This window comes from Saccopteryx bilineata, chromosome 4 (genome assembly GCF_036850765.1).
Source record: "Saccopteryx bilineata isolate mSacBil1 chromosome 4, mSacBil1_pri_phased_curated, whole genome shotgun sequence".
NCBI lineage: Eukaryota > Metazoa > Chordata > Mammalia > Chiroptera > Emballonuridae > Saccopteryx > Saccopteryx bilineata.
This window is the reverse complement of record NC_089493.1, coordinates 106,975,531-107,047,339: the sequence shown is the minus strand read 5'-3', so window position 1 is coordinate 107,047,339 and position 71,809 is coordinate 106,975,531. Positions and strand designations below refer to the sequence as shown.

Genomic DNA, 71,809 nt, shown 5'->3' with positions numbered 1-71,809 from the left:
AGCCGTGAAACAAATTCTTTTTTTTTTTAAATTAATTTCAATGGGGTGAGATTGATAAATCAGGGTGTATAGGTTCAGAGAAAACATCTCCAGGTTATTTTGACATTTGATTATGCTGCATTCTCATTACCCAAAGTCCAATTGTCTTCCATCACCTTCTAACTGGTTTTCTTTGTGCCCATCCCTTCCACCAACCTTCTACCTCTCCTCTCCCGCACGCTGTAACCCCCACACACTTGTCCATGTCTCTGAGTCTCATTTTTATGTCCCACCTATGTATGGAATTATATAGTTTTAGATGTTTCTGATTTACTTATTTTGCTCAGTATAATGTTATCAAGGTCCATCCATGTTGTTGTAAATGATCCGATGTCATCATTTCTTATGGTTGAGTAGTATTCCATAGTATATATGTCCCAATGCTTTTTAATCCACTCGTCCACTGACGGACGCTTGGGCTGTTTCCAGATCTTCGCTATTGTGAACAATGCTGCCATCAACATGGGGGTGCATTTCTTCTTTTCAAACAGTGCTATGGTGTTCTTGGGGTATACTCCTAACAGTGGTATAGCTGGGTCAAAAGGAAGTTCTATTTTTAATTACTTGAGGAATCTCCACACTGTTTTCCACATTGGCTGCACCAGTCTGCATTCCCACCAGCAGTGCAGGAGGGTTCCCTTTTCTCCACATCCTCGCCGGCACTTATTCTTTGTTGTTTTGTTGGTGAGCGTCATTCTGACTGGTGTGAGGTGATATCTCATTGTGGTTTTAATTTGCATTTTGCTAATGATTAGTGATGTTGAGCACTTTTTCATCTGCCTATTGACCATCTGTATGTCCTCCTTGGAGAAGGGTTTATTCATTTCTTTTGCCCAATTTTGGATTGGATTGTTTGTCTTCCTGGTATTAAGTTTTATAAGTTATTTATAAATTTTGATTATTAACCCTTTATCAGAAGCATTGTCAGATATATTCTCCCATTGTGTAGTTTGTCTTTTTATTCTGTTCTTATTGTCTTTAGCTGTGCAGACGCTTTTTATTTTGATAAGGTCTCATTTGTTTATCCTGTCTTTTATTTCACTTGCCTGTGGAGACAAATCGGCAAATACATTGCTGAAAGAGATGTCAGAAAGCTTACTGCCTATGTTTTCTTCTAAGATGCTTATGGTTTTACGGCTTACATTTAAGTCCTTTATCCATTTTGAGTTTATTTTTGTGAATGGTGTAAGTTGGTGGTCTAGTTTTATTTTTTTTGCAGGTAGCTGTCCAATTTTCCCAACACCACTTGTTGAAGAGGCTGTCTTTACTCCAATATATGCTCTTACCTCCTTTGTCAAATATCAGTTGTCCATAAAAGTGTAGGTTTACTTCTGGGTTCTCTGTTCTGTTCCATTGATCTATATGCCTGTTCTTATGCCAGTACCAGGCTGTTTTGAGTACAGTGGTTTTATAATATAACTTGATATCTGGAAGTGTAATACCTCCCACATTATTCTTTCTTTACAAAATTGCTGAGGCTATTCGTGTTCTCTTCTGGTTCCATATAAATTTTTGGAATGTGTGTTCTATATCTTTGAAGTAAGTCATTGGTATTTTAATCGGTATTGCATTGAATTTATAAATTGCTGTGTGTAATATAGACATTTTAATGATGTTGATTCTAACCATGAGCACGGTATATGCTTCCACTTGTTTGTATCTTCCTTAATTTCTTTTATCAATGTTTTATAATTTTCCAAGTACAAGTCTTTAATCTCCCTGGTTAAATTTATACCTAGTTACTTTAATTTTTGGTTGCAGTGGTAAAGGGAATCGATTCCTTAATTTCTCTTTCTGACAGTTCATTGTTAGTGTATAAAAATGCCTCTGATTTCTGAGTATTAATTTTATGTCCCGCCACCTTGCTGAATTTATTTATCCGGTCTAGTAGTTTTTTGACTGCGACTTTAGGGTTTCCTATATACAATATCATATCGTCTGCAAATAATGATAGTTTTACTTCTTCTTTTCCAATTTGGATTCCTTTTATTTCTTTTTCTTGTCTGATTGCTGTGGCTAGGACTTCCAGGACTATGTTGAATAAGAGTGGTAAAAGGGGGCACTTCTGCCTTGTTCGTGATCTTAAGAAGATTGCTTTTAATGTTTTCCCATTGAGTATGCTGTTGGCTGTGGGTTTGTCATAGATGGCCTTTATTATGTTGAGGTAAGTTCCCTGTATTCTTACTTTGCTGAGAGTTTTGATCATGAATGGGTGCTAGATATTATCAAAAGCTTTTTCTGCATCTATTGAAATTATCATGTGGTTTTCCACCTTCCTTTTGTTTACGTGATGAATCACATTGATTGATTTGCGAATATTGTTATCAGCCTTGCCTCCCAAGAATAAATCCCACCTGATCATAGTGTGTAATATTTTTTATATATTGCTGGATCCGGTTTGCTAATATTTCGTTGAGGATTTTAACATCTAAATTCATCAGAGATATTGGTCTATAATTTTTTTCTTTGTGTTGTCTTTGCCTGGTTTTGGAATCAGAGTTATGCTCGCCTCATAAAAGGAGCTTGGAAGTCTTCCTTCCTCCTGAATTGTTTGAAATGTCTTGAGAAGGATAGGAGTTAGTTCTTCTCTACATATTTGGTAGAATTCACTTGTGAAGCCATCAGGCCCAGGACTTTTTTGGGGGGGGGAATTTTTTGATAACTGTTTCAATCTCATTTGTTGCAATTGGTCTGTTTAGGTTTTCTGATTCTTCCAGATTAATTTTTGGAGATTATATGTTTCAAGGAATTTGTCCATTTCATCTAAGTTGTCTAGTTTTTTGGCATACAATTTTTCATAGTGTTTTCTTACAATATTTTGTAATTCTGTTGTGTCAGTTGTTATTTCTCCACTCTCGTTTTTAATTCTATTTATTTGTGTCCTCTCTCTTTTTTTCTTGGTGGGTCTGGTTAAAGGTTCATCGAACTTGTGTACCTTTTTGAAGAACCAGCTCCTGGTTTCATTGATCCTCTCTATTGTTTCTTTAGCCTCTATGTCATTTATTTCTGCTCTGATCTTTATTATTTCCTTCCTTCTACTAGCTCTGGGCTTTACTTGCTGTTTTTTTTTTTTCTAGGTTTTTAGATGTAGGGTCAAGTTGTTTATTTGAGCTTTTTCTAGCTTCTTGAGGTATGCCTGTAATGCTATGACCTTCTCTCTCAGGACTGCTTTTGCTGTGTCCCATAAATTTTGAGTTGATGCATGCTCATTATCGTTTGTTTCTAGGAATTTTAAAATTTCTTCTTTGATCTCATTGTTTACCCATTTGTTATTTAATAACATGCTATTTAGTTTCCAAGTGTTGGAGTATCTTTCAGTTTTTCCGTTGTGGTTGATTTCTAGTTCATGCCATTGTGATCAGAGAAAGTGCTCGATATGATTTCAATCTTCGTATATTTGTTGAGACCGCTTTTGGGCCCTAACATATGGTCTATTGTAGAGAATGTACCATGAGCACTTGAAAAGAATATATATTCTGCTGATTTAGGGTGAAAGGTTCTGAAGATATCTATTAAATCGAGTTGATCTAGTATGTCTTTTCATTCTGTTGTTTCTTTGTTAATTTTCTTTCTTGAGGATCTATCTAATGATGTTAGTGGGGTATTGAAACGCCCTTTAAATCCATCAAAGTCTGCTTCATATATTTATGTGCTCCTATATTAGGTGTGTTGATATTTACAACGGCTATGTCTTTCTGTTTGATTGCTCCTTGTATCATTCTGTAGTGACCTTCTTTATCTCTAACTATAGTCTTTGTTTTAAAGTCCATTTTGTCCGATATAAGTATTGCTACCCCAGCTTTTTTGTCATTTCCATCTGCGTGACATTTTTTTTTTCATCCTTTTATCTTCAGTCTATGTGCATCTTTTGTTTTAAGGTATGTCTCTTGTAGACATATGTATGCTCCTGTTTTCTTATGCACGCAGCTACCCTACGTCTTTTGATCGGACCATTTAATCCATTTACATTTAAGGTTATTATTGATATGTAATTGTTTATTGCCATTTTATTCTTTAAAACTGTATTCCTCTTTTGCTATATTCTTTTTCTCCTTTGATCTGTTTACAACAGGCCCCTTAGCGTTTCTTGCAGCCTCGGTTTGGTTGTAGTGAATTCCTAGAGTTTTTTTTTTTTTTTTTTGTCTGGAAAGCTTTTATTTCTCCTTCAAATTTAAATGATAGCCTTGCTGGATAAAGTAGTCTTGGTTGTAGGCTCTTGTTCTCCATTACTTTGAATATTTCTTGCCATCCCCTTCTGGCCTCAAGTGTTTGTATTGAGAAGTCGGAAGTCATCCTTATGGGGGCTCCTTTGTAAGTGATAGGCTTTTTTCTCTAGCAGCTTTTTTTTTTCTTTTTGTATTTTTCTGGTTTGAAACAGAAAGGCAGTCAGACAGACTCCCACATGCGCCCAACTGGGATCCACCCTGCATGCCCACCAGGGGGCGATGCTCTGCCCATCTTGGGGCATCGCTCTGCCACAATCAGAGCCATTCTAGTGCCCGGGCAAACTTTACTCCAATGGAGCCTTGGCTGCGGGAGGGGAAGAGAGAGACAGAGAGGAAGGAGAGGGGGAGGGGTGGAGAAGCAGATGGGCGCTTCTCCTGTGTGCCCTGGCAGGGAACTGAACCCGGTACTCCTGCACGCCAGGCCGACGCTCTAGCACTGAGCCAACCGACCAGGGCTTCTAGCAGCTTTTAATATTTTCTCTTTATCATTAGCTTTAGTATTTTAATTATGATGTGTCTTGGTGTTGATTTCTTTGGGTTTCTCTTAATGGAGTTCTCTGTGCTTCTTGAACATGTGAGATGTTTTCCTGCCTTAATTGAGGGAAGTTTTCAGCTCTGATATGCTTGAACAAAGTCTCTATCCCTTGTTCTTTCTCTTATTCTTCAGGAACCCCTATGATGTGGATGTTATTTCTCTTCATGTTGTCACAGAGCTCTCTTAGAGTTTCCTCAGACTTTTTGAGTCTCTTTTCTTTTTTCTGCTCTGCTTCTGTGCCTTTATTTATCGTGCGCTCTAACTCGCTGATTCAATTCTTCGCTTCATCCATCCTTCTTTTAATTTCTTCCACTGTGTTCTTTATTTCACATATTGTATTTGTCATTTCTGACTGATTCTTTTTTATTATTTCAATGTCCTTTTTTATATTTGCTATCTCCTTATTTAGGTGTTCGTAATGACCATCTATGGTTGTTCTAATATCTTTGAGCATCCTAACAATTGTTATTTTAAACTCTGCATCTGGTAATTTGGTTATATCTGATTCATTTAGGTCCTCTTCTGGGGGTTTCTCTTGGTTCATTTGTGTTGCATTTCTCTGCCTCCGCATTTTCTCTGTATAAAGGAAGGTTTTGGCCCCTGGAGTCCACTGGGTATGGCCTCTGTTCCCTAGATATGATTTGTCTGCAGACCCGCCACCCCCTCTTCTGTTGCTGCCTAGGGCTTTTGGGTTTGGGCGTTGCTGGTACCTGCCCACTGGGGCTGTTGCTGTGGCTTCCATCTCTCCTTCACGGGAGTGGCTGTGCTCACGTGCTCAGCTGCACATGCCTTGGTGGCCTTGGCCCTTGCCCCACCCCCGTGGGTGGCGTTATGCTCGATCCTGAGGGCACTGGCAAGGACCTTTGCTCAGCTGCGGGTCACCACCTATTTCTCCACCCTTGCAGGAGGAGCCCACTTGTGGAACAGCTGCTAGCCTTGGCTCTACTGGTCGGGCAGGACGGCGTGCCCACGCTCAGCTCAGTAGCATAACTCCGCCTGCTTTGGGCTTTTGGCTCCACCTTCATGGGAGAAGCTGGCTCCCGAGTTAGGCCGCAAGCTTAGGTTCCATGGGCGGGGCAAGGCTGTGCTCCTGCGCCCTTGCTCAGGGGCTGGTCTCCACACCTTCTGGGGTTCCCACTCTTCTCCCACGGGCTGGATTACAGACTGCCAGCAGATGGGCTTGACCGCTTTTGCACACCTACTCCTCCCCAGCCAGGAAAAACTGAGCTCACACGTGAGCCCGGTGGTGGCCAGCAGGCTTCCGCCCCTACCAACCCAACCTTTCCTTTGCGTCCTGCTGCTGCCCGCCCTCCTGAGAGCCCTCAGCCATGTGGGTGGGGGTGCTACAGCTTAGACCTTAAAACTCACTACTGTGGACCCGAAAGCTCCCTCCTTCTAAGCAACTCTGCTTTCAGTGCCACAGGGGAGCTTGTTTGGCTGCTCTCCTGCTTCCCTTTGCTGGTATATTGCTGTTTCCCGTGGACATATTCACTTCAGATTTGGGGAGTTACTCGACCCAGTGGTTAGGGTGGCTATCTTCCAAAATGTTTCTTTCTGTGCCAACTAGATTACAGTCTCTTGCTGCTACTCTGGTATTCTCAATCTTCTTAAGTTTGTTGAGACCACTTTTGTGCCCTAATATGTGGTCTATTCTAGAGAATGTACCATGAGCACTTGAAAAGAATGTATATTCTGCTGTTTTAGGGCGAAAGGTTCTGAAAATATCTATTAAGTCAAGTTGATCTAATATGTCCTTTAAGCCTGCTGTTTCTTTGTTAATTTTCTTTCTTGAGGATCTATCTAATGATGTTAATGGGGGATTGAAAAGGAGAGAGTTTGCAGTCTCGGGGTCATCAGACTGAAGGGTGTATAAGACCACTCGGTAGGTAAGCAAAACATTCAAGAGGCAGACAATACGGAATTCCACACCAATTCCCCATCAGTGGAGACCCGGTACATGAAACTACTGCAAGTATTATTAATAGGGTCCAGTATAATTGTTAAGGATAAGAATTTTAATTTACTTTTTTTTTTTCTGAAGCTGGAAATGGGGAGAGACAGTCAGACAGACTCCCGCATGCGCCTGACCAGGATCCACCCGGCACGCCCACCAGGGGTGACGCTCTGCCCACCAGGGGGCGATGCTCTGCCCCTCCGGGGTGTTGCTCTGCCGCGACCAGAGCCACTCTAGCGCCCGGGGCAGAGGCCAAGGAGCCATCCCCAGCGCCCGGGCCATCTTTGCTCCAATGGAGCCTTGGCTGCGGGAGGGGAAGAGAGAGACAGAGAGGAAGGAGGGGGTGGGGGTGGAGAAGCAAATGGGCGCTTCTCCTATGTGCCCTGGCCGGGAATCGAACCCGGGTCCCCCGCACGCCAGGCCAACGCTCTACCGCTGAGCCAACCGGCCAGGGCCTTAATTTACATTTTTAAAATGTTAAGAAGCATTGTTATTGGTTCTAGCCACAAGAAAAGGCTGCTTTAACTTAGAAAACCTGGAAACAGCGTGCTCATCAACAAGGAGTTTCTCTTCCCCTTCTGTTTGGTCTCTTTCTAATTTCATTTCTTTGGCTTTGCAACCTTTATAGTCTGATTCTGAATCCTCACAGCCTCCAGCTTGTCAGGTATTGATTATAGTTAAGTAAAAAAAACAATATAGGTTGAGCAGTAGCCACTAAAAGGAGAGAAGCTTGAAGCATTACATCAATTGGTACAAACTCTATTAGAATTAGGACATATAGAAGAATCACAAAGTCCTTAGAATTCTCCAGTCTTTGTAATAAAGAAAAAATCTGGAAATGAAGAATGCTGATTTTCTTTGGTGTTTTGGCTACGATCCTCTGAGCTATCATTTTGTTTCTTTCTTGTTCTTTGCCTGGAAATTTGGACGGGGGACTACTGATGGATCCAATTACAAAATCTCTCAGTGGCCACTGAGTTTTATTTTCTTCTTGGAGAGATTTTGATTAGTCTCATCCATCCTTAGTTTCTGTCAGAAAATGCCCTGACTAAAAGCAGGCAGGCAACTTTCTAGTCTGATTGTGCTCCAAAATCCTGGGTTTAACTCTGGTTTGTCTGGTCTGATTCTAGTTTCTGTTTAGATTTTGTTTGATGTTATCTAAAATGTGGTTTTTAAGGCCTGAATTAAGTTCTTGCATGAAAAGATTGGAAATGCTGGCTCTTTTACTGAAAAACTAGTTTCATCGCTACATTTTTTCTTTTAAAATTAAAACTTATAAGGAGTGCTCATTTAAATTTAAATTGAATAGAGTATAGAGCCTTAAGACTTGCTAATTTGAAAGACAAGATGGCGCTGGAGTAGGCAGACGTACCAATATCCACCTCCCTGAACCAAAGTGGATTACAAACTAATTTTAAGAACATTCATCTGGAGAAACCAACTTTGGACTAAACTAAGAGGACTCTTCAACCAATAAACACTGAAGAAGCCACACCGAGACTGGTAGGAAAAGCGGAAATGCGGATAGGGCTGCCCAGCTTCCTGGAGCGAATGGCAGCCGGGAGAGACTCATGTGGTGGAAAGTGAGTGTAACAGAGAGGGGAGGGTCCTGAGCCCCAGGAACAAAGCCCCATCCTGCAGCCCCAGAGCCCAGAAGAGGCGTAAGGACAGTATTTAGCTGGAAACAAGTAAGGATACTGTTTGTGAGAAAGAGTCTGATTTCTCAGACTCAGGATTCTTCTTAAAGGGACGGCACAGAACACCTCTCTCACAACCACTGACCCGGGGCTCCAGGGGACGTGGAGAAAGGAGAATACCAGAGTAGCAGCAAGAGAGTGTAATCTAGGAGGCACAGGGAGAAACATTTTGGGAGACAGCCACCCTAACCTCTGGGTCGAGTAACTCCCCAAATCTGAAGTGAGTATGTCCCCGGGACACAGCAATACCAGCAAAGGGAAGCAGGAGAGCAGCAAAACAAGCTCCCCTGCGGGACTGAGAGCAGAGATGCTTAGAAGGAGGGAGCTTTCGGGTCTACAGTAGTTTTAGGGTCTAAGCTGAAGCGCCCCCACCCACATGGCTGAGAGCTCGCTGGAGGGCAGGCGGCAGCAGGATGCAAGGTAAAGGTTCTGTTGGCAGGGGCGGAAGCCTGCTGGCCACCACCGGGCTCACGTGTGAGCTCAGTCTTGCCCGGCTGGGGAGGAGTAGTTGTGCAAAAGCGGTCAGCCCTATCTGCTGGCAGTCTGTAATCCAGCCTGTGGGAGAAGAGTGGGAACCCCAGAAGGTGTGGAGACCAGCCCCTGAGCAGGGGCGCAGGAGCACAGCCTTGCCCCGCCCATGGAACCTAAGCTTGCGGCCTAACTCGGGAGCCGGCTTCTCCCATGAAGGTGGAGCCAAAAGCCCAAAGCAGGCGGAGTTATGCTACTGAGCTGAGCGTGGGCACGCCGTCCTGCCCGACCAGTAGAGCCAAGGCTAGCAGCTGTTCCACAAGTGGGCTCCTCCTGCAAGGGTGGAGAAATAGGTGGTGACCCGCAGCTGAGCAAAGGTCCTTGCCAGTGCCCTCAGGATCGAGCATAACGCCACCCACGGGGGTGGGGCAAGGGCCAAAGGCCACCCAAGGCATGTGGCAGCTGGAGCACGTAGTCCAGCCACTCCCGTGAAGGAGAGATGGTAAGCCACAGCAACAGCCCCAGGGGCAGGTACCAGCAACGCCCAAACCCAAAAGCCCTAGGCAGCAACAGAAGAGGGGGGTGGCGGGTCTGCAGACAAATCATATCTAGGGAACAGAGGCCAGTACCCAGTGGACTCCAGGGGCCAAAACCTTCCTTTATACAGAGAAAATGCGGAGGCAGAGAAATGCAACACAAATGAACCAAGAGGAAACCCACAGAAGATGGACCTAAATGAATCAGATATAACCAATTACCAGATGCAGAGTTTTAAAATAACAATTGTTAGGATGCTCAAAGATATAGAAACAACCATAGCTGGTCATTACGAACACCTAAATAAGGCGATAGCAAATATAAAAAAGGACATTGAAATAATAAAAAAGAATCAGTCAGAATGACAAATACAATAGTGAAATAAAGAACACAAGTGGAAGAAATTAAAAGAAGGATGGATGAAGCGAAGAATGAATCAGCGAGTTAGAGCGCACGATAAATAAGGCACAGAAGCAGAGCAGAAAAAAGAAAAGAGACTCAAAAAGTCTGAGGAAACTCTAAGAGAGCTCTGTGACAACATGAAGAGAAATAACATCCACATCATAGGGTTCCTGAAGAATAAGAGAAAGAACAAGGGATAGAGACTTTGTTCAAGCATATCAGAGCTGAAAACTTTCCCTCAATTAAGGCAGGAAAACATCTCACATGTTCAAGAAGCACAGAGAACTCCATTAAGAGAAACCCAAAGAAATCAACACCAAGACACATCATAATTAAAATATCTAAAGCTAATGATAAAGAGAAATATTAAACAGCTGCTAGAAGCCCTGTCGGTTGGCTCAGTGCTAGAGCGTCGGCCTGGCGTGCAGGAGTACCGGGTTCAGTTCCCTCCAGGGCACACAGGAGAAGCGCCCATCTGCTTCTCCACCCCTCCCCCTCTCCTTCCTCTCTGTCTCTCTCTTCCCTCTCCCGCAGCCAAGGCTCCATTGGAGTGTACCAGCTTTGCCCAGGGCACTAGAATGGCTCTATTGTGGCAGAGCGATGCCCCAAGATGGGCAGAGCATCGCCCCCTGGTGGCATTGCAGGGTCGGATCCCAGTTGTGGCGCATGTGGGAGTCCTGTCTGACTGCCTTTCTGTTTCAAACCAGAAAAATACAAAAAGAAAAAAGAAAAAGCTGCTAGAGAAAAAAAGCCTATCACTTACAAAGGAGCCCCCATAAGGATGACTTCCGACTTCTCAATACAAACACTTGAGGCCAGAAAGGGGATGGCAAGAAATATTCAAAGTAATGTGAGAACAAGAGCCTACAACCAAGGACTACTTTATCCAGCAAGGCTATCATTTAAATTTGAAGGAGAAATAAAAGCTTTCCAGACAAAAAAAAAAAAAAAAACTCTAGGAATTCACTACAACCAAACCGAGGCTGCAAGAAACGCTAAGGGGCCTGTTGTAAACAGATCAAAGGAGAAAAAGAATATAGCAAAAGAGGAATACAGTTTTAAAGAATAAAATGGCAATAAACAATTACATATCAATAATAACCTTAAATGTAAATGGATTAAATGGTCCGATCAAAAGACGTAGGGCAGCTGCGTGCATAAGAAAACAGGAGCATACATATGTCTACAAGAGACATACCTTAAAACAAAAGATGCACATAGACTGAAGATAAAAGGATGAAAAAAAAATGTCACGCAGATGGAAATGACAAAAAAGCTGGGGTAGCAATACTTATATCGGACAAAATGGACTTTAAAACAAAGACTATAGTTAGAGATAAAGAAGGTCACTACAGAATGATACAGGGAGCAATCAAACAGAAAGACATAACCGTTGTATATATCAACACACCTTATATAGGAGCACATAAATATATGAAGCAGACTTTGATGGATTTAAAGGGCGTTTCAATACCCCACTAACATCATTAGATAGATCCTCAAGAAAGAAAATTAACAAAGAAACAACAGAATGAAAAGACATACTAGATCAACTCGATTTAATAGATATCTTCAGAACCTTTCACCCTAAATCAGCAGAATATATATTCCTTTCAAGTGCTCATGGTACATTCTCTAGAATAGACCACATGTTAGGGCCCAAAAGCGGTCTCAACAAATATACGAAGATTGAAATCATATCGAGCACTTTCTCTGATCACAATGCATGAACTAAAATCAACCACAACGGAAAAACTGAAAGATACTCCAACACTTTGGAAACTAAATAGCATGTTATTAAATAACAAATGGGTAAACAATGAGATCAAAGAAGAAATTTTAAAATTCCTAGAAACAAACGATAATGAGCATGCATCAACTCAAAATTTATGGGACACAGCAAAAGCAGTCCTGAGAGAGAAGGTCATAGCATTACAGGCATACCTCAAGAAGCTAGAAAAAGCTCAAATAAACAACTTGACCCTACATCTAAAGACCTAGAAAAAAAAAAACAGCTAGTAAAGCCCAGAGCTAGTAGAAGGAAGGAAATAATTAAGATCAGAGCAGAAATAAATGACATAGAGGCTAAAGAAACAATAGAGAGGATCAATGAAACCAGGAGCTGGTTCTTCAAAAAGATACACAAGTTCGATGAACCTTTAAGCAGACCCACCAAGAAAAAAAGAGAGAGGACGCAAATAAATAAAATTAAAAACAAGAGTGGAGAAATAACAACTGACACAACAGAAATACAAAATATTGTAAGAAAATACTATGAAAAATTGTACGCCAAAAAACTAGACAACTTAGATGAAATGGACACATCCCTTGAAACATATAATCTCCAAAAATTAATCTGGAAGAATCAGAAAACCTAAACAGACCAATTGCAACAAATGAGATTGAAACAGTTATCAAAAAACTCCCCCCCAAAAAAAGTCCTGGGCCTGATGGCTTCACAAGTGAATTCTACCAAATATGTAAAGAAGAACTAACTCCTATCCTTCTCAAGCCATTTCAAACAATTCAGGAGGAAGGAAGACTTCCAAGCTCCTTTTATGAGGCGAGCATAACTCTGATTCCAAAACCAGGCAAAGACAACACAAAGAAAGAAAATTATTAACCAATATCTCTGATGAATTTAGATGCTAAAATCCTCAACGAAATATTAGCAAACCGGATCCAGCAATATATGAAAAATATTACACACTATGATCAGGTGGGATTTATTCTTGGGAGACAAGGCTGGTAACAATATTTGCAAATCAATCAATGTGATTCATCACATAAACAAAAGGAAGGTGGAAAACCACATGATAATTTCAATAGATGCAGAAAAAGCTTTTGATAAAATCTAGCACCCATTCATGATCAAAACTCTCCGCAAAGTGGGAATACAGGGAACTTACCTCAACATAATAAAGGCCATCTATGACAAACCCACAGCCAACAGCATACTCAATGGGAAAACATTAAAAGCAATCCTCTTAAGATCACGAACAAGGCAGAAGTGCCCCCTTTTACCACTCTTATTCAACATAGTCCTGGAAGTCCTAGCCACAGCAATCAGACAAGAAAAAGAAATAAAAGGAATCCAAATTGGAAAAGAAGAAGTAAAACTATCATTATTTGCAGATGATATGATATTGTATATAGGAAACCCTAAAGTCGCAGTCAAAAAACTACTAGACCTGATAAATAAATTCAGCAAGGTGGCGGGACATAAAATTAATACTCAGAAATCAGAGGCATTTTTATACACTAACAATGAACTGTCAGAAAGAGAAATTAAGGAATCGATTCCCTTTACCACTGCAACCAAAAATTAAAGTAACTAGGTATAAATTTAACCAGGGAGATTAAAGACTTGTACTTGGAAAATTATAAAACATTGATAAAAGAAATTAAGGAAGATACAAACAAGTGGAAGCATATACCGTGCTCATGGTTAGAAAGAATCAACATCACTAAAATGTCTATATTACACACAGCAATTTATAAATTCAATGCAATACCGATTAAAATACCAATGACTTACTTCAAAGATATAGAACACACATTCCAAAAATTTATATGGAACCAGAAGAGAACATGAATAGCCTCAGCAATCTTGTAAAGAAAGAATAATGTGGGAGGTATTACACTTCCAGATATCAAGTTATATTATAAAACCATTTTACTCAAAATAGCCTGGTACTGGCATAAGAACAGGCATATAGATCAATGGAACAGAAGAGAGAACCCAGAAGTAAACCTACACTTTTATGGACAACTGATATTTGACAAAGGAGGTAAGAGCATACATTGGAGTAAAGACAGCCTCTTCAACAAGTGGTGTTGGGAAAATTGGACAGCTACCTGCAAAAAAAATAAAACTAGACCACCAACTTACACCATTTACAAAAATAAACTCAAAATGGATAAAGGACTTAAATGTAAGCCGTAAAACCATAAGCATCTTAGAAGAAAACATAGGCAGTAAGCTCTCTGACATCTCTTGCAGCAATGTATTTGCCAATTTGTCTCCACAGGCAAGTGAAATAAAAGACAGGATAAACAAATGGGACCTTATCAAACTAAAAAGCGTCTGCACAGCTAAAGACAATAAGAACAGAATAAAAAGACAAACTACACAATGGGAGAATATATTTGACAATGCGTCTGATAAGGGCTTAATAACCAAAAGTTATAAAGAACTTGTAAAACTTAATACCAGGAAGACAAACAATCCAATCCAAAATTGGGCAAAAGAAATGAATAAACCCTTCTCCAAGGAGGACATACAGATGGTCAATAGGCAGATGAAAAAGTGCTCAACATCACTAATCATTAGCGAAATGCAAATTAAAACCACAATGAGATATCACCTCACACCAGTCAGAATGACGCTCACCAACAAAACAACACAGAATAAGTGCCGGCGAGGATGTGGAGAAAAGGGAACCCTCCTGCACTGCTGGTGGGAATGCAGACTGGTGCAGCCACTGTGGAAAACAGTGTGGAGATTCCTCAATAAATTAAAAATAGAACTTCCTTTTGACCCAGCTATACCACTGTTAGGAGTATACCCCAAGAACACCATAGCACTGTTTGAAAAGAAGAAATGCACCCCCATGTTGATGGCAGCATTGTTCACAATAGTGAAGATCTGGAAACAGCCCAAGTGTCCGTCAGTGGACGAGTGGATTAAAAAGCATTGGTACATATATACTATGGAATACTACTCAACCATAAGAAATGATGACATCGGATCATTTACAACAACATGGATGGACCTTGATAACATTATACTGAGCAAAATAAGTAAATCAGAAACAACTAAAACTATATAATTCTATACATAGGTGGGACATAAAAATGAGACTCAGAGACATGGACAAGAGTGTGGGGGTTACAGCGTGGGGGGGAGGAGAGGTAGAAGGTTGGTGGAGGGGATGGGCACAAAGAAAACCAGTTAGAAGGAGATGGAAGACAATTGGACTTTGGGTAATGAGAATGCAGCACAATCAAACATCAAAATAACCTAGAGATGTTTTCTCTGAACCTATATACCCTGATTTATCAATGTCACCCCATTGAAATTAATTTTAAAAAAAAAGAATTTGTTTCACGGCTATTTCAGGCAGTTAGAAGAATAGTATAAGGATGCTAATTCTGCTTCTCAGGCCACATCTTGCAAAAGGGGACCCAAGAAAATTGGGGATTTGGCTTCTCTGATTCTGCCAATTGGATTTTAAAATATAGGTCAGGAACGCCCTGAAATGCAACTAACAATACATGGGGATAAATTTAAAGGACTTTTAGATACTGGAGCTGATGTATCTGTTATTGCTAAGCTACATTGGCCTCCTTCCAGGCCCACTCATGCAGCAGCCACAGAATTACAAGGTATAGGGTAGAGTAAATCCCCTCAACAAAGTTCTAGTTTTTTGCATTGGGAAGATTAAGAAGGTCATTCTGGATATTTTAAGCCTTATGCGCTCACTGGAGGGCCAGTTAATTTGTGGGGTAGAGATGTTTTGAAAAATATGGGAGCGTTGGTTGTCAGTCCTAATGGTTTAGTCAGTACTCAGATGCTTGATCGGGGATTTTTTTCCACTAAGGTCCTAGGGAAAGAACAACGAGGAATTCTCACCCTCATAGAAGTGGCACCCAATAGCAGGTGTGGATTAGGATATCAAAATTTAGCATAGGGGCCTTGGTAGCTCATGCTACCACAATAATGTATTGTGTAGAACCAATTACTTGGAAATCAGATAATCCTTTATGGGTAGACCAATGGGCCCTTTCTCAGGAGAAACTTAGGGCAGCTGCTCAATTGGTACAAGAGCAGCTACAGCTTGGGCACATTGAACCATCTAATAGCCCATGGAATACACTTCCATATTTTGATCTTGTTGCCTCATGGATTATCAAGGGGCATAGGCGACCATTACAGCTTATAGGTTTTGAGCCTCAAAATTATTGTTGTTCCTTTTTTCAAGTGATCAATCACAATGGCTCCGGAAAACTTCCACTAAGTGGCAAATCGCTTTTGCAAATCAATGGACAACTTTATACTGAAACAGTCAACTTAAAATTAGCTCAAAGACTAGAATTATATGCCATTATCATGGCTTTTCAGCATTTGCCATATTCCTCCTGTAATCTATATACAGACAGCAAATATTTACTTATGGTTGTCTCCAGTATAAAGACTGCTGTCTTAGGGACAACTGCTGATGAACTATTTCAGCTGTTCCTCCTTCTTCAGAGACTTGTATGTCAACATAGAGCTCCATGTTTTATAGGACATACTCGAGCTCACTTCATGCTCCCTGGACCTTTAGCACAAGGGAATGCCCTTGTTGATCAAGCTACCCAAAAGAAAATTATTTGGAGCAACCACGACAGATCGAGCAATTCAGTTTCATACTATTCATCACCAGAACGCTGCAGCCCTGTGTAAACAGTTTCAACTTTCTCGGGAAGCAGCATGACAGATTGGGAAATCCTGTCCAAGGGGTCCTATACTACAATCTGTCTCTTTATTTGCAATTAACCCTCAATGATTCCCACCAGGACAACTTTGGCAAATGGATGTGACTCATATACCATCATTTGGCAAACAGTCCTATGTCCACATTACAGTGGATACCTATTCTGGATTTATAGTAACCTCTGTCAAAACAGGAGAGGCTGCTAAGCAAGTTATGGCTCATTGACTGTATGCATCTTTCTATTATTGGATTTCCTAAACTGGTTAAACTGACAAATGCTCCTGCATATGTAGCAAAAGCATTTACTGTCTTTTGTCAAACCTTTTGAATTATGGGTATTTCCTACAATTTTTAAAGTCAAGGTATTATTAAAGTGTACCCAGCAAATATTTTAAGGTCAATTTTAAAAAATTTTAAAGGGGGGAATTATATCCTGGAACTCCTACAGGTCTAGTATACCATGCTTTTTACTTAAAATTTTTTAAATTTCTTTTGAATGCCGATGAAGTGGAGATGCCAAATCTTTTTCTCCTGCAAACTTCTACCTTCTTTTATTTGATCCAGCTAATAAGACTGTTTTGTCTTTTTCCAAATAGCTCCCGATATATGGAAAAGGTTTATATAGGCGAATGTGGATACTCAAACCCCTCAGAGAAATCTTCTAACCATGGATTTTAAGGTACCAAGAGGCAGAAAAAGCCCAATAGAGATCAGGGGAACTACCAGCTTTTAGGATACGCCCTTACAGGCTCCAACACCCCAAAGGGGTTTCATAGGATTCCGTCAGGGTCCTGCTTCAATAGTGAATAAGAAGATCATTGAGCTAACGCCAGCTAGGCTTACAAGCCTTTGCTTTGAGGAAAAAGGGACACTGGAAGGTAGGCTTTCCCCTCGCTCCTCTAAGGGAGGGTTCAGTCTCTACCAGCCCTGCTCCAGCCACCTATGACCTAACCTTGCCCAGAATGCTGGGGTTTGCCACGGAAGGCTGAAGGTGCCCAGGGCCGTCGGCTCCATCTACGACACTGTGCGAGCCGAGGGTATTTCTTCCAAGAAGCAGGTAAACTGATCTCATTTGCACAAGGGCCACTTAACTATGTCTTTCCTGAATAGTCAGTCTTTTTATTCTGCCCTCGAAGATCTCTGTTGTGGGAGGTGATAGTCCTATTTTCTGCTGCTTTGTTTAATATATAGTGTTTCCTTTATTCCTCCTACCTCAATGCCCCACTCATATTTCAGGCTGGGACCTACTCCTAATTTAGAGCTCTCTTTCCCCCTTTTGCCAACTTCTACTATGAATCTACCTTTGCCACCCAGCTTAGTGTATCCCAAGCTTCCCTTTACCATGCTACAGTTGTTGAGCTTCAGGGAAAAGCAACCTGGTCTCACCTTTCCAGGCAGAGGAGAACAGAAGCTCCATTTCCACACAGGCTGTAGATGGCTTTTCAAGTCTACCTGAATCATTACCAGCTAGAAGCAGCGGTCATTGGGACTTGGACGTGAGCTGCAAAGTATAGAATTGTGACTACAATTCCAGGGCCATACGGACTTTTCCTGGATGTGGACTTGTCCTGGACTCCTGCTCCTTGTGACAGCTTCTAGCAGACTGAACTGGGGTTGGGTTGCATTTACAGGGATTTGGAATGGTGTTCGTGCCAACTTGGACTTGGTAAACATGTTAAGGACACTACTCTTTTATGGATTCTTGCTGTATTGGCCAAGAGTTTGCTTAAAGGCTTTAATCAGTGTAAAAAAAAAATAGAAGATTGGATAAAGAAGATGTGGCACCTATACACTATACTATACTACTCAGCCATAAGAAATGATAATATCGGATCATTTACAACAAAATGGTGGGATCTTAGTAACATTATGGAGTAAAATAAGTAAATTAGAAAAAAACAAGAACTGCATGATTCCAAAAGATGCATATGGAGTGAAGATAAAAGGATAGAGAAAATATTTCACGCAAATGGAAATGAAAAGTTAAGCTGGGGTAGCAATACTTATATCAGACAAAATGGACTTTAAAACAAAGAGTACAGTTAGAGATAAAGAAGGTCACTACAGCCTGACCAGGTGGTGGCGCAGTGGATAGAGCATCGGACTGGGATGCGGAAGGACCCAGGTTCGAGACCCCGAGGTCACCAGCGTGAGCACGGGCTCATCTGGCTTGAGCAAAATGCTCAACAGCTTGGACCCAAGGTTGCTGGCTCCAGCAAGGGGTTGCTCGGTCTGCTGAAGGCCTGCAGTCAAGGCACATGTGAGAAAGCAATCAATGAACAACTAAGCTTCTGTTCTCCTGCTCCTTGTGACAGCTCCTAACAGACTGAACTGGGGTTGGGTTGCTTTTGCAGGGATTTGGAATGGTGTTGGTGCCAACTTGGACTTGGTAAAAATGTTAAGGACACTACTCTTTTATGGATTCTTGCTGTATTGGCCAAGAGTTTGCTTACAGGCTTTAATCACTGATAAAGAAGGTCACTACAGCTTGACCAACTGGTGGCGCAGTGGATAGAGCGTCGGACTGGGATGCGGAAGGACCCAGGTTCGAGACCCCAAGGTCACCAGCGTGAGCACGGGCTCATCTGGCATGAGCAAAATGCTGAACAGATTGGACCCAAGGTCGCTGGCTCCAGCAAGGGGTTGCTCGGTCTGCTGAAGGCCCACGGTCAAGGCACGTGTGAGAAAGCAATCAATGAGCAACGCGCAACAAAAAACTGATGATTGATGCTTCTCATCTCTCTCTCCATTCCTGTCTGTCTCTCCCTGTCTATCTCTGCCTATGTAAAAAAAAAAAAAATAGAAGGTCACTACATAATGATAAAGGGAGCAATCCAAAAGGAAGATATAACCATTATAAATATCTACGCACCTAATATAGGGGCACTTAAATATATAAAGCATGGCTTTTCAGCATTTGCCATATTTCACCTTTAATCTATATATAGACAGCTAATATTTACTTATGGTGTTTCCACTAGAAAGACTTCTGTCTTAGGGACAAATGCTGATGAACTATTTCAGCAGTTCCTTCATCTTCAAAGACTTGTACGTCAACATAGACCTCCATGTTTTATAGGACATACTCGATCTCACTCCATGCTCCCTGGAGCTTTAGCACAAGGGAATGCCCCTTTTTTTTTCTGTCTTTTTTTTTTCTTTCTGAAGCTGGAAACGGGGAGAGACAGTCAGACAGACTCCCGCATGCGCCCGACCGGGATCCACCCGGCATGCCCACCGGGGGCGACGCTCTGCCCACCAGGGGGCGATGCTCTGCCCCTCCGGGGCATCGCTCTGCCACGACCAGAGCCACTCTAGCACCTGGGGCAGAGGCCAAGGAGCCATCCCCAGCGCCCGGGCCATCTTTGCTCCAATGGAGCCTTGGCTGCGGGAGGGGAAGAGAGAGACAGAGAGGAAGGAGGGGGGGGGTGGAGAAGCAAATGGGCCCTTCTCCTATGTGCCCTGGCCGGGAATTGAACCCGGGTCCCCCACATGCCAGGCCGACGCTCTACCACTGAGCCAACCGGCCAGGGCCTGTCTTTTGTTTTTGTTTTTGTTTTTTTTGAAGTTGGAAACGGGGAGGCAGTCAGACAGACTCCAGCATGCACCCGCCCGGGATCCACCTGGCACGCCTACGAGGGGGGGATGCTCTGCTCTGGAGTGTTGCTCTGTTGCAACCAGAGCTATTCTAGGGCCTGAAGCAGAGGCCATGGGTCCATCCTTAGCGCCCGGGCTGGCTTTGCTTCGGTGGAGCCGTTGCTGCAGGACAAGAGAGAGACAGAGAGAAAGGAGACGGGGAGGAGTGGAGAGGCAGATGGGTGCTTCTTCTGTGTGCTCTGGCCGGGGATCAAACCTGGGAATCCTGCATGCTAGGCCGACGCTTTACCACTGAACAAACCAGCCAGGGCCTAGGAATGCCTTTCTTGATCAAGCCCCTCAAAGATCTCTGTTGCGGGTGTTGATAGTCCTATTTTCTGCTGCTTTGTTTAATATATAGTGTTTCCTTTATTCCTCCTACCTCAATGCCCCACTCATATTTCAGGCTGGGACCTACTCCTAATTTAGAGCTCTCTTTCCCCCTTTTGCCAACTTCTATTATGAATCTACCTTTGCCACCCAGCTGAGTGTATCCCAAGCTTCTCTTTACCATGCTACAGTTGCAGGGCTTCAGGGAAGAGCAACCTGGTGTCATCTCTCCAGGCAGAGGAGAACAGAAGCTCCATCTCCACACAGGCTGCAGATGGCTTTTCCAGTCTACCTGAATCAGTACCAGCTAGAAGCAGCGGTCATTGGGACTTGGACGTGAGCTGCAAAGTATAGAATTGTGACTACAATTCCAGTGCCATGCGGACTTTTCCTGGATGTGGACTTTTCCTGGACTCCTGCTCCTTGTGACATCTCCTAACAGACTGAACTGGGATTGGGTTGCATTTGCAGGGATTTGGAATGGTGTTTGTGCCAACTTGGACTTGGTGTACATGTTAAGGACACTACTCTTTTATGGATTTTTGCTGTATTGGCCAAGAGTTTGCTTAAAGGCTTTATTCAGTGTAAAAAAAAAAAATAGAAGATTGGATAAAGAAGATGTGGCACCTATACACTATGCTATACTACTCAGCCATAAGAAATGATAATATCAGATCATTTACAACAAAATGGTGGGATCTTAATAACATTATGGAGTGAAATAAGTAAATTAGAAAAAAACAAGAACTGCATGATTCCAAAAGATGCATGTAAACTTAATATAACCAGATGGAGAAAATATTTCACGCAAATGGAAATGAAAAAAAAAGCTGGGGTAGCAATATTTATATCAGACAAAATAGACTTTAAAACAAAGACTACAGTTAGAGATAAAGAAGGTCACTACATAATGATAAAAGGAGCAATCCAAAAGGAAGATATAATCGTTATAAATATCTACGCACCTAATATAGGAGCACCGAAATATATAAAGCATGGCTTTTAAGCATTTGCCATATTTCACCTTTAATCTATATGCAGACAGCTAATATTTACTTATGGCGTTTCCACTAGAAAGACTGCTGTCTTAGGGACAAATGCTGATGAACTATTTCAGCAGTTCCTCCTTCTTCAAAGACTTGTACGTCAACATAGACCTCCATGTTTTATAGGACATACTCGAGCTCACTCCATGCTCCCTGGAGCTTTAGCACAAGGAAATGCCCCCTTTTTTTGCTGTCTTTTTTTTTGTGTGTGTGTGTATTTTTCTGAAGTTGGAATTGGGGAGGCATTCAGACTGACTCCCTCATGCACCTGATCGGTATGTAACCTAGCACGCCTACCAGGGGGGGATGCTCTGCCCCTCTGGGGTGTTGCTTTGTTGCAACCAGAGCTATTCTAAGGCCTGAAGCAGAGGCCAATTGGCCATCCTTAGCGCCCGGGCCGGCTTTGCTCCTGTGGAGCCTTTGCTGTCGGGGGGGGGGAAGAGAGCGACAGAGAGGAAGGAGAGGGGGAGGGGTGGAGAGGCAGATGGGCGCTTCTTCTGTGTGCTCTGGCCGGGAATCAAACCCGGGAATCCTGCACGCCAGGCCGACGCTCTACCACTGAACCAACCGGCCAGGGCCTAGGAATGCCCTTCTTGATCAAGCTACCGAAAAGAAAATTATTTGGAGCAACCACGACAGATCGAGCAATTCTGTCTCATACTATTCATCACGAGAACGCTGCAGCCCTGTGTAAACAGTTTCAACTTTCTCGGGAAGCAGCACGGCAGTTTGCGATATCCTGTCCAAGGGGTCCTATACTACAATCTGTCTTTTTATTTGCAGTTAACCCTCAATGATTCCTACCAGGACAACTTTGGCAAATGGATGTTACTCATATACCTTGTTTTGGCAAACAGTCCTATGTCCACGTTACAGTGGATACCTATTCTGGATTTATAGTAACCTCTGTCAGAACAGGAGAGGCTGCTAAGCATGTTATAGCTCATTGTCTGTATGCATTGTTCTATTATTGGATTTCGTAAACTGGTTAAACTGACAATGCTCCTACATATGGAGCAAAAGCATTTACTGTATTTTGTCATTCTTACAATCTTTAAAGTTAAGGTATTATTAAAGTGTACCCAGCAAATATTTTAAGGTCAATTTTAAAAAATTTAAATTGGGGTAGTCATATCCTGGAACTCCTACGGGTCCACCATATCATGCTTTTTACTTAAAATTATTTTAAATTTCTTTTGAATGCTGATGAACAAGAGACGCCAAATCTTTTTCTCCTGCAAACTACTACCTTCTTTTATTTGACCCAGCTAATAACACTGTTTTGTCTTTTTCCAAATAGCTCCAGATATATTGAAAAGATTTATATAGGCAGATGGGGATCCTCAAACCGCTCAGCAAGATCTTCTGAGCAATGGCTTTTAAGATATTAAGAGACAGAGGAAGCCCAATAGAGATCAGGGGAACTACCAGCTTTTAGGATCCACCCTTACAGGCTCCAATGCCCCAAAGGGGTCTCATAGAAAGCCATCTGGGTTCTGCTTCAATAGTGGAAAGGAAGGTCATTGAGCTAAAGCCTGCCAGGCTTACATGCCTCTGATGTGAGGAAACAGGAACACTGGAAGGTAGGCTTCCCCCTCGCTCCTCTAAGGGAGGGTTCAGTCTCTTCCAGCCCTGCTCCAGCCACCTATGACCTAACCTTGCCCAGAATGCTGGGGTTTGCCACGGAAGGCTGAAGGTGCCCAGGGCCGTCGGCCCCATCTACGAAACTGTGGACGAGCCGAGGGTATTTCTTCCAAGAAGCAGGTAAACTGATCTCATTTGCACAAGGGCCACTTAACTATGTCTTTCCTGAATAGTCAGGCTTTTTATTCTGCCCTCGAAGATCTCTGTTGTGGGTGTTGATAGTCCTATTTTCTGCTGCTTTGTTTATTATATAGTGTTTCCTTTATTCCTCCTACCTCAATGCCCCACTCATATTTCAGGCTGGGACCTACTCCTAGTTTAGAGCTCTCTTTCCCCCTTTTGCCAACTTCTAGTATGAATCTACCTTTGCCACCCAGCTTAGTATATCCCAAGCTTCCCTTTACCAAGCCACAGTCGCAGAGCTCCAGGGAAAAGCAACCTGGTCTCATCTCTCCAGGCAGAGGAGAACAGAAGCTCCATCTCCACACAGGCTGCGGATGGTTTTTCCAGTCTACCGGAATCATTACCAGCTAGAAGCAGCGGTCATTGGGACTTGGACGTGAGCTGCAAAGTATAGAATTGTGACTACAATTCCAGTGCCATGTGGACTTTTCCTGGATGTGGACTTGCTCCTTGTGACAGCTCCTAACAGACTGAACTGAGGTTGGGTTGCATTTTTCAGGGATTTGGCATGGTGTTGGGGCCAACTTGGACTTGGTGTACATGTTAAGGACACTACTCTTTTATGGATTTTTGCTGTATTGGCCAAGAGTTTGCTTAAAGGCTTCAATCACTGTAAAAAAAAAAATAGAACACTAGATAAAGAATATGTGGCACATATACACCATGGTATACTATTCAGCCATAAGAAATGATGACATCGGATCACTTACAACAAAATGGTGGGATCTTGAAAACATTATACGGAGTGAAATAAGTAAATCAGGAAAAAAACCTGAACTGTAGGATTCCATACATTGGTGGGACATAAAAACGAGACTAAGAGACATGGACAAGAGTGTGGTGGTTACGGGGGGCGGGGGGAGGAAGGGAGGGAGAGGGCTGGGGGAGGAGGGGAACAAGGAAAACTAGATAGAAGGTGACGGAGGACAAGCTGACTTTGGGTGATGGGCATGCAACAGAATTGAATGACAAGATAACCTGGACATGTTTTCTTTGAATATATGTACCCTGATTTATTGATGTCATCCCATTAAAATAAAATTTTATTTATAAAAAGAAAAGACTTGCTAATTTGGTTAGTGCATTGTAAGTTGTATTCAAAGTTAGAAGTGAAATAGTAATTCATGTATTAGGATTAATTAAAGCTATATGTTATACTTGTGTTTCTGTGCTGAAAATTGTCTTGTTTGTGTGTAAAGATATGCTCAGTCAGTACTGTAAACAAAGGAATTAAGCAGAATAAAGCAGGGCCCTGATAAGTCATTTCAAGAATTTGTCTCAAGCTGCTTCAGGCAGTTAGCTACTTGTCAGGCCATATTCTGCAAGGAAAGTGGGAATTTGGTTCCTCTGATGACCTAAAATAGACTTAATACAAAAGACTTTTAGATAAAGAAGCTAATGCAACTGTTACTGCTAAGCAACATTCGTGTTCTTCCTGGCCCACTTATGCAGTAGTCACTATGCTGTAAGGCTTAGGGCAAAGTCCCTAACAAAGCTCTAAGTTGTTTTTTTGTTTTTGTTTGGTTTGTTTTTTTTTACAATGGGAAGATCCTGAGGGTCATTTGGCCTCTGATGAAGAAAAACATTTATCTTTATAAATGAGGAGCGATGTTTTAAATTACAGTCTAAACTTTCTGACAAGGAGGTTGGATATAGTACTAACCCTTTCAAAACTGACCAAGATAATTAGCCTCTGCCCCCTCTACTAATGCATCTGTAGATTCAGTACCTATTGTTGTACCTGAAAAACAAGCTAAGGGACCTATTCTTATACCTCTTAATAAAAAGAATAATGCAGGCTAGAGAAGAAAGGGATTTAAAATTCATAAGTCCAGCATTAGAAGCTTTTTCTGTCACATTCACTCCATTTGGACCTAATCCACAATTCCCTCAAGGAGGTTTTTATACTCAGTATGACCAAATCCCTGTCAAAACTCTTGAAGAGTTAAAAACGGCTTGCTCCCAGTATAGAACTAACCCTCCTTATACACAGGGACTGCTATCCTCCTTTACGGACTCTGAATGTTTGATCCCCCAAAATTTAGAGATGTTAGCTCAGAGGCCATGAGGATTCAGAATCAGACTGTAAAGGTTGAAAAGCCAAAGAAATGAAATTACAAAGAGACCAAACAGAAAGAGGAATAGTAACTCCTTGTTGATGAGCACGCCATTTCCATGTTTTCAAAGGTAAAGCAGCCTTCCCTTGTGGCTGTTCTTTCAAAAGCGGAAGTTACAAATTTATGATTTTAGGAGGATCAGGCTTGTAGTCAAGCTAATGGAAATGATAATGCTAACCTTCATGTTAATATTACACAGATGAACTTTTTAGACAAGGACAGTTTGCTAATTTAGAACAGCAATGTAGGCAAAATATAGGGATGAGGATTTGCTCTTATCTCCACCGATACAGGAGACCAGTAGATACCTTCCAGAAAATTGAAGCCTTGGCATGAGTCGGAAATAGAAGAAAAGGAGTTTTGACATCTTTGAGCCGTCAGAAAAAGAAATAAAGAGGCTAAGCCTAGAACCAAAGGTTATTAGAGAAATAAAGATGAAGGCAACTACAACACAAAAAGCTGAACTGCCTACTTAGGGGCAACTAAAGAATCTTACCCAGGAGACAAAAATGCTTTAATTAGGAATAAGACTTCAAAAACATCTTTGAGCCTGACCAGGCGGTGGCGCAGTGGATAGAGCGTCGGAATGGGATGCAGAGGACCCAGGTTCGAGACCCCAAGGTCGCCAGCTTGAGCGCGGGCTCATCTGGTTTGAGCAAAAATACTCACCAGCTTGGACCCAATGTCGCTGACTCGAGTAAGGGGTTACTCGGTCTGCTGAAGGCCCACGGTCAAGGCACATATGAGAAAGCAATCAATGAACAACTAAGATGTCGCAACGCAGTGCGCAACGAAAAACTAATGATTGATGCTTCTCATCTCTCCGTTTCTGTCTGTTCCTGTCTATCCCTCTCTCATCTGTCTGTCCCTGTCTATCCCTCTTTCTGACTCTCTCTCTCTCTGTAAAAAACAAAACAAAATACAAACAAACAAACAAAAGAAACTAATAAAAAAATACTGGTCAGTTTGTTGATTGAAATTTACTTGTTCTTTATTTTAAATATTGTATTTGTTCCCGTTTTGTTTTTTTTTTTACGTTGAAATGAGGTATGTGCAGTGTGCATAGGGATTTATTTGTTCATAGTTTTTTTAAAAAAATTTTTTTTAAAGATTTTATTTATTCATTATAGAGAGGGGAGAGAGAGAGAGAGACAGAGAGAAGGGGGAGGAGCAAGAAGCATCAACTCCCATATGTGCCTTGACCAGACAAGCACAGGGTTTTGAACCAGCAACCTCAGCATTTCCAGGTTGACGCTTTATCCACTGCGCCACCACAGATCAGGCCTTCATAGTTTTTTTTTATAGTCCGGCCCTCCAACGGTCTGAGGGACAGTGAACTGCCCCCCCCCCCCCCCGTGTAAAAAGTTTGGGGACCCCTGCCTTAGTGGATCATTGATTGCTTTCTCATATTTGCCTTGACCGTGGGCCTTCAGCAGACGGGAGTAACCCGTTGCTCCAGCCAGCGACCTTGGGTCTAAGCTGGTGAGGTTTTTGCTCAAACCAGATGAGCCCGCGCTCGAGCTGGCAACCTCGGGGTCTCGAATCTGGGTCTTTCCGCATCCCAGTCCGAGGTTCTATCCACTGCGCCACTGCCGGATCAGGCTATACCACACTTTTTGAAAAGGCTGTGTAGCTCTGCCTGACTTGTGGTGGCGCATTGGATGAAGCGTGGACCTGGAAATCTGAGGTCCTGGGCTGAAAACCACTTGTCCCGGGCTAGCCGGGTCAAGTCACATAGGATAAGCAATGAGCAGCTAAAATGCAACAACTATGAGTTGGAACTTCTCACTCCCCGTGACTCTCCGACTTTTTCTCCTCTCCCTGTAAAAACCCATAAATAACGTTTTTAAAAACAAAACAACTAACTTTCTAGTTTGACGTCGCCCGCCCCTTTTGTTTCGCTTGCCGGAGGAGATAGATATTTTAGAAAAAAGATCCTGCTAGGCTAGGGGAAGCCGCTTGAAGTATTCTTGTAGTAAGGAACGCACATCACGATCCTGTATCATGTCTCGCCCCGAAACAGAACACTCAAGTCATCCAAGATCTCACCTGACCTCTGTAGTTGGGCATAGATCAGAGGACCGACAGAGTTAAAAGTCGGTGCTTGAGAAATCTAGTGTCAAAATCTTAAGCACAGCTGGAGCGAGGTTCCTCAAACTGACAATAAAGAGCGGGATCAGAACCGCCAACTTGCCCGCCCGGGGCGAGCTGAGTGTTCTACCGGAGTAGGTCTGGCAGACCATGCAGCACTAACAAGGAGTGAAAATACATTGTAAGTGAGAACCAGAACACGCCCACACCGCTCTAACTTTCTAGACAGCTTTGTCAGGGGAGAGCGCGAACGCAGTCCCCCACTACCACAAATTATGCAGTCGAGTTTCCCACATTTGGGGAAATCGCAGGGGTCAGCACATCCGGAGTGCAATGGATAAGCCTCGCCCTGGGAAAACCACCTTCGTGATCATGGTATCTCCCCTGCCAGGTAAGTATGAGTTGCTCTGGCCGCCTCCACCCGAACCACCACGCTCGCTTCGCTCCACACGCACGGTCACTTTCCTCCAGCCGCCTCCGCACCCTCGCCGCCTCTGGGGAACCTTCGGCACAACCTCGCCCGGCGCCAAAACAACCTCGGGGGAAATCGCATCTCCCAGCGGGGATATAGAGGCGCCGGCCGCGTAGGACCGGCAGTCTCTGCGACCCTACTCATCTGCATACGCCACGCCCCCATTGTGACGTTCCGGACGCCAGGCCTTCCATCCGGATCCCGCTCGCGGTTCCCGCGGTCCAGCGGCTTATGGTCCCACTGAGGGTGTGTGGGTCAGGGCTCGGGCTTGGTCTCGTCTTCCGGTCATCCCATTTTTGTCCTCGCCTGCTCCAATTCATCCTCAACTGATTGAAAACTCAGAGGAAAGGCCTTTTGTGCAGTGTTATGTCGCTTAATAGATCCTGGTAATGTTTAATTCATGGGGTCTTTCTGAGTCCGAGTGACACAACGCGCTACAGAATATGTGATAGCCTAACCTAGTAACGCGAAACGAAAACCCAGGATTCTTTTGCAGAAAGAAAACCATGTTAAAGCGCTGAGCGGTCTCCTTCAACCGCAGACAGGCGGGGGTCTCCCGGTAGTCCCCAGTCAGTGGTCAGCGCCAGGCGCCCTTCGGCCTTCTCCGCTCCTACTGCCCCGGCAGGCACACAGGGTGGCCCCAGAGTGCCCCCTGGCCTTTTCTGACTTGGACTCTGTCAAAGATGAACACAGCAGACAGTACTGAAAGTGGTGAAACAGATTTTATTCAGTAGCTAATGACCTGGAGTGGGAAAAGCTGAGCTCCGTTCCGATTTATGCAGAGGTGATTTGAGCATTTTAAAGGGAGAACGGGGAGGGGGGCGCTCAGTATAGTCAGAGGAGTGAAAAACTACAAAGGGTTGGTCAGTATAAAGGCAGTTAGAAACCAGCTGCATTTGTTGGCAGGCAGTGACTGAAGTTAGGATGCCACCCTCCCTGAGACTGGGAGACAGGCTCTATCCTTCCCGATTACACTTCAAAGGAATGTAAATGCTCTAGGAAAGGGAGGCGAGGTGCTGAACTTTCTCAGCCAGGCATTTAATGGGGGTGGGGGCGGGAGGTCCGGAGGTCATTCCCAGGGACAGGACCTGGTGCTGCTGGAAGCCATGCTGGAATTCCGGCCAGGTGTGTCTTGGTGCAGGAAACGGCTTGGACGGGTTCTTACACACTGAGAGTTCTGCGGTTCTCAACGTCTGGATATTCTGTTTTGTGATCAAACCAAGATGGCTGCGCCTCCCCCTGGGTAAGCCCTGGCCCCTTCTTCTATATTCTGATCTCCTCTTTCATGACATTGAGAATTTCTTCATTCAACAATTGTTTATCGAGTGCATACCCCGTGCCAGACACTGTTCAGGGATTTGAGGACAAGAAGCCCTCTTGGTGCTCACATTTTACTTAAAGAAGAAGGAGTGGGGTGGGAGCAAACTGGCAAATGGACACAATAGGTAAATGAATCAGTATGTTAGGTATTGAGAGATATGGGGGAAAGAGCAGGGGAGGGAATCGGGAGTTGCAGTAAGGGGCAGGTGGCTGTGTTAAACGGGGTGGTCAGGAGAGGCCACGTTGATAGGCTGCCTGCCATGTGAGCAAAAACGTGAGGGAGGTGAGGAAGTTGGTCACCGGGATGTCTGGAGGAAGAGCATCCTTGTCACAAAGATCAGCAGGAGCTAAAGCCCAGGTAACACTGCTTGGAGAATAGCACGGAGGCCTTGTGTATAGAGCAAAATTAAAAAGTTGTACAGGCCCTGGCCAGTTGGCTCAGCGGTAGAGCGTCGGCCAAGCGTGCGGAGGACCCGGGTTCGATTCCTGGCCAGGGCACACAGGAGAAGCGCCCATTTGCTTCTCCACCCCTCCGCCGCGCTTTCCTCTCTGTCTCTCTCTTCCCCTCCCGCAGCCGAGGCTCCATTGGAGCAAAGATGGCCCGGGCGCTGGGGATGGCTCTGTGGCCTCTGCCTCAGGCGCTAGAGTGGCTCTGGTCGCAACATGGCGACGCCCAGGATGGGCAGAGCATCGCCCCCTGGTGGGCAGAGCGTCGCCCCCTGGTGGGCGTGCCCGGTGGATCCCGGTCGGGCGCATGCGGGAGTCTGTCTGACTGTCTCTCCCTGTTTCCAGCTTCGGAAAAATGAAAGAAAAGAAAAAAAGAAAAAAAAAGTTGTACAGCCTGACCTGTGGTGGCGCAGTGGATCAAGCTTCGACCTGGAACGCTGAGGTCGCCGTTTCAAAACCTTGCCTGGTCAAGGCACATATGGGAGTTGATGCTTCCTGCTTCTCTCTCTCTCTCTCTCTCTCTCTCTCTCTCTCTCTCCTTTAAAATGAATAAATAAATAAAAATAATAAAAATAATAAAAAAAGTTGCCTGACCAGGTGGTGGCGCAGTGGATAGAGCGTCGGAATGGGATGCGGAAGGACCCAGGTTCGAGATCCCGAGGTCGCCAGCTTGAGCGCGGGCTCATCTGGCTTGAGCAAAAAGCTCACCAGCTTGGACCCAAGGTTGCTGGCTCCAGAGAGGGGTTACTCGGTCTGCTGAAGGCCCGCAGTCAAGGCACATATGAGAAAGCAATCAATGAACAACTAAGAAGTCGCAACGCGCAACGAAAAACTAATGATTGATGCTTCTCATCTCTCTCCATTCCTGTCTGTCTGTCCCTGTCTATCTCTGCCTCTGTAAAAAAATAAATAAATAAATAAATAAAATAAAAAAAATAAAAAAAGTTGTACAGAATTAGGTCAGAAAGATGACGGGGGCGGGGGCAAAGTCATGAGGGCCTTGTAGACCATTGTAAGGCCTTCAATCTGAGCGAACGGGAAGGTTTAGAGCACAGGAAGGGCTTGAGCTCAATCCCCACCCTCCACCCCACTCCCACCCCCACCCCCCAAAAAATTCACTTTGGCTGCAAGGGTGGCAAGGACCGCAGCAGGGACATCAGTGAGGAGACTTGCATGATACGGGCAACACGATGTTGGCTTCGATGATGGCAGAATATGACACACCAAATATGCATTTTTGGCACAAGGATAACTTTGAACTAAAGGCACTTAAGAAACCAGCAGGTGGCTAGGCATTCGCAGCCGCATGCTCGGTGCCGGTGCCGGTGGCTCCTCCTCCTCCCCTCCGGGAGGCCTGCCCCCACCCGCCCCGCGCAGCCCTTTCGCCAATGGCCCTCCCCTCCCCTCCCCTCCCCTCCCCTTCCCCACCCCGCCCTCAGCAAGAGAGGAGCACAGGGAGGGGAAATGAGACAACAGGTGAGAGCCCGGGCTCAGAGATCCTGAAAATCGTATTCGCGGGGCCGGGCCACCGCCTAGTCCCGGGAACAGGCACGTGCTGAGGATTCGCTCCACCCACCTACCCCCACCCTTGCTCGGGGAAGGGAGTGGCCGCGACGGCGTGGGCCCCGCTTTCTTTAAAGGGGCTCCCGGCCAACCCAAGGCATATTATCCTTCGGGCACTCCAGTGTCTTGGCATCTGTCATCTCAAGAAAAAGTAATGACCCAGTCCAGGAAGCGTGCGCCCTTCGATAGCTCAGCTGGTAGAGCGGAGGACTGTAGGCTACGTCTGTGCGGACATCCTTAGGTCGCTGGTTCGATTCCGGCTCGAAGGAGGTGCCTGACGCTTTTGCGCCCTCATGAAAGGCACCGCCGCCTAGCGCCTAGGTCCGCGCCCTAGGCCGCTGGCCTGTGGGTTCTGACTTTAGCTCGGGGTTCTTAAGGCTAAATTGCCAGGTCCTGAAGGGGAGGATCCTGAGGCCCACCCAGAAAGCACCCAGGAATTAAGGGGGCTGGCCTTTCACCAAGAAGGACCCGGCTTCACCTCGGGGACAAAGCCGGGTAGGTGAGGGAGTGGTCCTTGCTGTCTTCCCTCCTGAGGGGAGGAAACTCCAGAAATTCGATGTACAGTTGGAGCGCTCCCCAGAAAGGACTGGCAATGGAACCGCAATGGGAGGGAGGGGTGGCTCTCAGAAGCCTCGCTTCTGTTCTGGTTCTGCCTCTCAGACTCGAAACTGCGCTTCTTTCCCCACACGCCTTCCTCTCCTGGCGAGCTGCTCCCGACGCTCCCTCCTCGCCCCCCACCCCAACCCTCCCCCCCCCCCCCGCCCCTGCAGTCTCAGCCTCCCTTCCCTGCTCTCCTGTCCGGCTGTTAAGAGGAGCTGAGCCCGAGGCTCTGGTCTGTCTTCCAGGGTTCGGGAGGCTGTACCGTTGCGGCCTGACAGGGGACCCTCGGGGAGAGTCTACTGATCTGCTTTTACAGAGAGCTCCCAGCCTCGAATGGCACCATCTGTGGAGACCAGTACAGTAGGCTGGGACCAAAGCCAGAACCTTAGACCTTCTTTGGCTATGGCCCCTGAGGGATGTGGGGGTGTGGGACCTTTGGGAAGCTAGCTTTGGTTTCTCGGGGGAAGACCGGGAGGAGTCAGTGGATTTGGGTGACTGACTAGCACGCGCGACTGTGGGCCCCCAGCACGGCCCGACTGGGCCCACTCTTCCTGTCTGGGGTGTGACTGGGAGTAGCAGGGGGCCTCCGAGGCACTGCCACCCATCCTCAAAGGCGCAGAGGTGCCTGCCTGCCGTCCGGTCAGAGGGTGGCAACACACTTCTGTGGGCCTTTGGCTGGGTGAGTGAGCGGGCCCGGGTGGTGGGCCCACACCAGGTGGGATCTGAAACGTTTGTAAAATACATGGAGCTGGGGCAAGGAGTCCAACCCGGACGCCACCGATGTTTTCCACCTCTCTGCCCTGGACTCCAGTTCCTCTCCAGGAAATCACAGAACCTTGACCTCCCTCAGGAAGCAGCCGCCCCTGCCAAAGGCACCCCCTTGAGTGGGCAGAGGAGGGGAGCTGAGCCCCCAGGCTGGCCACAGTGCTTGGTTGGTATCTATCTGCCTCACGCAGCCCTGGAAGTGGTCTCCCGGCCTGACCCGATGGTATCCTTTCTCCCATCACTTCCCAGTCCGCCTCACTGGGCCAAAGAGTGAGGCTAGGTCACTGTGGGCAGGAAGGTGGAGGGGCAGGCACATCAGTACGGGGGCGAGGGGGCGTGGGGGGCGGGAGGAGGGGAGGCCAGGCTCTTAGGTGGGGAGAATAGGTTCATGCCAAGAGCACAAAGAGCCAGTTTGAAAGGGTTCCCACTGGCCAAATCAAGTTGATGACAATAATGGATTATAATCCATTGAATAAGATAGGTGCAGGGCCTAAAAGCAAATGGCACACCAGTGTCAATAAACACTAAGCGGCGGGTCTCGGTCTCTAACCACTGTTCTCCCGCAAACGAATCCAGGAGGACTCTTTGGAAGCCTGTCTAGCCTCACTTTTTTGGGTTGTCATTTTCTGATGGGGGCTCCCATGTACATGCAAAAATCTGCATGCTGTTCTCCGGTTAACCTGTTTTATGTCCTTTTAACTCTCAGGACCTGTTGGAGACCCTAAAAGGGCAAAAGTAAAGTTTTGACTCTGCTACAGCTTGAACCAGGGTGAAACAGTAGATGAACAGAGGGTCCGGCACGTGGGAACAATAAGGCACCGTATTTCGCCACGTATAAGACGCATCCTTTTTCGAAAAATTTGGTGTCTAAAAACTGAGTGCGTCTTTTACAGTGGTTGTAGTTTTTCCTTTTTAACTCGCATTTCCCGTTTTTGCGCGCGGATGATGAGTTGTGTGAATTTTATGACGAATAAAACATGAGTTCAGCCTGATCAGGCGGTGGCACAGTGGATAGAGCATCGGACTGGGACGCGGAAGACCCGGGTCCGAAACCCCGAGGTTGCCAGCTTGAGCGTGGGCTCATCTGGTTTGAGCAGGGCTCACCAGCTTGAGCCCAAGGTCGCTGGCTGGAGCAAGGGGTCACTCTGTCTGCTGTAGCCCCCCACCCCGGGTCAAGGCACGTATGAGAAAGCAATCAGTGAACAACTAAGGTGCCCCAACGAAGACTTGATGCTTCTCACCTCTCTCTCTCTCTCTTCCTGTCTGTCTGTCCCGCTCTCTGTCTCTGTCACATACAAAAAATAAAAAAATAAAAAACACACAAAAAAACTTGAGTTCATTAACTTTATTTAAAATTTAATTGAATTGAATTTTATTTTTTTACAGAGACAAAGAGAGAATCAGAGCGAGGGACAGATGGGGACAAACAGGCAGGAACGGAGAGAAATGAGAAACATCAATCATCAGTTTTTCGTTGTAGTACTTTAGTTCATTGATTGCTTTCTCGTCATATGTGCCTTGACCGTGGGGCTACAGCAGACCGAGTGGGTTAACCCCTTGCTCAAGCCAGCGACCTTGGGTCCAAGCTGGTGAGCTTTTTGCTCAAACCAGATGAGCCCGCGCTCAAACTGGTGACCTCGGAGTCTTGAACCCGGGTCCCCCGCATCCCAGTCCGACGCTCTATCCACTGCGCCACCGCCTGGTCAGGTGAGTTCAATAACTCTACTTAATACATGCTTTTTTCCCCAAATTTCGGGCCCAAAATTCATGTGCGTCTTATACATGGGGAAACACGGTACTTAGCCTTGACCTGGCTTTTTCTGATGTCTGTACAAAAAGACCACATTCCCCTAAAGTGAGAAGGCGGTAGAAGGAGGCTAAACTGGATGCTAATGGTGTGGACTAGAGGATCCTCTCCCTGGGCTCAGGGACCGTCTTTTATAGTTCTCACTGAGGGGTTCAAGCAAATGGTATTCAGGGACATTACTGATTAAGCTGACCAGGAAGTGTTTTCAATTCTGTCATTTCTCATAGGAGAGACACAGTATTATTAATCTGATCTGGACTCAGAGGTAGAACCTGGGAACCTGCGGGAAACATTTTTTTCTTTTTAAGCCTGAGATCAAGAAATTAAATCCAATCAGTACATTAAAAGCCTACGATAGCCAGCTGTCAACAAAATTGTCAAGGATCCTTAGCCTTGTGGAGTTTATATTCCAGTGAGTAAAGTTAGAGAGAAGGCTAAAATTGTATATAGTATGTTAAATCGGTGTTTCTCAAGCTTTAATGTGTGCACAGCAGCGAGATTCAACCGGTATGCCATGGCACACTCACTGGTTTGCCACAAGAATTTTATAAACGTGCAATACCTATTTACTCAGTGACGCCTGACCTCTTTTCCCTTAGAGTGCCAAATAAGATGGTGATGACAGCTCTGACCAGATAGCTCAGCTGGTTAGCGCATTGTCCAGAAGCACTGGAGGTTACCAGGTTCAATCCTTCCCTGGTCAGGGCACATACGGTAGGAGCAGGTCGATGTTCCTGTCTCTCATCCCGCCCCTTCCTGTCTCTTTGCTAAAAGAAACTGTGGAAGAAGAAGAAAATGACAAGGCCTTGCAGTGTGAATGAATCAAAATTATACCCATTTTGGCGCTCTCCCTTGGTGGAGTACGCCAATACCTTTCCCTTGCCCCTTCTCTCCTTTTCTTCCCCTAGGCATGTATTCCTTGCCCCTCCAAGGGGCCCCGAAAGAGACTTGCAACCACGGGAGCAGGGGCCAGCGGCACCTTGTCCTGGGCTAACCCGCTGAACCTGTCTCCAACCAAGGTTCCCTTTTCCTCTTTCTTCCTGCAGGGCCAGTAAATTCTCCCCTTACCTGTTTAAAAAAAAAAATTTTTTTTTTCTACCCATTTCCCCCCGCCCGCCCCCTGCGGTCAGGTCGACAGAAAATATATTCTTGGGTGTGCCGCGCAACGAAAACGGCTATTGTACAGAGTTATCTGGGCCTGGCGGAATCTTGCTAAATGGACGTAGATAAAAATGAAGTGGTGTGGTTACTCAAGGGCGCGGGTGGGAAGAGAGGTGTTAAGAAGAACAAACTATACGGTGACGGAAAATGATTTGACCTTGGATGGTGGACTCTACACAACACGGCCTACAGCTGAAATGTTACAGAGGAATGCTCACGTGAGAGCTATGTTTTACTAACGGGTCAATACTACCCCACTAATTCCATCACTCAGAAAGGAAAAGAACATACCACGTAAGTAGGTCGTACTACCAGCTTTAAAAACAGACAAAAGAAAAAAGGTAGAGCGAAGTCAACTGGGTTAAGGGGGTGCAGATACGCAGAAGAAAAGAACCTCAAGAATCTGCGGTTTCCTCTAAGTTCGCGAAGGCTTAGATAACAAGGTGCAATCTTTCATTCGTGAACCTGTAAAACTCAGGGGAGAGCGCGAACGCAGTCCCCCACTACCACAAATTATGCAGTCGAGTTTCCCACATTTGGGGAAATCGCAGGGGTCAGCACATCCGGAGTGCAATGGATAAGCCTCGCCCTGGGAAAACCACCTTCGTGATCATGGTATCTCCCCTGCCAGGTAAGTATGAGTTGCTCTGGCAGCCTCCACCCGAACCACCACGCTCGCTTCGCTCCTCACGCACGGTCACTTTCCTCCAGCCGCCTCCGCACCCTCGCTGCCTCGGGGACCCTGGTCGCAACCTCGCCCGGCGCCGAAACAACCTGACGGGGCGTTTGGATCTCGGGATGTGGGACCTGGAGGCGCCGGCCGCGTGGGACCGGCCATCTCGGCGTCCCTGCTCATCTGCATACCACCCGCCCTCATCGTGACGTCAACATGACGTCACGTCAGAGACAGATCGCCCCTGTGATCCGGGGCTGTGACACGCAGCAGAATGTCAATTAAACTTAAATACCAAGATCAGAGTTCCGCGACCAGTGCAACGTGAAACCCTCGTAATCCTCATTCATGATCTTGCAATAGTGAAAGTAAACTTGAACAGAATATCAGGTCAAGGCGTAGCCGTGTGGGCCGGGGAAGGGTGTTGCAAGTCTTTGAGAATCAAACATTTCCGTCGGGGATAGGGGTGGGGGTGGGAGTGGGGGTTAGGTCGCCTCTTTCAGGCCGCCCGAGTTTATCCCTTTCTCTCCCATACGGGAAGAATCTTTCTTGAGATCAAGTGGAGGTTAAAGGTGCGGAATTCCTCCCCAGATATGAGCAAAATGATTGAAACATGGTGTGCTCCTGAGTGGTCAGTGCAATGGAGCAAAGCAAGGCAAGAGACAGAACTGGAGACTATAGAGTCAGGAAGGTTCCAGCTGTGCAGAGATCCGAGGAAACGTATTGTAGCATCCTTTTTGACTGTTGGTTGTTTCAGGAAGTTTCCTGTCTTAGGATGCAGTTCCTAAAAACAAAGGATCGTCCTACCTAACCCCGATGATGCCATTATCAAAATCAAGAAATTAGCATGGATTGATACAATATTATTATTGTTTACTCTACAGGCATTTTCCAGTTTTCATCAGTTGTCCCTATAATGCCCTTTATAGCAAAAGAAAATTCAAAACCACAGAACTAAGAGGCCAGTTATTTTGTGGACTGTCCTTCAGCTTCGGGGTAGTCCTGTGTCTCTTCATAATCACATTCGGGTATGCATATTTGAAACAAAGACTACATAAAGGATTTCGGGACTGTTACGGGTTGATTTGTGCCCCTCCAAAAACTATGTTCAAGTCCTGGCGCTTGCTACCTATTGTCGACGGAAGAAACTTCCAAAGCTGGAAGAGTTGTTTTATGAGTTTATTTGAGCCAAACAGTCTACAATTGCCGGGAAGCAAAGTCTCAACGGATTGAGAAAGCGCTCCAGAAAAATCGCAGTTTCACCAGCTATTTTTAATTTTTTTAATCACCACTGATTTTATACTGTACATCAGAATCAAAGGGAAAGAAGTAAGGGGGGTTACCTGAAATTCATTGGTGATAGATTAGGGAGGCGGGAAAAAGCAAAGGGGGGAAATCTCTGGGATTGGATAAAAAGTAAAAATGTATACTTTTTTTTTTTTTTTTTTTTTTTTTTTTGAAGCTGGAAACGGGGAGAGACAGTCAGACAGACTCCCGCATGCGCCCGACCGGGATCTACCCGACACGCCCACCAGGGGCTATGCTCTGCCCACCAGGGGGTGATGCTCTGCCCCTCCTGGGCCTCGCTCTGCCGCGACTAGAGCCACTCTAGCGCCCCGGCCATCCTTGCTCCAATGGAGCCTTGGCTGCGGGAGGGGAAGAGAAAGACAGAGAGGAAGGAGGGGAGGGGAGTGGAGAAGCAAATGGGCGCCTCTCCTATGTGCCCTGGCCGGGAATCAACCCGGGTCCCCAGCACGCCAGGCCGACGCTCTACCGCTGAGCCAACCGGCCAGGGCCAAAAATGTATACTTTTTACATAAGGCAGGAAATGTTGTAATGTAATTTCATTCGCGCGTTACATAGAGACACCAAGGTAGGTTATAGAAGAAATTTTAGAAGGAGTTTTATTATTAAGCCGGGGACACGCACGGGGCATTATCAAACCGAAATCGTGCAGTCCAGAATATAGCTCTGACGCTGGTTTTATAGACATAATCACATACTGGTTGGGGGAAGAAAGAGAAGGGGGAGCATGGTACAAAAGTCATTTCCTAACAAGCTTATTGAATTTTTGCTCTCTTGTTACACTGTTTATCTACAGGATCTATCAAAAGGAAAAAAACAGCCCTACACCCTAAAACCATAAGGTAACACAGTAGTGATGAATGTTTTACAGACCTGACAAAGACATTCCCAAACCTTCTAGGATTTACAACCTATCCCAGTCACCACAATAGTGGGAAATGTTTAGTAAACTTTAGGATAAGGAGAGGAGCTAAATGAAGTTACTTTTGCTAAGAGTGTTGGATTGGGGTTAGCTCATTAGGAAGTCTAAAACTAGTCCCTGCTTGCTTAGGTTACAAGTTTTGCCCATACAAAGAATTTCAAAATGATGATTATTAGAAAGCATATAAAATGTTATAGAATACAGGTGTTTCATGCAAAGGGGGGAGGCTCGTGATCCCTTTGTCTAGATCAGGGGTTGGGAAGCTTTTTGTCTGAGAGAGCCATGAACGCCACATATTTTAAAATGTAATTCCGTGAGAGCCATACAACCACCCGTGTAGTTACGCATTATCCAATAAAAGTTTGGTGTTGTCCCGGAGGACAGCTGTGATTGGTTCCAGCCACCCACAACCATGAACATGAGCGGTAGGAAATGAATGGATTGTAATACATGAGAATGTTTTATATATATATATATATTTTTTAATTTTATTTATTTATTTATTTATTTATTTTTTAGAGAGACAGTGAGTCAGAGAGAGGGATAGACAGGGACAGACAGACAGGAACGGAGAGAGATGAGAAGCTTCAATCATTAGTTTTTCATTGCCCGTTGCAACACCTTAGTTGTTCATTGATTGCTTTCTCATATGTGCCTTGACCGCGGGCCTTCAGCAGACCAAGTAAGTAACCCCTTGCTGGGGCCAGTGACCTTGGGTTCAAGCTGGTGGGCTTTTTTTTGCTCAAACCAGATGAGCCTGCGCTCAAGCTGGGTACCTCGGGGTCTCAAACCTGGGTCTTCCGCATCCCAGTGCGACACTCTATCCACTGCGCCACCACCTGGTCAGGCAAGAAGATTTAATATTTTTAACGTTATTATTATTATTTTTTAATTAAAAATTTGTCTGCGAGCCTGACCAGGCGGTGGCGCAGTGGATAAAGCGTCGGACTGGGATGTGGAAGACCCCAGGTCACCAGCTTGTTGAGACCCCGAGGTCACCAGCTTGAGCGTGGGCTCATCTGGTTTGAACAAAAAGAAAAGCTCACCAGCTTGGACTCAAGGTCGCTGGCTCGAGCAAGGGGTTACTCGGTCTGCTGAAGGTCCACAGTCAAGGCACATATGAGAAAGCAATCAATGATCAACTAAGGTGTCGCAACGAAAAACTGATGATTGATGCTTCTCATCTCTCTCCGTTCCTGTCTGTCTGTCCCTGTCTATCCCTCTCTCTGCCTCTTTCTGTCCCTGTAAAAAATAAAAAGTAAAATAAATAAAATAATGACCATTTTACTAGCTCACAAGTCTTTGGATCACCGAATCAGACTGGGCTCACTCAACTGGGCAGTTCTTCAGTTCTCAAGCGGGATCACTCAGACAGCTGCAGTCAGCTGGGCCCTGGTCAGTCTCAGGTGACGTGGTTCATCCTCACGACCAGGCCAACCCAGGCTTCCTGCGACAGGCTGACCTAGACTTTTCACGGTGGTCACAGGATGGCAAGTGAGAGCAAGTCCCAATAAGAAACGGCTTTTCCACCTTCTGCTTGCATCGCATGTACTAATGTTCCATCAGCCAAAGCGAGTCACGGAGCCAAGTCCAGAGTCAATATGGGAGGGCACCGCAGAAGCAGGATGGTTGCGCCTGGGGCCAGCGCTGCAACCCTCTGCCACTGGGGGTGCTCACTGCTCACCAGGCTTGCCCCTTGTAATTATTAAGTAATTCGTGTGGAGATAATTTGAAGATAATTTGCAAATATCCTGTTCCTCATCAAACCGTACCAATAGTTTTTAGCTTCTGTTGATGAGTTTTGCATTATGATAGCCAAACCTTGATCTTCTAATTCCATCATTCATTCTGCATTTATTAGTTGGCGTTCTAGTGCAGGGGTAGTCAACCATTTTACACCTACCGCCCACTTTTGTATCTCTGTTAGTAGTAAAATTTTCTAACCGCCCACCAGTTCCACAGTAATAGTGACTTATAAAGTAGGGAAGTAACTTTATAAAATTTATAAAGCAGAGTTACAGTAAGTTAAAGCATTCAATAATAATTACTTACCAAGTACTTTATGTCGGATTTTCGCTAAGTTTGGCAGAATAAATCTTTATAAAACAACTTACTGTAGTTAAAAATCTATCTTTTTATTTATACTTTGGTTGCTCCGCTGCTGCCCACCATGAAAGCTGGAACGCCCACTAGTGGGCTGTAGGGACCAGGTTGACTACCACTGTTCTGGTGTAAAGAAGAGCTTCCCCTCCTTCCCTTATGTACAAGTATGGCTGTTGTTATTCAGTGGTTTATAATTCATAACTGTTTTTATTTATTTAAATGTTCAAATGTTCTCGGATTGGGCCTATGAAAGCCCCTTCCGGTTAGCTACCTTTTGAGATGTTCATGTAATTTTTGGAGCATTTCCTTATTTTCTGGCAGAAGATGTTCCGGGCTCATCCAGGGAAAGAGTCACCTTCCCTGGCTCCTTGAAAATGGTTTACTTAAAGAACCAGAGCCTGGTTCTTTTTAGTAGGGAATGGCATTGAGGAAGCAAGAACAAGGCACTGGGTGTGCTTACCATTACCAGGTGTCTTCACTTCTAGGCCCCTTCAGAGCACAGAGCTAGGAAATACATAATTTCCTTTAAAAATTTATTTATTTATTTTAGAGACAGGAGGGGGGGAAGAGAGAGAGAGAGAGAGAGAGAACAGGGGAGGAGCAGAATGCATCAACTCCCATATGTGCCTTGACCAGGCAAGCCCCGGGTGTTGAACCAGCAACCTCAACGTTCCAGGTCAACGTTTTATCCACGGCACCACCAAAGGTTAGGCATATATTTCTTTTCTTTTCTTTCTTTCTTTCTTTTTTTTTTTTTTTGCATTTTTCCGAAGCTGGAAACAGGGAGGGAGTCAGACAGACTCCCGCATGCGCCCGACCGGGATTCACCCACCATGCCCACCAGGGGGCGATGCTCTGCCCATCTGGGGCGTCGCTCTGTTGCATCCAGAGCCATCCCAGCGCCTGAGGCAGAGGCCACAGAGCCATCCTCAGCACCCGGGCCATCTTTGCTCCAATGGAGCCTTGGCTGCGGGAGGGGAAGAGACAGAGAGGAAGGAGAGGGGGAGGGGTGGAGAAGCAGATGGGCGCCTCTCCTATGTGCCCTGGCCGGGAATTGAACCCGGGACTCCTGCACGCCAGGCCGACGCTCCACCACTGAGCCAACCGGCCAGGGCCAGGCATATATTTCTTTTTTTTTTTTTTTTTTTAATTTTTTTTTTTTTTTTTTTTGATTTTATTTATTCATTATAGAGAGGAGAGAGAGAGAGAGAGAGAGAGAGAGAAGGGGGAGGAGCAGGAAGCATCAACTCCCATATGTGCCTTGACCAGGCAAGCCCAGGGTTTCGAACCGGCAACCTCAGTGTTTCCAGGTTGACGCTTTATCCACTGCGCCACCACAGGTCAGGCAAGCATATATTTCTTACTCATATCTATATCTAGTAAGAATAGCGAGCCCCTACTGATACGCTCAGTTCCAAATGCCACCTGAACACTACCTGGTCCCTCCTTGCCCTCCCACTCCATACCTGGCTCCCAACGTCCATTTACTCATTAAATCAATCCTCCAATACACACAGCATTATGTCACAAAGTTGTTATAATCATATAGCTATGAAAAACGAACCTTTTATGGGACACTCCAGGATTTGCTGGCAGTTCTTGTCCTTGGCCTTGAAGATGCTTACAGTCAAGGCACTGCGTTGAAAAGGCATTTTGGCTGGTTATTTTTTTCTATTTTCACATCTTTTTCCCACACAAAGGGTCGCATACTACATATATTTATGCATTTGTTTTAGTTTGTTTATTTTACTGATTTTTAGAGAGAGGAAGGGAGGGAGGGAGAGAGAGAGAGAGAGGCAGGGAGACACACACACAGAGGAACACGGATCTGTTCCTGTATTGTGCCCTGACCAGGATCCAACCGGCAACCTCGGGCTTCGGGAGCGTGCTCTGAGCAACCCAGCTATCCGGCCAGGGCGCACTTGCTTTTTTTTTTTTTTTTTTCCCCTTCACTTAACACAGTCAATGTGTTAAGTTAGAGAAGCCTAGGGGTCAAGAAAACCTGTCCCAACCTGCTCCAGGGCACAAGGGCGGCCAAAGAAAAAGGAAACAAACTAGAACCCCCAAAGTGTGATTTCCCACTAGGAAAAACATTAGAAACAGATCATGAGAGAATCGAACCTCTTAATCTAACTTTAAGCTACAAACCAATGTTTTAGATTTTACTTATATAAGAAATGCCTTTGTTTTACAGATTGATTTGAGAGAGAGAGGGAGAGACAGAAACATCAATTTGTTATTCCACTTATTTATGCATTGACTGGTTGACTCTTGTACAGTATGTGCCATGAACCGGGATGGAGCCGGCAACCTCCGCGTATGGGGACAACGTCCTAAGCAACTGAGCTACCCAGGCGGAGCCCACTGTTTTTTTGTTTGTTTGTTTTGTTTTGTTTTAACTAGGAGACTCAGAGCAGTTCTCTCTTGCCTCTTCTCTACTCTAGCGGCCAGGCGGATTAGAGAGGGAGCCAAGGCCGCCAGGACGTCACGACGAGGGCGTGGCGTATGTAGAAGAGGAAGAGCGCAGAGGCTGCCGGTCATACACGGCGGACAGGGGCCTCCACGTGTTTCCCCCCGTCTCCCGAGATCCGATCGCCCCCTCAGGTTGTTTCGGCGCCGGGCGAGGTTGGACGAGGGTCTCCGAGGCAGCGAGGGTGCGGAGGCGGCTGGAGGAAAGTGACCGTGGGTGAGGAGCGAAGTGAGCGTGTTGGTTCGGGTGGAGGCGGCCAGAGCAACTCATACTTACCTGGCAGGGGAGATACCATGATCACGAAGGTGGTTTTCCCAGGGCGAGGCTTATCCATTGCACTCCGGATGTGCTGACCCCTGCGATTTCCCCAAATGTGGGAAACTCGACTGCATAATTTGTGGTAGTGGGGGACTGCGTTCGCGCTCTCCCCTGAGTTATGTGGGGTCGTAAAATCAGATCTTGTAAAACTGACCTATGTTTATCTCGTAGGAGTTTTTCGTGCGTGCCTTTCGCCGAGTTTGTAAGTTCAGTTCTTCCTACTAATATCTTATTTCTTCCGGCGAGCTCGAGGCTTTCTCCACCCCGTTCTATATTGTTTGCGTTGCGTGTCAACAGGAAAAGGATGGGTGCGCGTGGAGCTGGACGTTGTGATGTCTCTCGATGCCCTAAGACAGCAATAATGTAAGACGGGAGAAGATTTGCATTCTCCGGTTTTAAGGCCTTGAATCACTCCCCACTCTCCCACTGCAATTTTCCTTTTAAACCCTGGTCGCCCATCTGACTATTTCCTGCACGGTGCCCAACACTTAAGCAAGATCAGTCTGAGTTCAACTTCCATAGTTTTACTACAAAACATTAAGAATATTGTATATGCTTTTCCAAACTAGGTACCACCAGCCTTATGAGCCTGACTGGCCTACAGGCCTCACCCACTGCCTTTGCAATTTCTTCTCCTGCCACTCTCCACTCACCGAATAAGAAAGGCCCTCATCCCACACTGCCCTGGTTCCCACCTAGCTATTGATCCTCCCAGGCCATTCCCGCTGCCTGGCCCGCTCCTTCTCAGAGCATGAAGCAGCGATTTTCAACCTTTTTCATCTCATGGCACACAAACTTACTAACATTCTGCCGAGCTGACCAGAAAAATTGGTATACTTTTTTTTTTTTTTATTCCTTTTTAGAGAGAAGGAGAGAACAACATCGATTTGTTGTTCTACTTATTTATGCATTTATTGGTTGATTTTTGTATGTGCCCTGACTGGGGATCGAACCTGCAACACTGGCATACAGGGACGACACTCTAACCAACTGAGCTATCCAGCCAGGGCCAAAAATTGGTGTACTTTTGAGTCATTCACACCAGATGGCTACCGTGGTGTTTGTTGGCTGTATTTTTTGTTGTTGTTGTTATCTTTTTTTTTTTTTTGGCCGTTTAAGGGAAAAGAAGTCTGGGCCCCTGACTAGTCAGGTATTACCGGTTTAAAAAACTCTTGCGGCACACCGGTTGGAAATCTCTGGCATGAAGCATAACCAGAGGGGAAACCCTAGACCAGGGGTCCCCAAACTTTTTACACAGGGGGCCAGTTCACTGTCCCTCAGACCATTGGAGGGCCAGACTATAAAAAAAACTATGAACAAATCCCTATGCACACTGCACATATCTTATTTTAAAGTAAAAAAACAAAACGGGAACAAATATAACATTTAAAATAAAGAACAAGTAAATTTAAATCAACAAACTGACCAGCATTTCAATGGGAACTATGCTCCTCTCACTGACCACCAATGAAAGAGGTGGCCCTTCCGGAAGTGCGGTGGGGGCCGGATAAATGGCCTCAGGGGGCCGCATGTGGCCCGCGGGGGCCGTAGTTTGGGGACCCCTGCGGGCCTAGACTATCCCGCGCAGGCAGTGCTTTGTGCCCGTGTCTTTCTGTTTTACCTCTGTGTCCCCCAGGCACAAGAAAGCCAGTAAGTGTTTTATCAATGCTACAACTCAATGGCAGTGAATCCAGGGCTGGCCGTTTTTATCAGGATCAAGCAGCGAACTACGGAATAACAAATGTTTGTTCTGGAGATGAAAAGTAGAATCTTTCCTAAGTAGGCCCTTGAGGGAGTTATTTTTTATTTTATTTTTTTAACGTTAAGAGAGACAGGAACATCGATCTATTCCTGTATGTGCCCTGACCCAGGATGGAACCCACAACCTCTGCTCTGCCGAACAATGCTCTAACCAATCGAGCTAACCGGCCAGGGTGGGTGTAAGATATTTTTTACCTGATTCGTAGGAATTTTTAAAGTGAGAAGACCCTTGCAAATTGTGCTAGTCAACTCATTTGTATATTAAGCAACCCTCCATCCCCTCCCAGCACCCCAACAAGTACTTTAAGAATGTAAGGGGCTGCCTGACCGGCTGTGGCGCAGGGCACAGGGCATCCGCTTGGAACTCTGAGGTCGCTCGGTTAGAAACCCTGGGCTTGCCCAGTCATGGCACATACGACAAGCAAGCAATGAACAGCTAAAGTGACACAACTACGAGTTGATAGTTCTCGGTCCCACCCCCTTCTTCTCTCTGTAAACTCAATAAATAAAATCGTAAAAAAAAAAAGAAAAGAAAATAATGTAAGGGGCCAAGGCATATATGCCATCCACTGTACCATCTTCCCCCAAAGGCCACCCCGGCACAGACAGGTTAACTGATGGACACGTATAGCGTTTTGCCCTGTACTTGCAGTGTCTTGATGTTTACAGAGCATCTTCACATTTCCAAAGCGCTGTACCAACATTTATTAATCCTCACAACACCCCTGTGAGGTAGGTCAATGTCCTTCAGAGTAGAGAAACTGAGGTCAAGTAGAGAGGTCAAGTGAACCTGCCTCAGGCCACAGGGCACCCTGTAAAGGGATCCCACCGAATCCAGAAGCTAGGGCCCTCCATCCCACGTTCACCCACTTGATGAGCACTGACTGTGAGGGTATACTCTTGCCAGCGAAGGTGACACAGACAAACCACACCAATCTCTCAGTGAACAGAAAAATCAACAGTTCAAATGGCATCGGAGAACATCAATCAGTTAAAGAGAGAAGTATTGCCTGACCCATGGTGGCGCAGTGGATAAAGCGTCGACCTGGAATGCTGAGGTCACCGGTTCAAAACCCTGGGCTTGCCCGGTTAAGGCACAAATGGGGGTTGGAGAGAGAGAGAGAGAGAGAGAGAGAGAGAGAGAGAGAACCATTAACCAGCCCAGCAGGGAGACTGGAGGAGGGCCGGAATCATCCTGACTAGCCTTGGGACCTAGACCGGGCATTCTTCAGACCGGTCTGGGACCCATCCGAGCGGTGACCCACTCAAATGCCCATGGTTTCTGAATGGGAGAAAACTTAGAAACCGAGATAGTGGAAACATCCAACCACTCAATCTAACTTTATTTATTTAAAAAAACTGTTTTTAAAGACTTTATTCAATTTTTTTTTCAGAGACAAGAGAGAGGGAAAGAGAGAGAGAGAGAGAGAGAGAGAGAGAGAGAGAGAAGGAGAGGAGAGGAACAGGAAGGGGGAGAGGAATAGGAAGCATCAAGTCCCATATGTACCTTGACCAGGCAAGCCCAAGGCTTCAAACCAGCGACCTCAGTGTTCCAGGTCGACGCTTATCCCACTGTGTCACCACAGGTCAGGCTAACTTCATTTTTCTTTCTTTCTTTTTTTTTTCATTTTTCTTTTTAAAATATTTTCTTTTTTTTGTTTTGACAGAGACAGAGAAAGAGTCAGAGAGAGGGACAGCTAAAGACAGGAAGGGAGAGAGATGAGAAGCATCAATTTTTCATTGGGGCGCCTTAGTTGTTCATCGATTGCTTTCTCATGTGTGCCTTGATGGCGGTGGGGGGGGGGCTACAGCAGAGCGAGTGACCTCTTGCTCAAGCCAGCGACCTTTGGGCTCAAGCCAGATCAGCCCACCCTTAAGCCAGCGACCTTGGGGTTTCGAACCTGGGTCCTCCTCTATCCACTGTGCCACCGCCTGGTCAGGTTTATTTATTCATTTTTAGACCAGGGAGAGAAAGAGAGAGAGAAGGAAGGGGTGGTGGTGGGGAAGTAGGAGGCATCAACTCCTATATGTGCCAGGCAAGCACAGGGTTTCGAACCGGCGACCTCGCTGTTCCAGGTCGACGCTTTATCCACTGTGCCACCACAGGTCAGGCTCAATCTAACTTTAAATAGGCATGACATAATGTTCATTCACATTAGAGAGGCCAATTTTATTTGTAATGTCACTACTGACAATTAGGATCCATTCTGTACCCTAACTTTATTACAAGCGTCTCAATTTTTTCTCCACCGTCAAGCACTGCTCCCTCTAGCAGGCTTCTCTGTCTCCACACTGCCCTAGACACTGGTGTAACTACCAAGTGGCTCATTGGCATATGTCACGTGGTTAACTGGCTGAGCCCGGAAACTGTAACAGACCATATTCTCAGCTTCCACATTGTAGAAATAGCTGCCTCTGCCCAATTCTATCTTCTATGAAGTGCTAAAAGCACAGCGGCAGTTCATTCTTTTGTAAAGGGATTGGTGAACTTGGTTCAAATATGTCACTTTAAAGGAAATAAGAAAAACCAATACCTGCTCTGTGAAGCATTATACAGGAGTAGATTTTATTACTGCTACTCCACATTTTGGAGTGATACAATGACCAGAGTTAAAAATCATCACTGTTATCACTTTATTTGACAATAGTTGGTTTAGTCTACAAGTTTAAGGCAAACATACTATATGCATTTGCTTTTCTTCAGAAATCATACTTAGAAAGATTACATAAAGTCTGTCCCAAAACTTCTAAGAAATAGTCATTAATTAAAAATCAGTCTGGCCTGACCTGTGGTGGCGCAGTGGGATAAAGCGTCTACCTGGAACACTGAGGTTGCCGGTTCGAAACCCTGGGCTTGCCTGGTCAAGGCACATATGGGAGTTGATGCTTCCTGCTCCTCCCCCTTCTCTCTCTCTCCCCTCTCTCTAAAAATCAATTAAAAAATCAATAAAAAAAAAAAAAAAAAAATCAGTCTGATTAAGATGTTTTACCAGGATACACAAATGAACTAAGGTGGTATACAATGTTTAAAAAAAAAATTAAAAAAAAAAAAGGTAATGGAAATCTTTATCTTGTTTGAAGAATATATTTTGAAAGGGTGAAAATTCAGAAACGACTTAAAGGTAAATAAGATTGGCAGCCATAAGGAATAGTATTCATAAAATAAACAGTTCTAGAGACTACTTAAAAAAGAGATTGGATTTTGGGTTTTGAAGAGGAGGAGCGACAGCCGCCCGGGGAGCAGCAGGTGCAGGAAGCGCGGCATGCCCCGCAGACTGGCAGCGCCTGTGGACGCACCGCCCCACTGTTTCTCAGGAAAAAGGAGAGTAGATGCACTTTGTCAGCTGTTTCTTTTGTTTCCAGTGAGCAGTAAATGCCGAACGTCATTAAGAAAACGAAAATACAATCTGAAGGAAGGCAGCCCTTTTTAACCCAAAGGTGGAGCGTGGCTTATGTGTCTCCATTTAACACTGCCAGGCAGTTCTGCAGCAACTGGAGAGTACCCTAAGAAGGAAGGAAAATATCAATAAATTATGAAGTTCAAACAGTGTGGCGGAAGTCTCATTGAAAACATAAAGTATTAGAAATCACATAAATCTAAATTTGTTAAGATACAAGAATTTTGGAACAGCTACTTATATACAAATAAAAATTTAAAGACATAAAATTATATAATTTAATGTACAATAATTTGCACATACTAGATTCTTCAGTAAATTTCCATCTAGACCAATATTAATGTTTTGATTTGGCATGTTCTAGTGAGGGGTAAAATATGCCCTTTGTATTCAAGTTAAACTAGTGAATATTTTTTTAGTATAATAGGTTCTCATCGCTTCACTTTAGCTATTAGCATATATGGTAGCAGAGTTACAGCAGTTTTTATAAAAATAGTAAGATTACAAACTAAAGTGTTCTATAAAATTCATACTTAAGGACCTATTTTTTAAAATTAAAAAAAAATTTTAAGGCTTTATTTATTTGAGCATCAACTCCCACATGTGCCTTGACTGGGCAAGACCAGGGGTCTGAACCGGCAGACCTCAGCGTTCCAGGTCGATGCTTTATCCAGTGTGCCACCACAGGCCAGGCCTTAAGCACCCATTCATAAAAGATGTAAACTGGCACCCAAAATAAGAGATGTGTAAAGATAAATTTAAGTACAAGGTGGGGCAAACACGAAACAGAGTTTATTCTTGTATTTATATTAAGTTTATTGATTCTAGGTGAGGGGAGAGAGGGAGAGAGAACGGTAGAGAAACACAGATTCACTGGTTGATTTCTGCATGTATCCAGACTAAGGATCAAATCCTCAGCCCTTGCTCAGTGGGACAACACTCAAACAACTGGACTACCAGGCCAGGGCTATTGTATTATTCTAACTACAGATGAACAACTATAAAACCTACTTTTGTCCCATCCTGTATATTTAGCTTACATAATATATAAATAGGGATGAAGGAAAACCTCTTTCATTGAGTAGAAAGTCAACCAAAATGTATACAGCATGATGGAATTAGAGAATGACCATTTGGCAACCACCATAACTCTATTTGACTCAGCAAAAAATCATGAATAGATGATAAAAATAGTATACTACTACAGTGCTACTACTGTAGCCATTAGCTACATGCAGCTAAATCAATATTAAATTTCCATTAATTAAAAGTAAATAAGCCTGACCAGGCAGTGGCACAGTGGATAGAGCGTAGGACTGGGATGCCGAAGACCCAGATTCGAGACCCCGAAATCGCCAGCTTGAGCGCGGGCTCATCTGGTTTGAGCAAAAGCTCACCAGCTTGGACCCAAGGTTGCTGGCTTGAGCAAGGGGTTATTTGGTCTGCTGAAGGCCCGCAGTCAAGGCACATATTAGAAAGCAATCAGTGAGCAACTAATGTGTCTCAATGCGCAACAAAAAACTAATGATTGATGCTTTTCATCTCTCCATTCCTGTCTGTCTGTCCCTGTCTATCCCTCTCTCTGACTCTCTCTCTGTCTCAAAAAAAAAAAAAAAAAAAAAGTAAATAAAAACTCAGATATGTCCTGGTCGGATAGCTCAGATGGTTATACCAACACCCTAAAATGCAGAGATTGCCAGTTCGATCTCAGGTCAGGGTACATACTAGAGCAGATCAATTTTCCTGTCTCTCCCTCTCTCTAAAATCAATAGAATCAACATTCAACAACAACAGCTCAGCTCCTCAGTTGCACCACCCACATTTGAAGTGTTTGACAGCGACATGAGGCTACTGGCTGCCACACTCGACATTGGTAACTGAGTGATGAGATATTTTTACACAATCCCCCGCAGAATACTTAAAAAAATTTTTTTCCTACTGATCTTAGCGAGAGAGGAAAGAAGGGGTGAGGAGGGGGAAGGAGGGAGGGAGGGAGAGAGAGAGAGAGAGAGAGAGAGAGAGATTATTCCACTTATCATGTATTCACTGGTTGATTCTTGTATGTGCCCTGACCTGGGATTGAACCCGCAAGCTTGGTGTATCAGGACGATGCTCCAACCGAGCTACCCAGGCAGGGCCCTGCAGAAGACTTAATTCCAAAGTGTGAAATTGTAGCTTTGCCATGATGTAGTGAGAAGACATAAGCATCACACTTCTTTGGAATTTCTGCTAAAAGTATATAACCTAAACCCAATACTTAAGCCCAAATTAAAGGGTATTCTGTAGGCCAGTGCTTTTAATAGTGTCCAATGTTACATAATAACACAAAGATTCAGGAACTTTTCCAGATTAAAAAGTGTAAAAAGACATGATCTGAATGCAACACACTATTTTGAATCTCCTTCTGCTGTTAAGGACATTATTGAAACTGGTGAAAAGTGAGTTAAGTGCTTGTGGATTGGATAAGCATTATACCAATATTAAGTTTCTGATCTTTATTATGGTAATGAAAACTTAAGAGAATTATTTGGTTTTAGAAAATTCACACTGAAGTGTTTGAGAGTGAAGAGGCATCATATCCACAATTTACTCAAATGGTTTAAGACAAAGTGAGGTGTTTTTACAGTGTGTGTGTGTGTAAAGAGGAAGGACAAAACAAATGGGATCATCTGAACGTTTGAGGAATCTGGGTAAAAAGTATCAAGAAATTCTTGTACTTTCCTTACAACTATCTGAAAGTCTGAAATAACATAAATATTTAACAGTTTTAGGTTATTTAGGTTACTGTCAATTTGTTGGCAATATATCGACAGTGATAAATGACTTTGGGCCTATGGTTTTCTTTTTGTTTTGTTTTTTACAGAGACAGAGAGAGAGAGTCAGAGAGAGGGATAGACAGATAGGAACGGAGAGATGAGAAGCATCAATCATTAGTTTTTCGTTGCGCATTGCGACACCTTAGTTGTTCATTGATTGCTTTCTCATACGTGCCTTGACCGCGTACCTTCAGCAGACCGAGTAACCCCTTGCTCGGGCCAGCGACCTTGGGTCCAAGCTGGTGAACTTTTTTTAATTTTATTTTTTTATTTTTTATTTATTTATTCATTTTAGAGAGGAGAGAGAGAGAGACAGAGAGAGACAGAGAGGAGAGAGAGATAGGGGGGAGGAGCTGGAAGCATCAACTCCCATATGTGCCTTGACCAGGCAAGCCCAGAGTTTCGAACCGGCGACCTCAGCATTTCCAGGTCGACGCTTTATCCACTGCGCCACCACAGGTCAGGCAAGCTGGTGAACTTTTGCTCAAACCAGATGAGCCCACGCTCAAGCTGGCGACCTTGGGGTCTCGCACCTGGGTGCTCGGCATCCCAGTCCGACACTCTATCCACTGCGCCACCGCCTGGTCAGGCAAGCCTATGTTTTTAGAATTATCCTGCATGCACCCCAACCGGGATCCACCAGGCAACCCTGTCTGGGGTGATGCTCCAATCAACCGAGCTATCCCTCAGTGGTGCTCACACCAACTGAGACACTGGCTGAGAGAGGGGAAGAGGGAGAGAGGGGATAGAGGGAGGGGAAGAGAAGCAGATGGTCGCTACTCATGTGTGCCCTGACCAGGAATGGAACTTGGGACGTCTGCATGCAAGGCCGACAGTCTATCCACTGAGCAAACCAGCCAGGGCCTGAAATTATCTTCTTAAAGTTATATTCCTCAAGTTGACTGCTGAGTCAAAAGATGCATACCCTGCACTTTGACACACTCCAAAAGGGTGTGCACCAACCCACAAGTCACCAGCATGGCATACGAGGACTCGCTTCACACCCTTAGTTGGTGTGATCACTTTTTTTTACTACCCTTATACATTTGAGACTATTTTCAAGGACACAAATGTAACCTATCTAGTTTTCTGTTACAAGATTTCAATTATGTGATGGCACATATCCCAGTTATAATAAATGAAATTCAAAGGTAGTTTCAAACCATGTTGCTTGTGAATTTAACTATCTAGTCTTTCTGGAATAACTTAGGTGGATTCTGAGACCAAAATGAGATTCTGTTCAGATTTACAAAATCATAAAGACATCTTAAACAGAGTAGAGTTTCTCAACCTCGGCAACCTTGATCTTTTGGACTGTACAATCCTTCCTGTGTAGACTGCCCTGTGCATTGTGGGTGCTCAGCAGAATCCCTGGCCTCTGCCAGTAGCAATCTACCCATCTCAGTTGTGACATCCACAAATGTCTCCAGAAATGGCTAAATATCTCCCGGGAGGAAAAACCACCTCCACTTAAAAGCCACCGGGCTGGAAGAGCTATCAGAAAACTGAACACAGCATACTTCGGAAAGAATTTGAAGAAGTACAAAATCTGGAAGTCAGAGGCTGACATCAACCTTTACAAGGAGTCAGCAAGGTTTTCCTATCAAGGGCTAAACAGTGAATATTTTAGACTTTTTAAAAAATATTTTATTTATTCATTATAGGGGGGGGGAGAGAGAGAGAGAGGGTGGAGGAGAAGAAAGCATCAACCCCCATATGTGCCTTGACCAGGCAAGCCCAGGGTTTTGAACCGGCAACCTCAGTGTTTCCAGGTTGACACTTTATCCACTGTGCCACCACACGTCAGGCGAATATTTTAGACTTTAAGAGACATCTGGTCTCTTTCAGTTACTCACTTTTTTGCTTTAACATAATTTTTTTAAAAGACAGAGAGAGAAAGAGAGAAGGGGGGAGGAACAGAGAGCATCAACTCCCATATGTGCCTTGACCAGGCAAACCCAGTGTTTCGAACTGGCGACCTCAGCGTTCCAGGTCGACATCCTTATCCACTGCGCCACCACAGGTCAGGCTCCCTTTTTCTAAAGTACTGTGAAAGCAATCATAGACAAAGCTTAATGAATGAGCTGACTATATTCAAATAACATTTTATTTATAGATTAAATTCAAATTTTATATAATTATCACATCATGAAATATTTTTAACTTTTTTTGTGTGTGTGTGATACAGAGAAAGAGACAGAGCGAGGGACAGACCGGAAGGGAGAGAGATGAGATGCATCAATTCTTCGTTGTGGCACCTTACTTGTTCACTGATTTTTTTCTCATATGTGCCTTGACCCAGGGGGCTAGAGCAAAGTGAGTGACCCCTTGCTAAGGCCAGCGACCATGGGGTCACACCTATGATCCCATGCTCAAGCCAGCAAACCCATGCCCAAGCTGGATAGCATGCACTCAAGCCGGATGAGCCCACGCTCAAGCTGGCAACCTCAAAGTTTCGAACCTGGGTCCTCTATATCCCAGTCTGATGCCCTATGTGTGGCGCCACCACCTGGTGAGGCTATGTTTTATTTTTTAAAATGTTTATTTTATTGATTTAAGGGAGGGAGGGAGAGACAGAAACATCGATCTGTTTCTGTATGTACCCTACTGGGGTAGAGGGAGGATTGAACTAGCAACCTTCGTGCTGTGGAGTGATGCTCTAACCAACAGAGCTAGCTAGCCAGGGCAGGGACGTGTTTTTAAAATAATCATTTAAAAACAGAAATGTGCTTGACCAGGCGGTGGCGCAGTGGATAGAGCGTCGGACTGGGATGCGGAGGTCCCAGGTTCGAGACCCCAAGGTCGCCAGCTTGAGCACAGGCTCATCTGGTTTGAGCAAAGCTTGGACCAAGGTCACTGGGTGAGCGAGGGGTTACTTGGTCTGCTGTAGCCCCATGGTCAAGGCACATATGAGAAAGAAATCAATAAGCAACTAAGGTGTCGCAACAAAAAACTGATGATTGATGCTTCTCATCCCTCTCCGTTCCTGTCTGTCTGTCCCTATCTATCCCTCTCTCTCTGTCTCTGTAAAAAAATAAAATAATAATAATAAAAAAATAAAATAAAATAAAAACAGAAATGTCACTCCTGGTTCATAGGCTATATTGCCAACCCTTTCTTTTTTATTTCATTTTTAAAATTTTTAATTCATTGTGGAGTAGAGAGACAGAGAGAGAGAGAGAAAGAGAAAGAGGGGGGAGGAGCAGGAAGCATCAACTCCCATATGTGCCTTGACTCGGTAAGCCTAGGGTTTTGAACTGGCGACCTCAGCGTTCCAGGTCGACGCTTTATCCACTGTGCTACCACAGGTCAGGCCGCCAACCCTTTGTTGCTTTAGAACAGAACCTTTGATAGTTTATAGCCTCTTTATTTTTTATTTTAGTTTTTAAAAATTATTATTTTAGTATATTTTATTTTATATTTTTGTGACAGAGACAGAGAGACAGAGAGGGACAGACAGACAGGAAGGGAGAAAGATGAGAAGCATCAATTCTTTGTTGCAGCACCTTAGTTATTCATTGATTGCTTTCTCATATGTGCCTTGATCGGGGGGCTACAGCAGACCAACTAACTGACCCCTTGTTCAAGCCAGCGACCTTGGGCTCAAGCTGGTGGCCTTGCTCAAACCAGATGAGCCCGTGCTTAATCTGGCGACCTCGGGGTGTTGAACCTGGGTCCTCCACATCCCAGTCTGATGCTCTATTCACTGCGTCACTGCCTGGTCAGGCTATAACTTCTTTAAAAAGAACAAAAACAGACCCTGGCTGGTTGGCTCAGTGGTTGAGTGTTGGCCTGGATGTCCCCGGTTTAATTCCTGGTCAGAGTACACAGGAGAAATGCCCATCTGCGTCTCCATCTTTCCCTTTCTCCGTTCTATCTCTTCCCCTCCTGCAGCCAAAGTTCCACTGGGGCAAGCTGGCCCCGGGTGTTGAGGATGGCACCATGGTTTCGCCTAAGGCACTAAAATGGCTCCAGTTGCAACGAAGCAACGGCCCCAGATAGGCAGAGCATTGACCCCTAGTGGGCTTTCCATGTTGATCCCAGTTGGGCACATGTGGGAGTCTCTCTCTCTGTCTCCCTGCTTGTCACTTAAGAAAAACACACACACACACACACAAAAATAAATAAATAAAAATAACAAAAACATCATGTCCAGTGGTGATACAGTGAATAGAACGTGGACCTGGAACACTGAGGTCTCCAGTTCAAAACCCTGAGGTTGCTGGCCCTGAGTGCAGAGTCGCTGGCTTGAGCAAGGGGAACACTGACATGGCCCTGGTACGAGAAGCTCAATGTACAACTAAAGTGAAAGCAACTACCAGGTGATGCTTCTCCCCCTCTCTCCTTTCCTGTCCTTTCTGTTCTCTCTCAAAAAATAACAAATAAATAACCAAACAAAGAAAATAACAAAAACAGTGAACATTAGAAACCAACCCAGGGTTCAGTAAATATATATATCATGCCAAACTTATCAAAACTTTTTCTTGATTTTAATGAGGAATTTGATAATTCTTATACTCTTCATAGATAAAATGGAGACATAATGGTTGATGATAATATAGAGGTAAATTCATAACTACCTAAATAATTATAATTACAGAATATTAATTAATACCAATTAGTACAGAGAGAATAAAAACTAAAAAATTTAGCCTTTTTTGGTGCCACATACTATTGTGTGTGTGTGTGTGTGTGTGTGAGAGAGAGAGAAAGAGACAGAGAGAGAGACAGACAGGGACAGACAGACAGGAATGGAGAGAGATGAGAAGCATCAATTCTTTGCTACGCTCAAGCTGGCGACCTCAGAGTTTCAAACCTGGGTCCTCTGTGTCCCAGTCTGTCGCTCTATCCACTGCGCCACCACTTGGTCATGCTAGATCAATCTTTTAAATTAAAATTTAGATTAAAAAATATATAAAAAAGGCCCTGGTTGGTTGGCTGAGTGTCGGGAGCCGATCAACAACTGCTGGCTGACAAGGTCACAGCAGGAGAAGACCCACAACTGCTGGCTGACAAGGTCACAGCAGAAGAAGATCAAAAACTGCTGATTGACAAAGTCACAGCAGAGAAGACCAACGGCTGCTGGTTGACAGAGTCACCGCAGTGAAGACCAATGGCTGCGGGTTGACAAAGTTACCGCAAAGGAAAGGCACAACGATACTTCCCCCTTTGACTTTTTGAATTAATCTGACCTTATATCCTCCCTTTTCTGGGTGTGTGCTATTATTTATGGCACAGGGATAATAGTACTGTGCTTTCCCTGTAGATTCGTAGTGATTTCTTTGGAAATGAGACAGAGGGTGTGAGTTCCACAGAAAAGCCTGTAAGCCCTTTGAACTGGGCTCGTAAACATAAGAGGCTGGCTATGATATCCCTCGTAAAGGGTTAAGTTTGTAGGAGAATTTCTTCTTAATCATGTTAGAAAGGATAGATTGTGACTTGTGAATGGGTAGGAGGCAGTGGCTGTGCACAGAGCACCTTTCGGCCTTCACTTAATTCATCATTTTTCCTCCCTAGCCTTTTCATGTGTTAGAGTAGAGAAACTTTCCTTTCTTCTTGCTTACCTGACCTGCAGATAGTGGTACACTCTGAGAAGAATATAGTTGGAACTTAACTAGTGTGTGAATATAGTAAATAAATAAAATTTGACTAGACAATAGAATCTTAGGAAAGGAGTAATGGAATGGCCCGTTGCATGGCCTGGGATGGAATGCAGTCAGCAAGAAAAGAATGTTTTGCTAAGAGACTTGTTTTATGACTGAAGGCAGTTAGTTGCTGGGCTTTCTCAGTGAGACACTCTCATGAGATTTATATACTTTCCAAGATTCTTTGATAATGAGAGGAATGGGGGGGCATCCATAGAAGCAATAGCAATTAATGTCTTCTGAAATTATGTTGCTACTAAGCTATCTTGCCAGTGCACTCTATATATCTTTAAGTAAAAGTTACTCTTAATGTTATGTCAATTTCTTAATGGGCAAGCCTTTTGTTATCTTGTGAGAAAAGTTAGGACACTGAATAAACTCAAGGCCATTTGCCTGAGCAAGCGGTGGTCCTTTGCTAATCCTTAATGATTTCGTCTGTTAATCTCTCTCTGCCCCTTGACTCACAACAACAGTCAAGTTGAGTTATTAGTTAGTACTAATCCTTTTTTTTTTAAATTTTTATTTATTTATTTACTCTTTTAGATTTCATTTATTCATTTTTTATTAGAGAGAGAGGGGAGAGAGAGAGAGGGAGAGATAGAGAGAGAACAGGGGGAGGAGCAGGAAGCATCAACTCCCATATGTGCTTTGACCAGGCAAGCCCAGGGTTTTGAACCGGCGACCTCAGCATTCCAGGTCGATGCTTTATCCACTGGGCCACCACAGGTCAGGCAGTACTAATCCTTTAAAAGCTTTTTACCAATGTTGTTATCGCTATTCAAATTATTTTGTAGTTGTACTTTGAATGATTTGCCACCTGATTTGTAGTTTATAGATATAAATTAACTGTTATCTGGAAACATGTAAACATAGTGAAACAGAAGCAATGACTAATACCATGTAATTGTAACTTGGTGTAAGTGTATAAAAAAGGAGCTGTACTAGCATTTGGCAGAGATGCCTGGCAGTAAATGCTAACTAGAGAATAAAGAGAAAGAAAAGAATTCGGCTCTCTCACTCGATTTCGCCGACGCTGTCTCCTCCTGTGGGACCCCTGGACCCCCCCCGGGGCTGGACCCCGGCAGCTGAGCAGTAGAGCGTCGCCCTGGCGTGCAGGAGTCCCAGGTTCAATTCCAGGCCAGGGCACACAGGAGAGGCGCCCATTTGATTCTCCACCCCTCCTCCCTCCTTCCTCTCTGTCTCTCTCTTCCCCTCCTGCAGCCAAGGCTCCATTGGAGCAAAGTTGTCCCGGGCACTGAGGATGGCTCTGTGGCCTCTGCCTCAGGCGCTAGAATGGCTCTGGATGCAACAGAGTGACGCCCCAGAGGGGCAGAGCATCACCCCCTGGTGGGCATGCCGGGTGGATCCCGGTCGGGCACATGCGGGAGTCTGTCTAACTGCCTCCCTGTTTCAGCTTTGGAAAAATGAAAACAAAACAAAACAACAACAACAACAAAATATATATATATAAAAATTGGATGAAGACATTAAAAGTTCATACAAGGCCCTGGCCGTTTGGCTCAGCGGTAGAGCGTCGGCCTAGTGTGCGGAGGACCCGGGTTCGATTCCCGGCCAGGGCACACAGGAGAAGCGCCCATTTGCTTCTCCACCCCTCCGCCGTGCCTTCCTCTCTGTCTCTCTCTTCCCCTCCCGCAGCCAAGGCTCCATTGGAGCAAAGATGGCCCAGGCGCTGGGGATAACTCCTTGGCCTCTGCCCCAGGCGCTAGACTGGCTCTGGTCGCAACATGGCGACGCCCAGGATGGGCAGAGCATCGCCCCCTGGTAGGCAGAGCATCGCCCCTGGTGGGCGTGCCGGGTGGATCCCGGTCGGGCACATGCGGGAGTCTGTCTGACTGTCTCTCCCTGTTTCCAGCTTCAGAAAAATGCAAAAAGAAAAAAAAAAAAGTTCATACAAATTAAAAATGACCACCATATTGTAGGATTAACAAATATAGCAGTAAATTCTGTATAATAAAATTAATACACACACACACACACATATATATTTTGTGACAGAGACAGAGAGAGACAGAGAAAGGGACAGATACGGACAGACAGGAAGGGAGAGAGATGAGAAGCATCAATTCTTTGTTGTGGCTCCTTAGTTGTTCATTGATTGTTTTCTCATATGTGCCTTGACCGGGGGGAGGGGGGCTAAGCAGACCGAGTGACCGGTTGCTCAAGCCAGCGACCTTGGGCTCAAGCTGGTGAGCTTTGCTCAAAACAGATGAGCCGGCGCTCAAGCCGGCAACCTTGGGGTTTCAAACTTGGATCCTCTGTGTCCCAATCCTATGCTCTGTCCACTGCGCCACCGCCTGGTCTGTCTAAAACCAAATATTTTTAGAAAGTGAAATAAACTTGTAAAAAGTAATTTCAATTCAGGAATAGTTCTTACAGTAACCCCGGAATCAATTTCATAACTGATTCATTTCTAAGTTGTAAATTCCTTAAATGAACAAACCTTTAATATGACCTTACCTTTGCATGCTTCAGTTCCAACTCTGCCAGTTCCACTAAATTTTTTCTGAATGCTGCAACTCTTCTTGTCTTAAAATCTATGAGTTCTGCCTGACCTGTGGTGGCACAGTGGATAAAGCGTCCACTTGGAAATGCTGAGGTTGCCGGTTCGAAACCCTGGGCTTGCCTAGTCAAGGCACATATGGGAGTTGATGCTTCCAGCTCCTCCCCTTATCTCTCTCTGTCTCTCCTCTCTCTGTCTCTCCCTCTCCTCTCTAAAATGAATAAAAAAAAAAAAAAAAATTAAAAAAATTTAAAATCTATGAGTTCTGTGAACAAAAGACATTAGGATTAATTATTTAATTTACATACTAGTGTAAAGCATACCTTATCAAAGGTTAATATAACAGTACCTTGTTTTGCAGATGCTGATATTTTTTCAAATTTCTGACAACATAATTGTTGAGACGCTTCAGCCTGTAGAACATCTTTATTTTTTGCTCTTGCTTTATCCAGTGCTTTATTAGCATTTTCATAATCCACTAGCGACCTAGATCTTCGATAGAGAAGATCCTATAAAACAGAATATTTCACAATAATATAGGCTGCACATTGCACCGCCAGCACCGCCTAATTATCCTCCCAGCTAAACTGTAACACTCATACCACATGCTAGTTACTCTTTTGTTTTTTGTTTTCTAAAGATGTTTTATTTATTGACTCTACAGAGAGAGGAGAGAGAGAAAAGTGAGGGAGTGAGAAGTATCAACTCATAGCTGCTTCACTTTAGATTTTCAATGATTGCTTGTTGTATGTGCCTTGACCGGGCAAGCCCAGGGCTTTGAACCAGCGACCTCAGCATTCCAGGTCGATGCGTTACCCACTTCACCATCACAGAGTAAACATTTCTGTACTTTGTTTCTTAATTTTATTGATTTTCTTCAGAGAGAGGAAGGGAGAGAGAGAGAGAGACAGAAACATTGCTCTGTTTCTGAATGTGCCTTCACTAGGGACTGAGCCAGCAACCTCTGTGTATTGGGACATTCTGGACAGGGTGACGCTTCTGTCATTTTAATAACAGCTTTATTGGGATATAATGCACAGACCATGTAGCTCACTCACTCGAAGTGCACAATTCAGTGGTTTTTAGGTGCTTGCAGAGTTGTTTAACCATCGCTACAACCAATTCTGAAACACTTTTGTCACCCAAAAAGAAACCCTATATCCATTAATAGTTACTCTCCATCCTCACCTCCCACCCTCAATCATTAATGCTTTCTGTCTGTATGGATTTGCTTATGCTGGCCATTTCATTAAAAAATGAAATCAGCCTGACCAGGTGGTGGCGCAGTGGATACAGCTTCGAACTGGGATGCGGAGGACCCAGGTTCGAAACCCTGAGGTTGCAGCTTAAGCGTGGGTTCACCAGCTTGAGCGCGGGGTTGCTAGCTTGAGCCCAAAGGTCGCTGGCCGGCAGCCCAAGGTCACTGGCTTGAGCAAGGGGTCACTCGCTCTGCTGTGGTCAAGGCACATGTGAGAAAGCAATCAATGAACAACTACGGTGCCCCAATGAAGAATTGATGCTTCTCATCTCTCTCCCTTCCTGTCTGTCTGTCCCTATCTGTCCCTCTCTCAGTCTCTGTCAAAAACAAAACAAAACAAAACAAAAAGGACACACAACAAAAAACATATGGCCCTGGCCAGTGGCACAGTGGATAGGTCAGCCTGGAGCGCCGAGGTCACTGGTTCCATCCCAGCAATGCCAGCCTGATTCCAAAGGTACCAGCTCAAGCCACAGGGCATGTATGAGAAGCAATCAATGAGTGCACAACTAAGTGGAACAAGTTGATGCTTCTCTCTCTCTCCTCCTTCCCTCTTCTCTCTCTTAAAAAATATATCATACAGCCTGACCTGTGGTGGCGCAGTGGATAAAGCATCAACCCGGAACACTGAGGTTGCTGCTTCAAGACCCTGGGCTTGCCTGGTCAAGGCACATACGGGAGTTGGTGCTTCTTGCTCCAACCCCCTTCTCTCCCCTCTCCAAAATGAATCAATAAAAATAATACAAAAAATAAATCATACAATATGAATGGCTTTTGTAACTTAGTCTAATGTTTAGAATTCAGCCACATTACAGCATGAATCAGTACCTTCCTTCCTTTTTATTGCTAAATATTATTTCGTTGTATGAATCTACCGCATTGACTTATCCATCCATCATTTAGGTTTGATTCCATTTTTTTTTTTGCCTAATACAAGTAATGCTTGTGTGTGTGCATGTGTTTTTGTGAGGACATGTTTTCATTTATTTACTTATTTAACTTTTTCATTTCTCTCATATCTCATTACTTAGGGGGCTGTATTACTGGCTCATTTGGTAACTTGACATTAAATATAAATATATTGAGAAACTACCAGACTGTTTTCCAAAGTGGCTGCCACTGTGTGAATGTTACAATTACTCCACATCTTGTCTACACTTGTCTTTTTGATTAAAGCTACCTAGAGGGTATGAAGTGATACCTCAGTGTGGATTTGATTTGCATTTCTCTGACAGCTAATTATGTTGAGCATCTTTTTATGTATTCATTAACCATTTGTATATCTTCTTTGGAGAAATGCTTGTTCAAGTCCTTTGCCTCCCATCTCCCATTTTTTAAGAGGGCGGGGGAAAGAGAGAGAGAGGAAGGGAGAGAGATTTGAGAAACATCAACTTGTAATTATGGCACTTTAGCTGTTCATTGATTGCTTCTCATATAAGCCTTGATGGTGGGAGGGGCTCCAGCTGAGCCATTGACCCTTTGCTCAAGCCAGCAACCTTTGGGCTCAAGCCAGCCACCTTGGGCTTCAAGCCAGTGATCCTGAGCTCAAACCGGATGTTCCCATACTTAAGCTGGCAATGTTGGGGTTTTGAATCTGGGTCCTTAGTGTCCCCGGTTGATGCTCTATCCACTGCACCATGACTGGTCAGGCCTTTGCTCATTTTTTAATTGAGTTATTTGTATTTTCATTCAATTATAAGAGTTCTTTATATTATATATTCTGGATGCCAGTCATTTATAGGGACTCACATAACTTACAAGTATTTTCTTCTAATCTGTGGGTTGTCTTTTCATTTTTCTTTTTTTTTTAAAAAAGATTTTATTTATTCAGTTGGGGGGGAGAGAAAGAGAGAGAAGGAGGGAGGAGCAGGAAGCATCAACTTCCATATGTGCCTTGACCAGGCAAGCTTGAGGTTTTGAATCAGTGACCTCAGCATTCCAGGTCGAGGCTTTATCCACTGCGCCACCGCAGGTCAAGCCGTCTTTTCACATATCTTTTTTTTTTTTTTGGTATGTTTTTCTGAAGTGAGAATTGGGGAGGCAAAGAGACAGAATCCTGCATGTGCCCGTCTGTGATCCACTGGGCAAGTCCACTAGGGGGCAATGCTTTGCCCATCTGGGGCCATTGCTCCAATACAACCAGAGCCATTTTAGCACCTGAGGAGAGGCCATGGTGCCATCCTCAGCACTTGGGTCAACTTGCTCCAGCGGAGCCTTGGCTGTGGGAGGGGAAAAGATAGAGAGAGGGGAGAGGGGGAAGAGGAAGGGTGGAGAAGCAGATGGTCACATCTGTGTGTTCTGACCGGGATTTGAGCCTGGGACCTCCACACACCAGGCTGATGCTCTACCACTGAGCCAAACAGCCAGGACCATCAAGTATTTTCTTATATACCAGCAATGAACAAGTGAAATTGGAAATTAAAAACACAATACTACTTGACCAAGTGGTGGCACAGTAGATAGAGCGTTGGCCTGGGATGCTGAGGACCTCGTTATGAAACCCCAAGGTTGCTGGCTTGAGTGTGGGATCACAGACATGACCCCATGGTTGCTGGCTTGAGCAAGGGGTCACTGCCTCCCCCAAGGTAAGGCACATATGAGAAGCAATCAATGAACAATTCATGTGCTACAACTACGAGTCAATGCTTCTCATCTCTTTCCTTTCCTATCTATGTCTCTCTTTTTCACACACACAAAAAAATACTGCTATCTAAAATACACAAAGAGCCTGACCAGGCGGTGGCGCAGTGGATAGAGCATCGGACTGGGATGCAGAGGACCCAGGTTCAAGACTCCAAGGTCGCCAGCTTGAGCGTGGGCTCATCTGGTTTGAGCAAAAGCTCACCAGCTTGGACCCAAGGTAGCTGGCTCAAGCAAGGGGTTACTCGGTCTGCTGAAGGCCCACAGTCAAGGCACATATGAGAAAGCAATCAATGAACAATTAAGGTGCCGCATCAAAAAACTGATGATTGATGCTTCTCATCTCTCTCCGTTCCTGTCTGTCTGTCCCTATCTATTCCTCTCTCTGACTCTCTCTCTCTGTCTCTATAAGAAAAAATAAAATAGGCCCTGGCTGGTTGGCTCAGCGGTAGAGCGTTGGCCTGGCGTGCGGGGGACCCAGGTTCGATTCCCGGCCAAGGCACATAGGAGAGGCGCCCATTTGCTTCTCCACCCCTACCCCCTCCTTCCTCTCTGTCTCTCTCTTCCCCTCCCGCAGCCGAGGCTCCATTGGAGCAGAGATGGCCTGGGCGCTGGGGATGGCTCCTTGGCCTCTGCCCCAGGCGCTAGAGTGGCTCTGGTTGCGGCAGAGCGATGCCCCGGAGGGGCAGAGCATCACCCCCTGGTGGGCAGAGCGTCGCCCCCTGGTGGGCGTGCCGGGTGGATCCCGGTCGGGTGCATGCGGGAGTCTGTCTGACTGTCTCTCCCCGTTTCCAGCTTCGGAAAAATACAAAAAAAAAGAAAAAAAAAAAAAAAAGAAAAAATAAAATAAAATACACAAAGAATTCTAATGACTCAACAATAGAAAATGAACAACTCAAAAACGGGTTAAACATTGATACGTAAAGACACATGCAGCCCCATGTTTATTGCAGCATTGTTCACAGTGGCCAGGACATGGAAACAACCAAAAAGCCCATCAATAGATGACTGGATAAAGAAGATGTGGCACATATACACTATGGAATACTACTCAGCCATAAGAAATGATGACATCGGAACATTTACAGCAAAATGGTGGGATCTTGATAACATGATACGAAGCGAAATAAGTAAATCAGAAAAAAACAGGAACTGTATTATTCCATACGTAGGTGGGACATAATAGTGAAACTAAGAGACATTGATAAGAGTGTGGTGGTTATGGGGGGGGAGGGGGAAATGGGAGAGGGATAGGGGGTGGGGAGGGGCACAGAGAAAACAAGATAGAAGGTGACAGAGGACAATCTGACTTTGGGTGGTGGGTATGCAACATAATTGAACGACAAGATAACCTGGACTTGTTATCTTTGAATATATGTATCCTGATTTATTGATGTCACCCCATTAAAAAAATAAAATTATAAAAAAAAACAACAACGGGTTAAAGACCAATTTTAAAAGAATTTATTTATTTTCTTCTTATTGATTGATTGAGTGATTGATTTTTTAAGTGAGAGGAGGGGAGATAGTGAGACAGACTCCCCCATGCACCCTGACTGGGATCCACCTGGCAACCCCTCTCTGGGGCCAATGCTTGAATCAACTGAGCCATTTTTAGCACCTGAGGCTGATGTGCTTGGACCAGCTGAGCTCTCCTCAGTGCCTGGTGTCCACGCCTGAACCAATCAAGTCACTGGCTGCAGGAGGGGAAGAGAAACAGATAATCACTTCTCTTGTGTGTCCTGACCAGGAGTCGAACCTGGGATGTCCACATGCCAGGCTGACACTCTAGCCACTGGCTAGGTCCTTTATTGACTTCAGAGAGAGGAAGGGAAAGAGAGGGAGAAACATAAATCTATTCCTGTATGTACCCTGACTGAGGATCAAACCTGCAACCTTTATGTACTAGGACAATGCTCTAACCAACTGAGCTATCTGGGCAGGGCCAGGCCAATTTTTTAAACTCACACTTCACCAAAGAAGATACATAGATGGCAAATAAATATGTTAAAAGATGCTTCACATCACATGTCATCAAGGAAATGCAAATTAAAACAGTGATATACCATCATACACCTGTTAGAATGGCCAAAATCCACAACACTGACAATACCAAATGCCGGTAAGGATATGAAGGAACAGCAACTCTCATTCAGTGAGGGTGGAAATGCAAAATGGTGTAGAACTAAACGCACTCTTTACACATCATCTTGCAATTGTGCTCCTTGGTGTTTATTTAAGAGCTGAAAACCCATGTCCATCCAAACACCTGCACATGATTTTTTTTTCTTTTTCTGAAGTTGGAAACAGGGAGGCAGTCAGACAGACTCCCGCATGCGCCCGACTGGGATCCACCCGGCATGCCCACCAGGGGGTGATGCTCTGCCCATCCGGGGCGTTGCTCTGCTGCAACCAGAGCCATTCTAGTGCCTGAGGCAGAGGCCATAGAGCCATCCCCAGCGCCTGGGCCAACTTTGCTCCAATGGAGCCTTGGCTGAGGGAGGGGAAGAGAGAGACAGAGAGGAAGGAGAGGGGGAGGGGTGGAGAATCAGATGGGCGCTTCTCCTGTGTGCCCTGGCCGGGAGTCGAACCTGGGACTCCTGCACGCCAGGCCAATGCTTTATCACTGAGCCAACCGGCCAGGGCCTGCACATGAATTTTATAGCAGCTTCATTCATAACTACCAAAACCTGGAAGCAACTAAAAGGTACTTCAGGAGGTCAACTTGGTATATCCGTACAACCGAATATTATTCAGTGCTAAAAAGAAATGAGTTATCAAGTCAGGAAAAGACATAGAGGAAAGTTACAAGCATATTACTAACTGAAAAGAGTCAATCTGAAAAGGCCCAACTATATGACATTCTGGAAAAGGTAAAACTATGGAGACAATAAAAAAAGACCAACAGGGGTTGGGGTAAGGAGGATGAATAGATGGAACACAAAAGATTTTTAGGGCAGTGAAACTATTCTGCACGATACTTATAAAGGTTGATAACATCATCACACATTTGTTAAAATCCACAGAATGTATAACACATCCATTTATTAAAATCCACAGAATGTAAAGGACTAAGAGTGAACTCTAGTGTAAACTATGTCCTTTATTGTTTGACTTCTTTCACAATCTTTTGAGATTCATCCATGTTGTTGCTTGTATGAGTAGTTCATTCCTTTATATTGCTGAGTAACATTCCATTGCATGGTGATACCGCAATTTGTTATTCCACTCACCTGCTGGTGGACATTTGGGTTGTTGTTGCCCATTTTCAGCTATTACAAATAAAGCTGATGTGAATATCTGTGGGCACATATGTTTTCAAATATTAAACTGGAATGACTGGATCATAGGGTAGCCCATGTTTAATTAAAAAAACACTGTGATACTTTTCCTAAGTGTTGTATCACATTTCCACCAACTGTATGAGAGAGTTCCAGTTGCTATAATTTTTGTCATAACTTTTTCACTTAGCCACTCTAATTAAGGTATGTAGTGATACTCTGGTGAAGTTTCTTTGTTTTAATTTCTAAAATTTTTATTTACTGATATTATAGTGAGAAAGGGAGAGAGCAGGAGAGAGGCGAGATCATCTGTTCCTTTATATGCCCTGACCGGGGATTGAACTGGCAACCTCTGTGCTTAGGAACGATGCTCTAACCTACCAAGATATCTAGCCAAGGCTATGCTGGTGTAGTTTTAATTCTTACAATTAAGTTTGAATTTACTTTTTTTTTTTTGTGACAGAGACAGAGTCAGAGAGAGGAACAGACAGGGACAGACAGACAGACAGACAGGAAGGGAGAGAGATGAGAAGCATCAATTCTTCGCTGCAGCACCTTAGTTGATCATTGATTGCTTCCTCATATGTGCCTTGACCGGGGACTACAACAGAGCGAGTGACCCCTAGCTCAAGCCAGCGACCTTAGGCTTCAAGCCAGTGACCTTTGGGCTCAAGCTGGTGAGCCTGCACTCAAGCTGGTGACCTCAGGGTTTTGAACCTGGGTCCTCTGCATCGCAGTCTGATGCTCTATCCATTGTGCCACCACCTGGTCAGGCTGAATTTACTTTTAAAGCCATGTTCTGTTCTAAAAGGTACTTATTAACAAGTACATACTATATACAACTTAAGTGGAAAATGAGCTCATGCTTCTCTCTTTCTACCTTGCATTCCCCTACTCTCCCTCCCCTCCTTTCTCTCAAACAAACAAACAAACAAACAAACAAAAACCACACACCCCAACTACACATAATAAAATAACAAATATAAAGTCCTCAAGCCTGACCAGGCGGTGGCACAGTGGATAGAGCATCAGACTGGGATGCAGAGGACCCAGGTTCGAGACCCCGAGGTCGTCAGCTTGTGCGCGGGCTCATCTGGCTTGAGCAAAAACAGCTCACCAGCTTGGACCCAAGGTCGCTGGCTTGACCAAGGGGTTACTCGGTCTGCTGAAGGCCCGTGGTCAAGGCACATAATGAGAAAGAAATCAATGAACAACTAAGTTGTCAAAAACGAAAAAAAAAAAAAGCAAATGATTCATTTAATTGTGGTTGCTCCATCATAAACCGTTTAAGACACAATTTGATTTTAAAAATTTGATATAGATTGTGTATTTGCAAGTAAAGTCCTCAAAGGGATTATTTGATTAAAGTCCCTAAAAGAGTTATTTCTAATTTGATGAGAAATGAAAAAAATGCTGTTCAAAGCACTGGTGAAGAAATGGGAGTTTTCTGTGCAAAATCTCAATTCATAAATTAACACTGATTTTGGAGTATCTGAGTCAATGTTTTCCATGCTTTTTAAGATGTTTCTGTTAGCTTGACCAGGTGGTGGCGCAGTGACCAGAGGGTCGACCTGGGATATTGACGGCCCAAGTTTGAAATCTCGAGGTCGCCAGCTAGAGCCCAAAGGTGGTTGGCTTGAGCCCAAGGTCGCTGCTTTGAGCAAGGTGTCACTGGCTCGGCTGGAGCCCTCGGGTCAAGCGAAATATGAGAAACAATCAATGACTAACTAAGGTGCCGCAACTACAAGTTGGTGCTCCTCATCTCTCTCCCTTCCTGTCTCTCTCACACACACAAAAGGAAAAAAAATGTTTTGGTTAAACATTTTTCAGATTTGCAAGAGTTTTAGTTTTGCAACTTAGATTTCCAAAAGGAAATCTGAGTTGCCTTAAAATAAAACATACCGGCCCTGGCCGGTTGGCTCAGTGGTAGAGCGTCGGCCTGGCATGCAGAAGTCCCGGGTTCGATTCTGGCCAGGGCACACAGGAGAAGCACCCATCTGCTTCTCCACCCCTCCCCCTCTCCTTCCTCTCTGTCTCTCTCTTCCCCTCCCGCAAACGAGGCTCCATTGGAGGAAACATGGCCCGGGCGCTGGGGATGGCTCCTTGGCCTCTGCCCCAGGCGCTGGAGTGACTTTGGTTGCAACAGAGTGACGCCCCGGAGAGGCAGAGCATCGCCCCCTGGTGGGCAGAGCATTGCCCCTGGTGGGCGTGCCGGGTGGATCCCGGTCGGGCGCATGCGGGAGTCTGTCTGACTGTCTCTCCCCGTTTCCAGCTTCAGAAAAATACAAAAAAAATAAAAATAAATAAATAAAAATAAAATATACCCTTGTTTTATGGAGCTCTCACCTTCAATAGAGGACTTACACAGACCAAATTAGGAACTTTGCTATACAATTATTATTTGGGGGTTTTACTTTTGTTTTTGCAGGCATTTTACCTGCATAAATATATCAAATTCATTAAAAAAAGTTTTGGTTTTTTTTTTTTTTTTTTTTTTTTTTTACAGGGACAGAGAGAGTCAGGGAGAGGGATAGATAGGTACAGACAGACAGGAACACAGAGAGATGAGAAGCATCAATCATCAGTTTTTCGTTGTGGCACTTTAGTTGTTCATTGATTGCTTTCTCATATGTGCCTTGACCGCGGGCCGTCAGCAGACCGAGTAACCCCTTGCTCGAGCCAGCGACCTTGGGTCCAAGCTGGTGAGCTTTTTGATCAAACCAGATGAGCCTGCGCTCAAGCTGGTGAACTCGGGGTCTCGAACCTGGGTCCTCCCGCATCCCAGTCCGACGCTGTATCCACTGCGCCACCGCCTGGTCAGGCAAAAAAAAGTTTTAGACTATTTTGTATCAGAAGTTTACAGAGTAAACTTTTTTTTTTCTTGAGAGAGACAGGGACAGAGATGAGAAGCACCAACTCGTAGTTGTGTCCCTTTAGTTGCTCACAGACTGCTATGCATGTGTGCCCTGACCAGGGTGCTCCAGCCAAACCAGTGACCCCTTGCTCAAGGCCAGCGACCCTGCGCTTAGGCCGGATGAGCCTGTGCTCAAGCCAGTGACCTCGATGTTTCAAACCTGGGTCCTCTGCGTCCCAGGTCTATGCTCTATCCACTGTACCACAGCCTGGTCAGGCAACAGAGCAAACTTTTTTGTGGGATTCCCTGATCTACAATTTCTCGAAGGAGAAACAAATTCACAGTTGAAAATATAATTTAAAATCAAGAGATAAGCCTGACCAGGCAGTGGCGCAGTGGATGGAGTGTTGGACTGGAGTGCGGAGGACCCAGGTTTGAGACCCCGAGGTCACCGACTTGAGCCTGGGCTCATCTGATGTGAGCAAAAGGCTCACCAGCTTGGACCCAGGGTCGCTGACTTGAGCAAGGTGTTGCTCGGTCTGCTGAGGGCCCACGGTCGGGGCACATATGGGAGGGCAGTCAATAAAATCAAGAGATAAATTATCTTGCCTTGGCTAGATAGTCCAGATGGTTAGAGCATCATTCCAAAGTACAGAGGTTGCCTGTTCAATCCCAGGTCAGAGCACATGCAGGAACAGCTTGTGTTCCTGTCCCTGTCTCTCTCTCTCTCTCCTCCCCCTTCCGCTCCCTCTAAAATCAATCTATATTTAAGAAAAGATAAATTATCTTTAACAGCCTTGAGTCTAAAAACATTTAAAGACATGATTTTTGTTAAATAATTCATTAAAGAATGTAAAGCAGCCTGACCTGTTGTGGCACAGTGGATACACATCGACTCGGGACGCTGAAGGTCATCGGTTCAAACCCCTGGGTCTGCCCAGTCAAGGCACATATGATGAACAACTAAAGTGAAGCAACTATTGAATTGATATTTCTCAGTCCCCTACCCCCTTTCTCTGTAAAAGCAATAAATAAAAAAATATTTTTTTTAAATTTTTTTTTTTCTTTTTTTTGTATTTTTCTGAAGCTGGAAATGGGGAGAGACAGTCAGACAGACTCCCGCATGCGCCCGACTGGGATCCACCCGGCACGCCCACCAGGGGCGATGCTCTGCCCACCAGGGGGTGATGCTTTGCCCCTCCGGGGCGTCGCTCTGCCGCGACCAGAGCCACTCCAGCGCCTGGGGCAGAGGCCAAGGAGCCATCCCCAGCGCCCGGGCCATCTTTGCTCCAATGGAGCCTTGGCTGCGGGAGGGGAAGAGAGAGAGAGGAAGGAGGGGGTGGGGGTGGAGAAGCAAATGGGCGCTTCTCCTATGTGCCCTGGCTGGGAATCAAACCCGGGTTCCCCGCACGCCAGGCCGACGCTCTACCGCTGAGCCAACCGGCCAGGGCCAATAAAAAATATTTTTAAAAAATAAAATTACCTTAGCAGCTTGAGATTCTCTTAGGTAATATTTTATTTTATTATTATTATTTTTTAATATTTCTTTTCTTTTTTTAATTTTTTTTATTATTATTCATTTTTAGAGAGGAGAGGGAGAGACAGAGAGGAGAGACAGAGAGAGAGAAAGGGGGAGGAGCTGGAAGCATCAACTCCCATATGTGCCTTGACCAGGCAAGCCCAGGGTTTCGAACCGGCGACCTCAGCATTTCCAGGTCGACGCTTTATCCACTGTGCCACCACAGGTCAGGCATTAGGTAATATTTTAAAAGGTCAGAAAGCTTGAGATCCTCATCAGCAGACACCCGTGCTTCTATTTTCTGAAAAAGGAAAAAAAAACTGGACATTTAATCATCACATTCTACATTCAGTGTTTTCTGTCTTAATTACTGTAAAAAATTAGTTATAGCCTGACCAAGTGGTGGCGCAGCGGATGGAGCGTCGGACTGGGATGCGGAGGACCCAGGTTCGAGACCCCAAGGTCACCAGCTTGAACATGGGCTCATCTGGTTTGAGCAAAGCTCACCAGCTTGGACCCAAGGTTGCTGGCTTGAGCAAGGGGTTACTCAGTATGCTGTAGCCCCACGGTCAAGGCACATATGAGAAAGCAATCAATGAACAACTAAAGTGGCACAACGAAAAACTGATGATTGATGTTTCTCATCTCTCTGTGTTCCTGTCTGTCTGTCCCTATCTATCCCTCTCTCTGACTCAGTAAAAAAAAAAAAAAAAAAAAAAAAAAATAAATAAATAAAATTAGTCATAAATAACTTCAGTCAGTCCTTATTTAATCTAGGTTTCCTTCTCTTTTCTACTAGCCTGTTA

General features: G+C 44.8%; 1 long non-coding RNA gene and 4 other non-coding genes across 5 annotated transcripts; 2 read left to right on the top strand and 3 right to left on the bottom strand.

Annotated features, from left to right (window-relative positions):
• Positions 1 to 27,619: 27,619 nt before the first annotated feature.
• On the bottom strand, positions 27,620 to 27,783 carry LOC136336743 (U1 spliceosomal RNA). Its single transcript, XR_010731565.1, has one exon. It is a non-coding gene; the product is annotated as a U1 spliceosomal RNA (small nuclear RNA).
• A 3,582-nt stretch (positions 27,784 to 31,365) lies between these two features.
• TRNAY-GUA (transfer RNA tyrosine (anticodon GUA)) lies at positions 31,366 to 31,455 on the top strand. The gene is given in 2 exon segments: positions 31,366 to 31,402; positions 31,420 to 31,455. It is a non-coding gene; the product is annotated as a tRNA-Tyr (tRNA).
• Positions 31,456 to 35,994: 4,539 nt separating this feature from the next.
• Positions 35,995 to 36,158, bottom strand: LOC136336742 (U1 spliceosomal RNA). The gene has a single exon (XR_010731564.1). It is a non-coding gene; the product is annotated as a U1 spliceosomal RNA (small nuclear RNA).
• A 7,102-nt stretch (positions 36,159 to 43,260) lies between these two features.
• LOC136336741 (U1 spliceosomal RNA) lies at positions 43,261 to 43,424 on the top strand. The gene has a single exon (XR_010731563.1). It is a non-coding gene; the product is annotated as a U1 spliceosomal RNA (small nuclear RNA).
• A 4,615-nt stretch (positions 43,425 to 48,039) lies between these two features.
• Positions 48,040 to 71,002, bottom strand: LOC136335027 (uncharacterized). Its single transcript, XR_010731251.1, has 4 exons — positions 70,968 to 71,002; positions 59,801 to 59,960; positions 59,409 to 59,494; positions 48,040 to 48,575 (listed from the first exon to the last, which is right to left on the bottom strand). It is a non-coding gene; the product is annotated as an uncharacterized lncRNA (long non-coding RNA).
• Between the last annotated feature and the right edge of the window lie 807 nt (positions 71,003 to 71,809).